The sequence below is a fragment of the Poecilia mexicana genome, unplaced genomic scaffold (genome assembly GCF_051168715.1).
Source record: "Poecilia mexicana isolate PSO_F unplaced genomic scaffold, ASM5116871v1 scaffold_23, whole genome shotgun sequence".
NCBI classification, from domain to species: Eukaryota; Metazoa; Chordata; class Actinopteri; order Cyprinodontiformes; family Poeciliidae; genus Poecilia; species Poecilia mexicana.
Genome location: NW_028263392.1, coordinates 2,185,193 through 2,253,665, shown reverse-complemented (window position 1 = coordinate 2,253,665; position 68,473 = coordinate 2,185,193). Strand labels below are relative to the sequence as shown.

The 68,473-nt window shown below is 38.7% G+C and overlaps 1 protein-coding gene and 1 long non-coding RNA gene across 8 annotated transcripts; both read right to left on the bottom strand.

Moving 5' to 3' along the window:
* Nucleotides 1-26,398: 26,398 nt before the first annotated feature.
* On the bottom strand, nucleotides 26,399-45,075 carry LOC106910130 (uncharacterized). 7 transcript variants are annotated; one of them, XM_088002958.1, is made up of 14 exons: nucleotides 44,972-45,074; nucleotides 44,291-44,401; nucleotides 42,187-42,312; nucleotides 41,754-41,879; nucleotides 36,331-36,409; nucleotides 35,951-36,176; nucleotides 33,667-35,806; nucleotides 33,269-33,442; nucleotides 32,885-33,058; nucleotides 32,600-32,773; nucleotides 32,208-32,381; nucleotides 31,465-31,638; nucleotides 29,883-29,929; nucleotides 26,399-28,051 (listed from the first exon to the last, which is right to left on the bottom strand). In XM_088002958.1, the coding sequence occupies exons 2-14, from the start codon at nucleotides 44,350-44,352 to the stop codon at nucleotides 27,537-27,539; spliced, it is 4,191 nt and encodes a 1,396-aa protein (XP_087859084.1). In that variant the 5' UTR covers nucleotides 44,353-44,401; nucleotides 44,972-45,074; the 3' UTR covers nucleotides 26,399-27,536. The 7 variants fall into 7 exon arrangements, with proteins under 7 accessions (XP_087859084.1, XP_087859085.1, XP_087859088.1 ...); XM_088002959.1 differs by having other exon boundaries at nucleotides 44,291-44,356; nucleotides 44,972-45,064; XM_088002962.1 differs by lacking the exon at nucleotides 44,291-44,401 and having other exon boundaries at nucleotides 44,972-45,050.
* A 1,397-nt stretch (nucleotides 45,076-46,472) lies between these two features.
* Nucleotides 46,473-48,566, bottom strand: LOC148152463 (uncharacterized). The gene is made up of 2 exons (XR_015762071.1): nucleotides 47,240-48,566; nucleotides 46,473-47,002 (listed from the first exon to the last, which is right to left on the bottom strand). It is a non-coding gene; the product is annotated as an uncharacterized LOC148152463 (long non-coding RNA).
* Nucleotides 48,567-68,473: the final 19,907 nt, after the last annotated feature.

The window sequence follows — 68,473 nt, the reverse complement described above, 5'->3', positions numbered from 1 at the left end:
AGGCAGCCATTACCATACCAATGACGAATCACGAATTGCAACTGTGCGTGAGGAATGCAGGCACATAATTACACCTGGTGACTAAGCTAACAAATATTACCTTTTATCAAAACAAAATGTTTTTCTTTTTCTTTTTTGCGGCTTCTTATCTGACACTTTGTATTTTCTGCCATGTTTTTGCAAGTGATAATCTCTAGGGCATTTCTGAGTTTATTTTTCTTATGCCGTTCCTCCAGCTTTCGACGCCTTGGGCCGACTCTCAAAGGTGCAGGGATCTCCCACTCCATTTTACTTACAGTTATTTTTTTTTCCCCAGTGCAACTGAAAAGACTCAGCAATACCTTCATATTGTGCACCTAAGTCGTTACTTCTGCAGAAAGCACTTTGTCTTACTGACAGAGATCTTTTCAAGAGTTATTTGCTCAGGTAATGTTTTCCACCAACACCCTATTTCTCACACAGGGTGTTTCCTAAAGTCTGACCTTGGTGTCAGCTTCACACAGATGGTACAGAGCAACAATATGCATCATTTTTAGCCTCAAATTCCCAGAAATGTCTTTAGAGATTTGATTTTGGATGTACACGACATTTAAATTGACCATATAATTGCACAATTTGACATTTAAAAAATAAATCTGTTAAATGGAAACACACCAATTTAAATGAAAATTGTTTTTTGATGGGAGTTTTTTTTTTTGCCACTAGGTCGTATCTAAATTGGTTTATTTCACAAAACCGTAATGGGAACCCTTCCTTCAGCAACAACCAACGACCAGATGATGCCACAGGTGGAAACCATGAAGAAGAAAAAGACAAATTTATCCATGTGTGACTTTAATTGCGTTTCTTATTTATCGCCATTAGTGGAATATTGACAAAGTTTTGCCCACATTAAAGATTCCAAGAAAAAACAACAACAAAAAAACGTTTTACATCCTTTCCTTACAAATTGTTTGACTAAAGCTCTGGCCTTGATGTGGATCAATCTGAGAACAAGTAGTGCTTTAAATGCACCATGTTCACCACCTTTTGAAAACACATTGTTAAAGTGTTTGTGTGTCAATATAAAATGTTTTAATATAAAATACTAGCAATCAGCAAAGCATTAACATTCCTAACGTTAACATGCGTTTAGCTTTCAAAAAAAAATTTCTACTGTTTTATTTGTATCTTATTTGCCTTCTTATCAGTTTACACATGATTTCCAGAAGACTTGCAGATGGCTGACACATCGCTATGGCCACCACAGTTTCCAAATTACTGGGAAAAAACATCTGGGAAACGAGGTAATTGTCTGGTTTGGTTTTAAACGTGTGGTTAACTTGCACATGTTAGGGAGCAATCAAGGCTGCAACTGAGGCCTCGAGTCAGTTGGATACTTCCCAATTCTTCAGCAGGCTAACTGCTCTGTCTAGTGCAATATTTTGTTTTACCACCCTGGTAGTGACACGTTTGGACAAACATGGCCCCTGATCTCCCACATAAACCTAAAGCAGCACTAGAAACCATGGAGAACACACACAGTCACAAATCAGTGTGCCGAGCCCTTTTCCTGTAGGTGTTGACATGCCACACTACACACTCCTGTACATTATGTCTAAGTTAAACGCTCTCCAGTCGGTGTTAATCAGCCAATAGCAGCAGGAGTTCATTCCTTTGCTGCAGCTTCCTGGTTTGTTTGCTCTGCTGATGAGGCGGAAACACAGAGTACACCCTAGTGGAAATCACTTGTGGACGCTTCCAAGTATGTTTTTGATGATGTGTTGTTTCTCACTTTCTCATTTCAGCAATAGTTACCTCAGCAAACAGGCTCATTTTATTATTAGTTAACGAGTTAGACCCCACTTTACCTTTAGGGCTGCCTTCATGTTTTTGAGTGATAGATTCAAAAAGGTGTCAAATGTTCCTGCAGATTTGTCAGCTACACATAATGTGGATCTCCCATCAAAAATATATTCCAGTCTTGAACATAATGCATAACACTGTAGGATGCAGAAGCCATCAGAAGATGTCAAAGGGAAGGATGTGGTCAGCAACAGTAATACTCAGGTAGGATGTATCATGTAGGCTGTTTTCACACTCATAGTCTGGTAGACTCGGTTTGATTGGGAGCAAAATTGCAACAGTTCTTCACCTTCATAAAATAATGACTTAAGTATTTTTTTAATTTTGCTAAAAGTGATTTTTGGCAACAAAACAAAAAAAACTTTTCCTTTTCCAGTAGATGATTTAAGCAAAATAGTCACTTTTGACAAAAAAAAAGGTTTAGGACATTGTTTTAGGAAGGTAATGATTAGTTACATTTTCAGCTGGTGTGGTTCATTCTCAACCTGTTCCCCTCCTCGCCTGTGGTGGCGCTGCACCAAAATCTAATGAAGCAAACAACACAAAAACCTCTAAAGAAGACACAGAGCTCAACTTTCTCCTTTATGAAATGTAAACAAAATGGAGTGCTGTCAGATTTTAGCAGCTGTAAGATTTCTCTTTTGACTTTGGTAGACAAACAACAAGTTATTTCTCCTGCTAAGGCTGGACAGGTACATTTGCTTTGGTTGTATTTACCCAGAATGCCATGTGCTGTTGTCCAGTTCATCCCACAAACAAAACAAGCCTGTTGGGATGTTGGTAGTAAGGAAGTCTAAAATGAGCCCCCAACTTTTATACCACCAACAGCAGCCTGACCATTTTCCAAAGTGTATGAATTCCTGTTTTCACATTGCTTACGACGATGTCTAACCCGACCTGCCATCAGAATCTTGCAACCGCAGTCAAGACTCAATCAGCCCAGGCAACATTTTTCCCCATCTGCTGCTGTCCAGTTTGAATTAGCCTGTGTAAATTACAGCTCCCAGTTTTGGCCCCCATGGCGGTCTTCTGCTGATGAAGCCAGTCTGTGTTGAGGTTTCACGCGTTGTCCTTTCAGAGATGGTGTTTGTCTATGTTGGGTGTATAATGAGTGTTTTCAGGACATTTATTCACGTTGCTATAAACTGAGTAATCTGTCATGACACCTGATAGAATCAAACCTCATAAATTGCCACTTGGCAGCTTTTGAGAGTTTGAAGTCCAAACTGAACGTCATCCCAAAGGCAGATGTTTTCAGGGACGAGTCAGTTATTTTCTTGTTCTTGTGCCGCGCGACATCTGTGAAATACTGGCAGAAGGTCTGCTTATAATTATTAGCTACGCTCGCAGGAAGTCGGTTAATGTTCCAGGTAAAGCCGGCTGACACTCAACGAGCTTATCGGAAGCTGGATTTGCTCTGAAGGCCCGTCGTCTGTCATCAGGCTTCATCCTATCGGTTGAGTTCTAAACGTCCCGCAGGAATGCGCCCTGACCGGTTAGCCGCGTAGCCACATCGTTGACAGTCGGAGACTTGTTCCTTTCCTGCGTTTAACTGCAAACAAAAGCCGCAGCTCAGCAGTAAAATCCTTAAGCTGCCGTGTCTAAAGTCAGATTTTATGGTTCTTTGTGTCTGTTGGCAACTGTGTTATTTTTCAGCAGTTTGCTCTCTTGAAAAGCAGCTGGCTTTGTGTTTAGTTTAGCATTCAGACACTAGAATGAATGATTTGATAATTGTTTTTTTTTTCCTTTTTATAGTCTTATTAAAGAAAAGTTAGGCTTATAATAGTCGGTTAAACCATGCCAGCTGTGGTAGAGTGGAATTAAAGTGGAATGAATGGCCAGACAGCGGAGGAGACAAGAACAAGAGCTGCGAAGTATTCAGAACTTGCAGACAAGTTAAGAAAAGCGTGGAAGTACATTTCGAACACAACAAAAGAGGTTTTATCAGCAGAAACATGAATTAAAGACGACCGATGAAAGCTGCAAAGATTAAACTATGACGGCGGATTAGGGCCCATGTAGGTTGAAAAAAAAGTGTAAATTTCCGCTGAAAAAACTCAAAGTGAGATTATTCTCTGAAAGTTTTTTTTAGAAACAGCAAGTACATTTCTGAGTTTCCAAAGCTGGATTTTGTCCAACAAGTTTTCAAACTCCATTAAATTTTCTTATTTTTTTTTTTCAACAAAATTTCTGACATTAATCTCAAAATGTCTGATTTTCTTTCTAGAAAACTGTTCAGAAATTTTGTTGTTTTTGTCTAAAAAATTTCTTGAGTTTTTTTGGCAGAAATTTACTTCTTTTATTTTCTCCCTCCTTCCCCATCTGGGAAACAAATAGAAAAATATGGTAAAGAATGAATTTGGACCTCTTTATGAATTGTTACCTCCATTTCATCATTTAAAGTTTTTTGGCTTATTGCATTTCATTTCTGTAAACAAAGCATTTCACTTACTTTCTTGTAGATCGTTCTTCATCTTGTCTGGCATTGAACATTTTCTTCAGAAGAAATTAGGCTCGTCCTTCAAGACAGTTACAAATTTTAGTCAAGCCTAGAAGTATCAGCTAAAAGCAAGGTCAGTATCTGGAAACTCATCGACTCCAAATGCTTCAGAGAAGATTGTTCAAATATCCAGACAGAATCATTCCAGAAGTTTGATGTTGGCTCCAAAATGTCTGACTATGCTTCCTCTGCAGTTTGCAAAGCGAAACAAAACTGAAGCAATTATTCAGGAATGATGAAGAGTCCGCTGTTATGGCTGGAGATGACTGGTTTGGAGTGATGGACTCAGACCTGAACATTCAGAACCACATAGAGACAGTTACAAAGTTGGCCTTCTATCACCTGAAGAACATTTCCAGAATTAGAGGACTTATGTCTCAGCGAGATCTAGAGAAACTCATCCATGTTTATTCCTGTGACTGTTTTCACAGGTCTGAAAGTCAGACAGCTAAAAATGTATTTTATCACAAGTTGTTTCCATTACAAATATGCACAAAACGTTTCCATATTCCGTTAATGTCGAAAAAATACAATTTTGCATTTGCAGGTACTTCGTTAAATAATTAAAATCACACATAAATAAGTTTGTTCATGTGATAAGTCATTAAAAAACATCTTCTTCTCATCACTTCCTGTCGTCTTTGGTTTTGCCAGTGTAGAGCTGCTGGTTGGTCATGTGACTTGTGATGAAAAAAAAAATCGAGTTTCCATTGAAGTTTTGCAAAATACACTAATTTCAATACAGCTGAAAAATCACCTCATCCAAGCCAAAAACTGTTTGTTTTTGAAAAATGTTAGTTTTTTTTCAATTCCATTAAACAAATTTGTTTACATTTTGTTTAATGGAAACAAAATGTTTACGGTACATTAAACATTTTGTAAATTTACAAAATGTACATTAAACATTTTGTAAATACATTAAACATTTTGTAAATGTTTAATGTATTGAATTAGCATAAATATGCAAATTCCAATTTGCATATGTGATCAACAGAAACGCAGCTACAGTTAAATTGCATTTTAATAAGGCAGTTGGACTGACATGAGACAAAAATAAAGTTTGTTTTTTTTTGTCTCAGATTAGGAAAAAAAGACAAGAAGTCTATAAAGAGTATAAATATTTTTTTCACATCACTAAGATCACAAATACAAGTCACAGTGTGAGCGTTTTCTCCCCCAAAGCTTTGAATCTCCCGTGTTTACAGAAGCAGGATAAGGAAAGTTCAGGTCTGTTAAAGGCTTTTCTCTAATGAGGGAACTAGGATGAAATTGAGGAGCTGAATTGTTTGAAATGTCCACGTGTGTGTCGCCGGACCTACAGCATGTGTGTGAAAATGAAACTCTAGCTTTCACTTTCAGGTCTGACCTCCACAATTACTTCCGTCTGTCAGTTGTTTGTTTTCCTCTTCGTCTCTGGATCACACACACGCACACACACACACACACACGCACACAGATGTCGGGCAGCAACAGAAACCGATTTTTCAAGGTCAATTCTTCAAAAGCTGAATTACAAACTCGCCTAATTTATGTTGTGCTGATAGGGAGCGACGGCTGTCTCGGTTACCGTGACGCCCGGCTGCCGTGTGTGAGGTGGAGGAGGCAGGGAAGATTCCTTTAGAAAATGCGTCGGCCATGCTGGTGTGGATGGAAGACAGATGTTTTCGCCCTGCAGGTGATCATAAATCCTTTCTTGCTCTGTCAAGAGCCCGACTACGACCCTGACCTCTGACCCCTCCCGAGCCTCTGGCTGTTACGGTAAGACCCTCGGTTCGTGTTCCCGTTTGGAATGTCCACGCATTCCCGAACGCTGCACATAACAAAGCGAGTTTAACAGCCAAACATGTCGCCTGAGTCCGAGCATTCTGCAGCCTCAAAGAGTCATTGACCAGAAACTGGAGGAGGTTTACATGACGCTCGAGACAGAGCTTAGCAACGAAGAAAATTCTCAGAAAGTCTTTTTTTTTTCTTTCTTACAGGCCAGTTATTTCATCCTTTACTTCAACATGAATAATCACACCTCTTCAAGTTCTCCGTGTTGAAGAGGTATGAATATAAAAGCAAAAGTTTTCCGCGACAGCAGCAAAACTTGAACATTTATCATCTTTCTCGTGGCACGTCACGTGCCCCATCTGTGTGCGCGAGCTCAAAGTTTCAACTACGCCGGATGAGGACAGGCGGCGTAACGGTCGCCTCATCGCACAAGTTCCACAGGAAATGAACGGCGATGGACATTTCTAATTTAACGTTTAAAACAAAGTGACTTCCTCTAAAGTTTAAATCTTCCTGAATATAAGAAAATTGGGAATCTTCAGGCATGCTTGGTTTGAGTCAGTAAAACATAAAAATACTAACATTTTTAAATATTAAATACTTCTTGAAAACTTCCATGCTGCCTCAGGTTTTGATATGGTATGTGTGGGCAGTTGCCCAGGGTGGCATCAGAAAGGGGCATGGCACCCAAGAACCAGAAAATAAAATATAGATCTTATCTGTCAGTTTGTCTTTGTTGCTGTGGAGCGCTGGGAGACGATATTACCTGTTCTCTGCTACAAACAAAAAAGAAAAAAGAACAATCAGATAATTTCTTGCATTTTAATTGGCTGGAGTGCATGCATATTTATACTTCATGCATACGAAGTTAAGTGTAGTGATTAGTCATGATTAATCACACCGATGGTGTGTGATTAATCTGATAACATTTTTTAATTAATTGACAGCGCTGGTCTTTTATTAAAATGACATGAGTCACACCGCTGTCATTTTACAAATGAGTCAGTGAGACTCATGGTTACAGTATGAAGTCTACAAGGCTGCACGGTCTACTGTCACTTCATTAAATCAATATTGTCATATCCGGTCTTATGAGGATAAATCAAAGGAAAAGATTCCTGAAGCTGATTACGACATGAACACACGGTTACACTCTGGTTCTACACTCTAAAAAGTGTTTTTGGCTGTAGTTCATCTTATGGACTTATTTACATTAATTTAACTTAATTCTTTTGCTTTTGCTATGACAACTTACTTTTTTGTGTTCATTTAACTCAAAACTTACAAATCTTTAACCTGAAGGAACTTTTCACTTTGACTTTACTTAAAACAATTGAGTTCAACGCCAGTTTTGTATCCTAAGTCTGACCAACTCAATTTATTATGATCATCCAACTCAATTTACTAAGTTCTTCCAACTCAATTTGCTAAGTTTTTATAACTTAATTCATAAGGGGGTTTAACATGACAAATTTAAGTCATTCTTACTCAAATCATTTATTTTGTTCTAATAAACATTTAAAATCTCTTTGATTTAATTCTACAGAAAGTCAACTCAAACTTTTAAGAAGTTCCAAACTAAATTTAAATAATCTTTTTACAGTGTCATCTAAATACACAAATCTTTTCCTTAAATAACCTTTTTCACTTTGACTTTACTTGAAATAATTCAGTGTCCCATGTCTGACACAATGACTCAAGCTTACAGGGACACATTCCCAGTAAGCGACTGTGGCTCTGTGGATAGAGCGGTCGCCTTGTAATCGGAAGGTTGACGGTTTGACTCCAGCTTCCTCCTGCCGTATGTTAATGTGTCCCCTGGGTACTTAATCTCAAGTTGCCAACCAATCTGAGCATTAAATAAATGTGTTATTATGTGCTTTCAGTGGTCAAAAGTGCTATTTAAGTTTATTTACCATTTTTGAAGTAAACTAAATGATTTGAGTAAGACTGACTTAACAAATTGAGTTGGGTGATTATAATATATTGAATTGGTTAAACTTAATAAATTTAGTTGGATAAACTTAATTGAATTGCTTGTTACCTACAGAAGCAATTCAATTAAGTTGGTTCAACTTTTTTCTTTTTAGAGTGTACCATATGCGTTTTCCACATTAATCCCGGCGCACATGTCTGCACAGGTTCTTCAGAGACTTCCGTTACATTTCATGCTTAACTGAAGTAACCCCATAAGCGAGCCATGTTGTCTCTATAGATGATCTAAAGCGATGGAGTCACATGCCTGCTATTGACAAGCTGCTGCTGAGGCAATTTCTCCAAAAACACAAACCCAGGCCAGACCGTTTGCAGCCTTTTCTTGCTTGCAATGCAGGAAAAACTGGAGACGACTTGATCCAGGCTGAGAGGTGAGCGGATCGAAGGGACAGATATTTGCAGGAGATTATTGGATGGTCCTACTGGTTGAAGAGGATGGTTTGGAGGTAGGGAGGGTTGAGTAGAGCCCGAGGCGTTGATCTGTGTGGTGAAACGCTAGCAGGGGTGAAAGGTTAGGTTGGCGGGTTCGAGGAAGTAGTCCAAGAGATTACTGAGCAAAATGATTGAGGGGACGTCACAAGAATAGAAGGACAGAAACAAGAAAAGACTCGAGGAAGAAAAGAAATAAGAGCATAAGAGAAGAAGGAAGGGATTAAAGAAAAAAAACTGCAGAAGAAATAACAAGGGATGAATGAGAAGAGGAAGAAAATATGTAGGTCCTCAGACTCCGACAGTGCAATGATTACTAAAATCTGGAAATACTCAGTCCTTTTTCTGATTCCATATTTACCCAAACCTGGAAAATATTGAGATCAAATCAAGCAGGACAGATGTCTGACAGCTGCAGAGAGGCAGTTCTCCAACAAGAAACGCCCTACTGCCTTCCTCATCCCATTCAGTCTGCATGGTGACAGACTGTTACATTTATGCTGTTACAGTACAACCAGAAGGAAACTAAGGTTGCATTCACACCAGCTCTGTTTGGTTCACTTTAACTCCAGTTTGTTTGTGTGGAAAGTCCGGTTCAGGTTGGGGAGGTGTGAACCCACAATGGATCCAAAGAAGCAAACTCTGGTCCGCCTAAAAACCTCGGCCTCTGTTCGGTCGAAGTGAACTCTGGTGTTGTTTGAATGCATATGTGAACGCAAAGCAGACTGGAGACCGCTCCAAAAGCGGGAAGCGGACTGAAGAGCAGGGAATTCTGGGTAAATACAACCAAAGCAAACACACAAGCCTAGTGCAAGTGATACAAATTTCTCGTGAAATCCTGCAACTGTTAAAATCTGATGCCACGCCATTTTTGGTCACATTTCGTGAAGAGGGAAGCTGCAGAAATGCCTTTATCAGAGGTTTCCATTTTGTTTCCTTCAGTTTCTCTTGGTGCAGCGCCACCACAGCCAAGGAGGGGAACAGTTTTGTTTTTGTTCAAAGGGTTTGGTTGTGTGAAAACTAAACAATTGTTGCAATGTTAGTCTCAAATCAAACTGAATCTGCTGGACTGTCAGGTGTGGAAAGTTTCAAACAGCTTTCAAAAACTTTCTTCAGAACGCATTGGGCTAAATGATAAGAAAACATTAACCCTTCACTGTCGACGTATAAATACTGATACGACCTTCAAAGTAATTCCTACTGATCACATGACTGTTTTCCTCTCTGTGTGTAATCTTGTCCTCTTCCTCTGTCTGTTCCCAGGAGGAGAACATTCCTCCTTTTTCACATCCCTGATTCAGAACAAGAGGGACGGTAACCTCACACTCTCACAGACACAAGCGCAAAAAGTAACCCTGGCGCAACCTTTCAGGATCGGTTACCGAATTAGCATTTCAGACAGGAGCCGAGTCAGAGGGGAAAACACACGATTTATTTTTCTGTGGTTCTTTTTTAATTTCCCAATCAGTTATTTTGACTCGTTTCTTTTCTCTCCATCATGTTTTAACTGACAGCAGAGATTTATCACGTGCAAAGATCTCATTTTAAACATGTATCCTCAATTAGCATGTAGATTTTATTAAAAGTAAACTTCTTCTGTTTTAGGTCAGTTAAAATTATGGTTTTTATTACTTTAATGCAAAAATCACAAGTGGTGCGAGTTTCTGATAGATGAACGTTCCAGGTAGCTGGAACTTGGAACGTCACATCCGAGGTCACAGCATTCCAGTTAACATAGATGAGGAAGTTGGGATTTGAACATGGCGACGACAATGTAGATGTTCACAATACTTCTAATGAACATTGTTTTGATATGACGGTACATTAGGGCCGTTGTAGATGGAAAAAAAAAACACAAATAAAAACTTCTAAAATTTAGATTAATCTCAGAAGTTTTCTAGGGAAAAAAACTTGGGAAATTTCTTAATCTCAAAAGTAAAAAAATTTGCTAGAAAAAAAAATCTAATTTTCAAATTGAAATGATAAATTGTCTAGACAATTTCTGAATTTCAAAACTAAAAAAAATGTTTTGAATTTCAAAACATTTCTGAGTTTTCAAACTCAAAGTTTTGGAAAATTTCTAAGTTTGAAAAGTTGAAAACTTTTGACGTTTCAAACTCAAATTTCCAAGTTTTTTCTAGAAAATTTCTAGAGATTTTTTGATAAAAATGTACTCCCCTTTTCTTACCGTCTACAATGGCTCTAATTCGCCGTCATAGGAAAGCGTCATTAGTTTGAACAATCACATTTAAATACAAACAGCATGCAAATATCCAACCCTCCATAAGCAGACAGGATCTGTGTTACAGATAAAAGTGATTTGATGTAAAATCATCTCAACTCCAGAAGAATGACAGAAAAACCTCAGACTCTTCAGCCAGAGCTGGACACGTTTTGTTCTGTTATTTAGAAAAGACCTCATTTCGCTTATTGTAAACTTCTGCAATGACTTTTCCAGAAATCATCGCAGATCTAAGATAGTGGGAATTCTGCACTCACACACACACACACACACACACGCACGCACACGCGCACACACACATACACACACACAGTGAGCAGGACATTAAAAGCAGTTGGCCACGTCTTGACAGGCTCTTCTTCTCCCCCACGAAGGACCGACAGAAGCCATGAATTATTTTCGCCGTCCTGCTCTGCGTAGACAGGCGAGGCAGCAGATGTAGGGCAGCATCCTCTACCTGAATGAAATAAAAATGTTTCCATATTAAAGCCGTTTGCTGCTGCAGCTTTAAACTAGCAGCTGCTAATTTAGTTGGACCATTTTACCTGCTTTATTTCCATAAATAAAGCAGATTAAAAGAAAAGTCACCCAAAGCATTACGGTAGCCATGCCCCGCCCATATGTGGAGCGAACAGCCATGAGGCTTTGGGAAATAGGCGATAAAGCACCTCCCAGATGGTTGCCATGGGAGAAAAAATAAGTAGATTTTTAATAAAACCTCCGCATTATGGAATCAGAACGAGTTGTGGATCCTGAAGCCAGCTGGGTAGGAGCCGCTGCAGGAGGACGAGCCCATCTAGAAGTGCTTTGAGAACCTGAGTTCACTGGAAAGAGTCAGAATGCTTCATACTTTAATGTCAGCGTCTCCATATACCTGCATCATTAACTGGTGGTTGCCTTCTACTTTTAAAGTGAAACTTGTCTCCAGTAGATCACACTTTCAAACATATCAAACTCATATATTTCAAATCCAGGCAACATTATACGGCATGAAATGTGTGCAGACAGGAGTGTGTTCGAGGTGGATTTTCTGTGATGTAGAGACAGATTGCCAGTTTAAACCTACAGCCATTCTTTCAATAGTTTTTTACTGCGCCACGAAAAGCCCACCAGTCTGCAGACGCAGCCTTTTATGGGTATTTTATTGGGTGAATGTCAGAAAAAATGTTGGCATTGTGTGTTTCTGCGGACCGCAGCGATGTTTAATCTCAGCTTTTTAAACTAAACATCAATCTCCATCTTCCCCAATCCATCAGATGCTGAGATTTTTGTCACGACCCCTCGGCCTCAGATTCTTTCGCTTATTTGTTCAACATGCAGGATTTTTGAAAGGGTGCACTTTAAGCCAAAACACAATCTCCTCCTGACTTGCATCGAGTCATAATGTTATGTAAATGGAGACGGAGGGAACAGCAGTTACGCAGAGGCGGCGTTCTGCTCAGACTCTGGCCATTTTCATTAAATCCGTTCATTACTGTGGATGTTGAGTGGATGTGGTTACAGTTACCAGCGATGACATCAGCACTGTGTGCTGCAAAAGTGAACTCTGCACCGCCTGGTTTGATTTATTACTCCCCATCAGAACAATAAAATGAATAAAAAAAAGAGAAAAATCTGGACGTTAATGTGTTTTCACTTTCATTAAAAAACAAAAGAGAAAAATCAAAAGTCGCAATGAATTGTGCTTGTAGAACTATATGTAAATACGAAGGTCTGGACTTTAGCGTGTTAAAAAAATTTTACGCACCTAAACTTTTTGTTGTTGTTGTTAATCATGCTAAAGTTCTGAGCCGGAACCTTTGTTTTCACATTTCTGGTACGCCCATAAAACTGATGCACGCAAACAACAACGAGAGATGCTTTATTTGTTTTTTATTTAGCTGAAGGTGAAGCTTAGAGAAATGTTTTTGGCAGCTTCCTCGCAAACGGACGGATACAGGAGGAGCCGGACGAGGCAACATGGAACGAAAAGAACACCTTTTGGAGCAGCCGTCACAAATCTCGATCTAAGTATGAAATCTATGGGCATGGTCAAAAAACATGTGTGAGAGCAAGACTACAAAATGGAGGAATGGGCCAGAGTTTTAGCAAACTATTGTGAGAAGCTTGTGGAAGGAAACCAACAGTGACCTCAGTCACTGGGTTTCTATCCCAGAGAAAAACAGGGACAGACAATGCAGACCCAAAATAAAGGCTAATTGAGAGATTAAGGTTAAGACTCAATTTTTTTGGACTGTGGGAGAAAACTGGCAAACCCTAAAAAAAAAAAAAAAACTATGGAAAATCTTTTTTTTTTTTTTTTTTTACTAGGTAATGATTCATAAAGAGAGCGCCTTTTCACATGACTAAAGTTTCATAACCACAGATAGCTGTATATCTCTTGTGCCACACAGTAGCCCACTCTGGAGCTGGTTTACAGGGGAAAATGACAAACTGCTATTTCCCAGGAGAGAAATATAGGACTTTAAAAATAAGTCCTGGGACCGGTCTTCTCACTGTTGACAAAGTCATCTTGGAATCCACAAAAAAGTTAAAGTGACACGAAAAAGCAATTGCTTTTGCTAGAATTAATCTCCGAACCTTTCTCCATTTTATTTATACACTGGTTAACTTGTTGAACGTTGTGGATCAATCAATCAAAAAAAAATATCTTGACATTTGGGAAGAGGAAGAAGAAGTCTGGAAATAGCTTCCAAATGTTTTCCCACATGAAGAGGCTACGTGAAGTAGCTCCGCTGATGCCAGGGGATTGTGTCCTCTGATTCAGACATACAGAGGAACGTATTTTACGTAAACAATGGGAGAGAGTGCGAATGGGAAAGACACTGCATCCCTTCTGGATATTTACATCAAGCCATCGACACATAATGGCTGAAAATCCTTCAACGGTCAAAGTAAAACCCAAAGGGCTTCGTTCTCACATGGACGCTCTGCATTAGAAACAGATGATAAAGAGGAAACTCAGCATGATCTGAGCTGCAGAGGCCTACTGTTGAACTAAACAAAATGTATAACAACCTGTAAAATGAATAAATAATTATAATATTCATCTTACTGGAAACGCTTATTACTCAGATACCATCACTACAAACAACCTGTACGGTATATAGGAGTGTTGGTGAACATTTAGTCAATGCTGTCCAAACTTTTTACCACAAAATTGTTGAAAGAGCTTCAGGGACGCTTTTATTAAACTGAAAAGATTGATTTCATTTTTTCATTAGGCTTATTTGATATGCATCATGGTGCTAATAGCAGCACTTATCCAGAGATGGGCTTTTCTAAAACTAAAAACTATTAGGAAGTGAAATAGTAATAACAGTGGAAAAATAATAAAATATTATATGATCAACATATGCAAAAACAGCAAAGAAATAGAAAATATGACAATAAAAAGGAGACATGTCGGGATAAAATGCTGTTTTTGTTTGTTTTTTTAATATAAACTGGTTATAGACTTTAAATTGACAGGAGTGAGTTAGTTGTTGTTAATCGCCTCAATAATATACTAAAAAAATTTTTAATAAAGTAAAATAGTCGAAAACTTGTAGAAAATGTCCTGATTTGTTCTGGATTATTATTATTTTTTTACATTTGACAGCAAAGGTTGGGCAGCGCTTGCTGGTTTTACTAAAACATAATCTATGAAAACAGGAACATTGCTAAGAAGAGAAAAATACTTTGTCTTACACCTAAAGAAATGTCTACAAAGATTTTTATTTTGGAAATTGGAAATTTTGATGTAGAAAAATCCATCAAAAGTGAGACAGAGGCGTTGACACTTTCTGGTGTTATTTCAACAACTTCATGTAATCAGCAGCATTTGGAGGCTGCTTTCAATTTTACATGCTGTACGTGTCGGTTATGTGCATGACATGGTAATCATACAGTAAATCTTTTCCCCTGTGAGGCTCGTCTCCCTTTACTTACTGGGAAAGAAACGACTGATGAAGCAGCAGCTGACGAACGACACGTGGGACTCTGTCCCCGGTCAGTGTGAGAACGTTGGTCACTCTGTGGGAACCACAGCGTGATCCACTCCATTTGACTTTCTGCCTGCTCTGACTGTAGATTCTTCAGATTACTGTAAAATGTCTTCGCTGGACTTTTTACATCCAGCCTTTTATGCCATCTAATATGTGTTTTCGATTGTTTTCCACCTGAAAGCAGCATTCAGCTTCTATGCAGCACAAATCTGGAGCAAACTTCCAGAAAACTGCAAAACACTAAATTCCTTTAAATCCAGCCTGTTGCTGTTGAACTACAATAAATGTAACATTGACCAACGTATTTGAGGTGAAACGACGGCATTTGACAAAGTGTAAAATGTTTACTAGTTTTCTCATCTGTTGACTGTGTGGCATCTTTCTGACTTTGTATTTTTATGATGTAAAGCACTTTGAACCACTTTGTTGCTGAAATGTGTTTTACAAATAAATTTGATAAATTGATTTAGCAAAAAAAAAGAGATTTCTCTGAGTTTCTGTCAGAATACGTCAAAGTTTGTGTTTCTTAAAGAGTGCGAAGCGATTTACGACAACGAGGAGAAACTGGAGTCTGAGAGACGTCAGGTGGTAGAGGTGGACTGATGGGACAATGGACTGGACTGATGAAGGGACAGGGAGCAGCTGTGAGGGCAGAGCAGAAGGCAGGCTGAGGGAGAGGGAGAGAGAGAGACACGGCACAAGAGGAGCAAACAAACTGGCAAAACAGAATTCTACTGGAACAGAGTAACCAGTAACCATAAGGAATAAACTGGAACTAAAATGACAGAACAGTGATATAAAGTAAGAAACAGAAACAACTCTGATCTAATTAAAACAAGAATAACTAAGATGTTATACAAACCTAGAAAAAACAGAACAACCCAACATCCTGGCATCTAGATTTGTCGTAACAAATCTAGACCTAAAGCTTAAATGGGGGATTTTTCTTGTCATTCAGTGTAATGATGATATGTCTGACATGTTAAATGCAAAACTAACCACATTATTAGATCATATTTTGTCTAAAATTAACTACTGCTGATGTTCCTTTTCATTCTCCAGTTGAATATGAAACATTTTGTAAACGATAGCATCTATTTTATTAAAAGCTAGAGATAATGGTGTTACTCCAAGTCCGCCTCTGATTGGATGAACAGTTCCTCCTGACCGCTCCTCCTCCAGAGGCAGGATGTGGAGGAATAGAGTGAATTATTGAAAGGTGGTATATATTCTGCTCTTAGTCATCCTTAATAATAATAATAATAATAATAATAATAATAAATTTGATTTAAAAGGGACAAAGTACATCTCAAACATAAATGTCACCATGTGATGTGCTGTACCAGATTGTAGCATATGCTGATTCACATCTGCAGTCCCTTGTCAAGTTAGCTTATTAGCTATCACTGTATAGCTAATAGGGATGATAATATATTAGTTTAAAACCACAAGGAATAATCATGAACCAAATGAACTTACAGCAGCTACAGAATAAATCTGTCATAAGTTTCAATCATGATCACAGTGAGTGAGCTGGTCTGCAGTCGTCTCTTCTCCGGTGAGCGTTAAGGGTCTCCACCTCGTTTAGATTAAAACTCAGAGTCTGGGTTTTATACAACATCCTCACAGGGTCTTTCTGTTTTCTGTTCTATGTAAAGGAAGGTGACAGAACCAAACAAACAGCTTACTGAGTCCTCAGAACCACCAAACAGACACAACTGAAAAAAATCCTGTGACTTCAAACTTCAACCAACTGCAGAATAACCAGCATCACTTCATAGGAGTCCTCATGTGTTAGGATCGGTTTTGCTCAAGGTTTCTGATAGCAAACGTCTCATTGTCGCGACATATGAGCTATAAAAGAAGCCAAAGAGTTTATTTGTAAAGCCTCCGGCCCATCCGTCCCCCGTTATGTAATCAGAAGTTTTAATAGAGAATCTCTTTCATAGACACGTTTAAAGCACAGCGCCACGATTCACCCAAACAGGATGAAACGGAGCTGATGTGAGGCTCAGTCAAAGCTGCAACTGTGAAACATAATGCTAAATAAAGAAAAACTTTAATCACAGATAGAGTCACAGCATTAGGAACAGAGGTTCTGACTAGAGAGTGGATTTCTACCAACATGTCATCTGCTCCAGTTTCAAACCATCCCAGTGAAGAGGTTTATGATTAGTCACACTGCAGACGCTCCAGGTTTACTGCCTACTAGAAAATCTGTCAAACCTTAAACACGTTTTTGCAATCAGAATGTATTCAGTGCATTCAGGGAAACCGACGCTCTGACGCAAAAATGCAGTGCGAAACCCAAATAAAGTTTTTACGACATTCCACAACACGTTAAATCTAATTAAGATAAATTTTGACTCATTTATTTCTCAAATACTTTCAGACGGCTTCATTCCGTGGTTTGGCCGTCCTGCTGCCTGAGCTTCACTTTATTAAAGGAGGCTGACCTTTAGAGAGAAAACAGCTGGAGTATGTTCAAACATATATAAGGGCTTCAATAAAATGACTGAATAATTCAAACTGGATTTATGCAAATCCTAAAGTGAAAGAAAACATCTTGTAGATTGTCTTCTGGTCTACGTCTCTAACAGCTTGTCACTTCTACAGCCCCTCACATCTCTCTCCTCCCTGCTTTCCAAAATAGCACAAGCCCAGTCAGAGTGGATGGAGAGTCTGTTGAAACCAGTTTTTAAATCTTACTACAGATTGTCCATTGGATTTAGTTGGAGACTTTGATTGGACCTTTAAACCCTTGGCTAAGCGTCAATCCAAACCATTCAATTGTAGCTCTGAATTTACACTAGGGGTCATCATGATATGAGTCTTTTCCATTAAATTCTTTTTTTTTTTTTCATTTATTTCGGACATAAAATAAACAAATAAATAAGAACTGAGTGGAATTCTGATCTCCCTTAAAGCTGCAGCATGTAACTTTACATGTTGTCACTATGTTGTGACAACATAATATGAGACAATCTGTGAAAAGATCGGCCTCCTTCGAGAAGAAACGCACCAAAAACAACCAGCCAATCAGAAACAGGGCATGATTGACAGCGCTAAGACCTGCCTCCTGGTTCTGATTGGTTGTTTCTAGTTAGCACTGGGAGAAGGAGGAGGAGCTAATATTTCCACAGATTATCTGTCTCATGCCGTACTGTCACGACATGGTGACAGTTTAAAAAAAACATGTAAAGACATTTTTTATTAAAAGTTACATACTACAGCTGTAAGTTTTTGTGTATTTATTTTGTTCATTGAAGCACTTTGTGATTTTTTATCTTGAAAGCTGCTGCATACATAAACTTTTACACAGTTCCTCATATCCTAATGAAAGGGAAACATTTGCCCCAGTAGTCCATCTTCCTGTTTCCTCTGATCCGTCCCAACTCCTTACTGAAGAAAAGGCTTCCCCGATGCCGATGTTAGGGTAAGCATATTCAGGTGCGACATCTTGTTCAATCTTTCGCTACCTTGTCCCGTTAAAATACATAGAAATTAACGGTTGCAACACAACAAAATGTGTCTGGATTCCTTGCAAAAGGCTCTGCTTATCTCGTAAAAGTCAATCTGCGATAAAGGATGATCTGTGGTCGGAGATAAACAGAAGCTGCTGATGAGTACGCTGCTGGGATACAAACAGGTTGTTGTTGACCATGACCTCGTGAGGATCGCTCCGGTTTGACCGTAGGTGACAAAGCAGTCAGGACCGCTCATGAAAATGTCACGCAGTTCTCAAACACAGCGGGGGGTTTCATCCGCCGGGTCCAGTGAGATCATCCCAGAGCCTGTGGAGGGCTTTGGTTGAGCTCAACAGAACGAGGTGTTGCATAACGACTGCTTTTCAATAAACATTCGGCCCACAGCCGTGACCTTGGGCTGCGTCACACTAAGAGCCCATTTACTTTGCACCCTCAAACAAACTGCTTCTTCAGTCATCAGATAGTCGAGTGACTCCACTTATTTACATGAAGACAAATATAAACATATGATTTAAATGAACTTAATTATCCCCTGAGGAGGTTCAGTGCTGCTAAGATTCATTGTACGTGAGGTTCAAAACGAGTCTTATGATTTACCAAACCAATCAACCGTTAATCAGACTGAGACAGAACAACTTGTTAAACATTAAACTGGGATACACTTTTATTATCCTTCGATTTATTACTTCCATTATTAATGTGGCCCATGAAGAATTAGAATTTAAAAATTGGAGCATAAATAATTCCGTAAGTGTATATCAGCATGTTGTCGTGCTAAGAGACAGTAAAAATAGCAACCAAGGACTGATTAAACCAAGCCAAAGGTTCATAATATTTTTCATTATTTTTCACAACAAAACTGGACAGAAATATAAAGATTTCTGCTTTTTTGTCTCACATACAAGTTTCCTTTCAATCATTTTTATATCAGTTAGTAAATTTAAAAAAAAATCTCAACAATCTGTACCAATAAGGCCCAAGTTGAAGATACAGTTGGATACCCTGTAAAATCAGAAAACTCCTAAACCTGTAGAACTAAGAAATACATTAAATAGAACCAACCTGACAACATGAGTTCAAAAACACTTTATTAATCCCAAAGGGAAATAAAATGTTGTTGTATCTCATTATCCACTTCGTCAAAGTTCTTCAAAAAGTCTACGCTGATGACGAACAACTTTACATTTCTATTAGTAACTTGACTATGATCCACTAGTCACCGAGTCAGTGTGTCAGAATTATTCATGAGTGTATGGTTAAGAACTTCTCCACCTTAATGCCAAAAATATTTACCTAGAACCTGTTTGACAACATGAAGTAGGTCAACAGATCAGAGGTTTGATCGTCAAGATTAACTTTCCTTCTTCTACTTGCTGTAGATGATTGAAGCCTCTGCTCTCTACCAAAGAAACTGCAGTCAACAACCTGCCGGTATCACTGTGTAACCTTCAACTTTAACGCTCGAGGTCACAGTTACGATATCTGGCAGAAAGTTCATCCAAAGAACAGAAGCATGTACACACACAAAATGGCTAAAAAAAACGAATAAAATAAAAACTCTTGTGGAAAAAGAATAAATAAAAATCAAGTTTGAAACGTTGCCCCAAACATAACGGACTTATTATCCCAAATATGTCAGAACCAGCTGCTGAGGGGAAGCTGCGCCTTCGCATGAGGCCGGGACGCTTTAGAAAGCTTTTTAACCTCAATTAATGAAATCATTTGAAAACTGCTTTTTTAATTTTTACTAGATTGTTTTTAACTGACATCAAGTTTTCATTGATGATGTGAAACATCCCAGATTGAGGAAAAAAATTTACATAAAAACAGCAGAAATCTGTTTGGGGGCAAGCACAGTTTTTGTGACAAGAAGAGTTTCATGCTTTTGTTGAGTCAGGTTAGACATTATGATCCGTTTGTAGAACAGGGTGAACCCCTCGGGCCAGTCCAGGCTGTTCTGGATGTTGATTTGGCCAATTTATGTCACAGATGTTAGAATAAACAATATTACAAAGAACATTTCAGAGAAACATCTTGATTTTTGATCAGAACTTTGTAATTTTGTGTCCCGAGACGCCTGAAGGTCACAGTTGGTTCAGACAGCTGGAGCTCATGTTGGGCCGGTCCGTTTTAAAGCAGCTTCCACAGAATATGCTCCGAAACATTTGTGACACGTGTTTTTTCATCAGCCGTCTGCTGAAGAATGTTTTTGTGGGACAAAATCACCTTGCCAACAAAAACACAAAAATAAGAGAAGACAAGAGAAGAAATATCTTTCATCGAATTCCCTGAGCGCCAATAAAATAAAAATGTCCCGGCCTTTCACCTGAAGAGAAGTCGACTGGTTTTGAGTGTTTGCAGCAGAACAGCAAATCAAATCTACCCCAATGCTTTAAGTGAACTTAAACTCTGGCAAAACTATAGCAGGCAGCAATAAGGAGGAAATATACAACTGTTGTTGGAACAATATGATATTTCAGAATAATCCATCTGGAAGCAGAGATGAGAATTTATCAGTGCTCCTCTGTCAGCATGCATAGATTATACTCAGTTACCCACATACTGGTGTTAGACATTAACCTAGTAAGGTTATGAAAAAAATATAAGCATCCTGCAAAATGTCTGGGAATGTGACTCTGTCTCTGTCACGGCTTGAGGTTTTTCACCTTTTGTCAACCTGAAACCACAAACCTTGATGTATTTTGAAGGAATCTGGTGTTTCAGGTAGAGCAGATTTGGGATGTGAAAGATTCCCTGTTTTCCACAAGCAAATTTATGGAGTTAGATAAAACATTTAGATAATGGTTTAAGGAATTAAGTCTGGAAATGCAAATATCGTCCATACTGTACTGAGAGCTAGAAAGTAATGAAATAAAAATTCTACACTTTTCCAAATTGTGCAGTAACACTGACTTAAGGGTCTTTGTGAGCTGAGGTTTATCACACTGTGGAATATGTCCCAGTATATGAAAGTGCAGAAATGGAAACACATTCACAGTCATATCAGGTTTCTGAGTTCAGTTCAGAGCAACCAGTTGACCCAACATGGCTGGATTGAAAACCAATGTGTTCATGTAATAGTTTTAGCATGTTCTATACCCAAAGTGGAACCACAACCCAGGAATTTATTTATTATTATTATTTTTAGTGACAATAATTGTTGACTGTCTAAGCAGGAACTGGGGTGACTTTCAGGTCCGATATCACAAAGCAGACAGGATGTTGACTGACTGGCAACAGGACTAGAAAATAACGCTTTACCTGCCTGGTTTCACAGGCTTTCCTCTTCACAGGCTCAGACCTCGACTGTCTGGGAGAGAGAAAAGTGTCTGTTTACCGGGGATTGTTTCACCCACAGAACCAAACGGAGAAGGGAGTTCTATACACCGGAAACCAAAGGAGGATGAAGTCACAGGGAGCAGGAATGCAGGAAGAGCAGAGGGACAGGCGAGAGAAACAAACTAACCATCAGGTTAAGGTAGGAGCTAGCAGAGGAGCAGCAGGAATCAAGACAGTTCACAAAGGGAATATGGAAACTCACTCAGTTGAGCTTTGAGCTGGAAGATATATCTGTTACATAACTCAGCTCATTGTCTGCTTGGGAAGAACCTGCTGCAGGACAAGACGCAGGGCCAACTGGGAGTACAACGGCAGATTCAACTGGTTAGGACAACCTGTGCTTTGCTTTGACTTTTGGGCAAGTCGTAATTGTGAAAACGGATGAAGTAAGTTACATAACCAAGGTTGCGGCTTTGGACAACAATACGCTTCTTCTTCTGTTTATTTCAAAAGTCCTCTGGGATGTAGATTAAGGCATAGTGGGTGAAGTGGCTGACAGAAACGTCATTTATTTATGAAAGGAACCTCCGGATGTTTTAGGTTTAGTAAATATTACAGCAGGATCTTTGGCGAGGCAAGAAAACTTGAAGAGTACAAGAAGACCCCTTAGTTCTTTGGGGATTTACTGGATACCATAATCTATTCTTTGATTAATTGATAAAAATGTGAGACAGTATCATAGAATATTACCATAATAATGTGAAATACAGTTATGGATACTTATGCATGACATTGTCATTCATAAGTTTTCTTTGCAGTTTTCTGCATAAATGACTCAATTCTCCTGTGCTGAAAAGCTACATGGACATACTCATGCTACACCAAGACGTATCATCGGTTAAAGTGCTGTTGACTTAAGTTCGACTTCATTTGGTTGCAACTTGACCCCTAGCAGGCATTCACTTTTAAATCAGCAGCATATTTTAGTACTTGGAGGATTCTACAATAGTCTGGTAATACTCAGTCACATGCCTCTGTTTACATCGAAGCGTTTTATGGACAGAGCTCCGAGTCTCCAGTACTCTGAGTCGGAGGTGTATCGCAAACTTCTGGTTAAATTACATTGAGCAGAGCCAGCTGGCGAGCTAGCTAATGCTAATCATGACCTCTCATGCTAAGCTGTTGGTTAGTCCTCATTTCTATCTGAAATAGAATAAATAGATTACACTTAATCAGTGTAAATGTGAAAAAAGTTTGGACAAATTGAATAGACTAAAATGGACTGCATTAGTTTGTTTCAATACACTGAACACAGGAGACCTGGTTTCTCCTGTGTTCTCCTCATTTAGGTTTCCAAGACACTTTACAGTTTTTACATATTTTTCATCTTTATTGTTTGTAGCATTAATTTGTCTCTCTGTATGACAACAGATTTAAAATGATATTGGCTGTCATGACTGAGTGTCCGACCAAGGCTAACTGCAGATTGTTGCGGCTATAAGATTTGGATCGCCATGGAAACACCTCTGGGCACCTGATGTCTTGAGAGCCATGAAGAATCTCCCTTTGACTTGTTCAGCCCAAATTCTCCCATAATCAACAGTTGTTTGCAGAACAAAAGTACGCTGAGGAAGTACATCCCTACTAGATCACTACAGCTGGAAGACTGGCCTCTTAAATGTCACTTTGTTAATCAGTTCTAGAAGTTTGTGAAAATTTCATAGTAATTATCTGTGATGGACTGGCGACCTGTCCAGGGTGTATTCCTGTAGATCACCCAACAATCTTTTTGATAGAGACCCTGACTGTCACTGAGGAGAGGAAACCCATTCCCCATGATTCTTTTAGGTTAATAAGCTTTTTATTATTTAGCAGACCATTCAATTTTAAACTTTAAATTCACCATTACCAGAAGGTCAAAATAAGCCAATTTAGTTTTGTGGCACTTTAGCATCATTTGCTAAAGTGCCACAAAAAGTAATGTAAGACTTAAAGCAAGGGTTTGATCATCTAAGTATCCAGTGTAACTATAGTATTCTGTTCTATGTCATCAACAGGGACAGAGACAAAGAGCAAAGCCAGGAGGCCTTTAAATAGGCCGGTCACTACTGTCCTCCATGAGTTTACAAATATGAAACTTTCTCACTATAATCCACTTGAAATCCATATTTTCTCTTTAGCACCATGTGAACAGAACAACCTTTGACCTCTGATAAAAACAGGAACAATATAGAAGGAGGTGAGGCTCAATGATTCTCTTCCCCCCCCCATTTCTGGTTAGCTTTATGTTACTTTAGCCATTTTCAAATTTTTAATTGTTGCTATGTCTGATTTGTTTTATTTACTGCTGCATAATCCTAAGGACCCCAAGGGAAAGAAATCTTTTTTTTATGTTCATTTTGTGAAACAAAATAACAAAGCAAACAGATGTTGTTAGAATTTCCCAAACTGGTCAGGCTTCCTGTCCTGTAAAGTCGATGTTCCTGAGCGATGGCAGTGAAGCTATTTCTGCTGGACGATGTCCAACTGTCTGAGTGATTACTACCAAGGAGAACATAGGAAGCTGCTGGGTCAGCGCCAAGGGTCAGACATCTGTCAGCGCCATAAGCTCCTTCTACCACTTGATCTTCATATCAAGCTGTGCATGAGAGAAAATATGCTGTTGTTTATTATTTCATGTCACTTAAAAAAAGCATTACAATGTTATGAAGGAGTTTAATGGAAAACTAAAGATCAAGATTTGCCCCTTAGCAGTTTTTTTTTTTACTCTAAATTTTTCATATCATGAACCAATTTTTATGATGAAGCAAATATAACCTGTCTACATCTGCAGTAGTTTTCCAATGAGGGTTTTTACTGAAGGGAAACAAAGCAACCCAAACTTAGATTTGGGGTATTAAGCTCCTTTTGTAATAACTGCCACTAAAGCCTTGTTTCTTCTGGTAGGTCTGGTTTGGGATGCCATGGCAGCAACACATAACCGCTGCTTTAACAACTGAAGCAAAAAAATATTTTGTGTTTAGTAAAATCAGGTCATATAAGTGACCAGTACCATCCGGTTCAGTTGTACAGGATGGTACAACTGAATGGAAATGGGACACCAGTACCAAACGTTTAGGGTGGAGCCACTGAAATCACACCACACAATCTATTGATTTGAGGACAGAAAACTGTCACTGATTGCAATAAGCTCAAGACTTTACCGTTTAAAGTCTGGCTTTGGAAAAGTTAGCATTGAGCCTGAACAAGCGGTGGTGGTTTTGTATCTGATAAGCGTGTTGCTGCAGTATTCTCCAAAAACAATTGCCTTCATAACCTGTGTTTCCATTTCCAATGTGAGCAAAACTTTGTCAATATTTCGCAAATGTTGAAAAACCACAAATTCGGAAATGCTGTGTTTCCATTAAATAACAAAACACAATTAAAATCGCATGTGAATAAGCTTGTTCATGCAATAAGTCATTAAAAAAAAAAAATGCTGTGCCATCATCTTCCAACTACTTCCTGTCTTCTTCTTTCAGGGGTTTGCTCCAGTGGCAATGTCTTGTTATGGAAAAATTACAGGTTTTTCCAAACTGGCGTTCATTAAGCCGATTTATTTTCACAATGTCAAGTTGCTATAGTTGGTTCATTCAGATGCCAACAAAGGTTGACCTAAAATGTCTAGTTTGAGTTTCAGTCAAACCACCAGACAAATAAACAAGAAACCCCAGTGAAAGGTTTTCTTGTTTAGTTTGTTTTAGAGCTTTAATAAAATAGCAAAAACATTTTATTTATAACACATTTTACATGGAAATCTCAAAGTGCTACAAAACATTAACCAATGTAAAAGTAATAAATTAAAAAAAAATCAGTCATAAGATCTTAAGAACAAGAATGTTTTCAGTTCTATTTAGAAAGACTCAGAGGTAAACAAGCCTCGGTTTGCCTTGTGAATCTGCACCCAGCTGTCTGAAGGATTTCATGGTCTTTATCGGCTTTTTCCCTTATGAAATGAGATCATTGTTTGAAAACAGTTTTCTGTATTTAAGGAGGTTATCCTTGTCTGATGTTAAAAGTAGTTTGGTGTTGTGAAACATTTAAGTATGATAAAACATCTAAGTGAGCAAAGAATATTAGATGTTTTCAACCTTTTTAGTGTTAATTGATGGACTCTGGTCTGTTAGGAAATCACCTTTTAACCCTTCTGGTTTGTTCAAACACTGTGGAAAGTGTTACAACATCTTAACCCACTCTAATTAAAGAGTAAATGGGTCTTGACAATCACCAAGGGTCATTTGACAGGACAGCAAATTGCATTTTGCAAAAATGTCTTAACTTCTTGAAAAATGAACATGTTTAATTCAACATTGCAGATAATGCAAAGGTGCATAAAACCACTATACATGACAGGATGAGGGCGCCATCTTGTGGACACAACCTAAAAAAAAAACAAGCCAGAAGAAAACATTGATCCAACAACTGGAGGTTCGACCAAGATGGCGGCTGGAGCAGAGGCTCCTTTTCGAGCTGTTGTGCCAAATTATTTGATTGGAAAACCCCCAACTAAACGCTACACCGTTTTTATTATATACATTTTTTAAAAATAGGCTCAATCCTTTTTTGAAGACAAAATGTTTTCTTGTGACAGAAAAAGATCTTCTAAAAAAGAAAAAGCTCACCAGCAGCAACTTAACGACCAACCTCTACTGTATTAAATATGCTAAAAACTAAAGTGAGTCGCATGTATACTTGCTTCAATAGTTCAAAGAAATTTGAGCACATTAAATCTGAGCTCAGCTTTAAGTCTAAAACCTTATGTCTGTTATTAGTTCTAGAAAATGGAATAATGTAAAAGTGTTTTTTTACCGTTTCCCACTAATTCTTTTTTTTTTTGGTCTACATTCCACAGTGTGGAAATTCCACAATTTTTCCTTTTCTGGCTTTGTATTATCCATAACCATAGCACTGCATATTGTTCCAAAAGACTTCAGGTGATGTAAATAAAAGTTGGATGTTCTGAATTACTTTTTTTATTGTTGTTGAATTTTCTCTATAATCCATCCACAAAGTCTTTAATGTGATGAAACTATATTTAACTAGAAACTATTGGCTGGCCTGCCTGGTACCTTCGGAGGGACTGAACCGATATAATCCACCACTGTGATGTTACAGGAATACAAGCCACCAAGGCTATAAACAAAAACAAAAAATATTTAAAGATTGGACTTTAAGTGTTCTGCTCTAAATGCGCCATTCAGATCTGGTAGTTAAACGGATCCATGATCAGTTATAACAACAGACTTTATTTGAGACATTTATTTTAGATGTAAAAACAATGCAGTAATAATTTTGTAGACTGTTTATTTTCTATACATTTTAATAAAATATTGTCACACGAAAGTCGCTTTGAGGATATAAACAATCGGCACGGGATTTGGTTTTAGCTTGTGAAGCTTGGGATGTGGTGGAACGGGAAATTCACATCATGGATGTGCAGCCGACAAATCTGCAGCAACTGAGTGATGCTATCATGTTAATATGGACCAGACTGTCTGAGGAATGTTTCCAGTATCTTGTTGAATCTAAGCCATAAAGGATTAAGGCAGTTCTAAAGGCAAAAGAAAGTCCAACCCGGACCTGAGTGAAGTTGCCCCCCCGCCCCCCCCCCCCACACACACCCCTTCTTCAAATCAGACAAAATTGCTGTTAATGGACTCGACTTTGTTTGTGCAGCAAATTTTTTTGTGTCAACCAGGTCAATCAAAATGACCTTTAAACTTTCATTAATATCTTCAAAGCCAAAGCAGCACAAACAAAAACAATTTGCTGCACAAACCAGCACAAACATAATGGAGTTGATTGATGGCAATTTTTTTCTAATTTGAAGAGGGTGGAGGAGCCAACTTCACTCAGGTCCAACCCGGTACTAGCAAGGTGTACCTAATAAAGTGGCTGTCAGTGCAGTGTATCTGTTCAACAGAGAGAGAGTTTCTCTGACAGGTGGAGATTCTTTAGACTCAACACAGAAACACTGAGGAACCTGGGAGGTGGAGTGAAAATCCAGGATAGAGAGGTACAATGAATTTGACTTTGAATGTGTGGAGGAGGATCAGTGAGTCAGAGGAGACTCTGTAGAAGGACAGAATGCCAGCAGGATAGTCCACATACACTGATACTCTGTTAGAGACGGAGGAGGAGGAGATACATTGGTCGTCATTGTGCCAGACAGAGAAACCTTGATGATCAGAGCATCTCAGAGTCCAGCACTGATTCAGATCATACGCAAAGTATCTCCAGTCTCCTCTGCTGATTCTTCTGTAACTCACTGATACATCAACACATCCGCTCCACTCAACCTCCCAGTAACAACGACCAGTCAGACCAGTTCTACACAGCACATTAGGATGATCAAATCTGTCTGGATGATCAGGATTTAACCGAAGCTTCTCCACACATGTCACCTTCCTCCCGTCTTCAGACACTTTGAGGTTTCTGGTCGCTGTGATTGTGTCGATGGCGAGTTGACAGAAATCTGGTGGAGAGAAGAAACACAATCCAGCTGCAGTTATTGATCATTTATTGAAGCTGATGATGGTTGCTGAATGAAAGATGTGACAGTTTTAAGATTGTTGCATGTGAGCTGCTTTGTTGTCATGAATCAGCTGACATGAGGCCATGGTAAGACCACACTGCCCCCATGTGGAAGTGGAGTGAACCTCCGACAAATAAACATGGATAAGCTAAAGGAGGAAGCTCACTGTGTTACCTCAGACATTTGGTGAGACATTTTTGCCTCATCAGCTAACATCAAGGCAAAGAAGACAGGCAAAATATTTTGAATGAGTCATACAGTGGTGCAGTTGGTAGAGCTGTTGCCTTGCAGCAAGAAGGTTCTGGGTTCGATTCCTGGTCTTTCTGCATGGAGTTTGCATGGTGGGTTCTCTCCGGGTTTTCTGGTTTCCTCCCACAGTCCAAAAACGTGACTGTTAGGTTAATTGGCCTCTCCAAAATTCTCCCAAGGTGTGTGTCCTGTCTGTATCTGTTTTGCCCTGCGACAGACTGGCAGTCTGTCCAGGGTGACCCCGCCTCTTGCCCAGAACTTTAGCTGGAGATAGGCACCGGCAACCCTCCCGACCCCACTAAGGAACAAGGGTGTACAGAAAATGGATGGATGACTCATACATCAGATCCATGAAGTTATTTACAGGAAACCACAGAAAAACTGAGCTTAAAGCCCAAAGACCTGAGGAGCGCTAAACTGCTTTTGAAAAAATGAATGTGTTTCATACGAGCATGTAAAGGAATTTTGAAAGGGGGAAAAATTATTTTTATACATTTTACCTTCAAAATCTCTTCAGCTACATGATGGCCATCTACTCTTTGGTGGCTGTTGAAATTCATTTTTGTTCGTTAAATAACATGTTAAAGTTTAACTATGGTGCTTTTATTGTCTCTGTTTTGCATGAATATTGTCAACAGTCCGGCTGCACTAATCTGTCCACTCAGACATCTTTTGCCCACACAATTTATAGAACATGCAGCAAATACAATCTGCAGCACCTTTTCTGGCTTTAGACCCAGAGCTTCCAGACGAAGGTATACTGTGTCATAACACCTATGTTGTCCTGGTGCTTAAAATTGGCATCGCTGAAGGATGGTTGGCCTCTATTTTATTATTATCATTAATATTATTATTATATGTTTCCTAATCTTCCAAATATTTGACGATAGTTGTGTTGGGCGCATTTCATACTTGCAAAAAGCCTGTGAGAAACTACTTAACTATGTTTTTATCACATTCACTTCCATGTCAGGCTGTGTAGAAATATATGAGCCACATAACTTGAAAAGTTATAAAGAAACTACTAATTTGCAGCCACAGCACACAGTTATTGTTTTGGCCCAGCTTTACACATTCATCTTTTATTGAATTGCTAAGCAGTGTAATAATGACAAAAACCTTCATTCAAACATGTTGTAGTTATTCCATTGAACACTGTGGTATTCAGTTGTTGAGCTCAGCTGCAGGAATTTAACCATCTTTTACATTTTTTCCAGACTCCGTTTGTGTTTTGGAAGTGGAATGAACTTTGTTCTGCCCTCTAAGTGATCTGGGTAAAGAGAGTATCAAGTGCATGTTCCTCACTGATAATGTCAGCCATTTTTTCAGATTATTTTCCACCAAATCCTTATGAGCATTGCACATTTGTAATAATAAACCCCAACGCTTTGTCGGAGGTTCAGTTCCTCCAGGAAAGGAGTTTTTAATTTTGGAGGAAACTAGACCAGCAATTGGTCAGACACTGAAACACACACTGGACTGATGGACAGGTGATGTCATGTCAGATGAAAAACACACTTACACTTCCTAAGACCTGGTGTCAAACTTTGGACTCCAGCAGGCTCCACCCTGAAAGAAGGAGGGACGTCAGATCATCAGTGTTTTTCAGTAGCAAACATGGACATTATATGTCTCTCTGCTTTTCCTCCACTGAGACAGGAACAGTCCAACATATGGACTCATTCACTTGTTGTAAACTTCCAGAGAAAGAAAGAGCAGACATGGGCTGTGATGATGATGAAGATGAAAACATTTCAAACTGTGGTGGATGTAAGATGGACAACTCATTTCTCCAAACACAGGAAAATCTCCAACAGAGAGGAGAAAGGAAATCCCTCCATAACAACCCGAAGAAACTCACTGAAGCCTAAAAGGACATCAGAAAACTAAGGAAACATTTCTAGAAGCCAGCAGGTGGCGCTGACTACATTTACAATCAGACCAAGAACAAGATGCAGTGTCCTGGAGTAAAGGGTTGTGAAAGTGTCCAAGGAGCATCTTGAACAAGGTCTCCAGCAGATAAAACAGTCCAAAGTCTTTGTTGCATCTTCTCCTGTTCAGCTCTACATGTCTGTCAGACTTCAGCTCCTGCTGAGCCTGGAACAGACTCAGACTGTCAAACATCCTGACATCTTCAGGGTTTCCCTCAGTGTATTAGGTAACACTTTATTTGAAGGGGGTTTAATAAGACTGACATGACACTTTCATAAACATGACATAACACCTGTCATGAACATGAATAAGCCTTCATGAATATTTATGACTGTTGTCATAAAGCGTCATTCAGTAAATTATGACACTTTTAATACAAAGTTGATATTATTCAAAATGTCTTTGTTATGACAACTTGACATTAACCAGGAAATCATTACTGATATAAATTTGTTATAAAAGAATTACTGATTGCACTTTAAAAATTAGGTAACTTTATGTTATTGCAGGTAAAGTTTAAACTTAAGCTGTGTTAATTTAATCTTACCTACTTTACCTTTTCAAAAGGCTGCCATTTTACTTTTATAACTGCATGGTGTGTTTTATTACACTGTTTGCCCAGATAAGGGGCACATTATGCACGTTCTGTTTTGCAGTGGATTTCCTCCCGCATTATTTTCCTCCAACAAATTATTCCAGTGACTGAAACACATACAGCTTTTAACCTTCGTCTTCCCATTTCTGACGCTGGAATTCAATATCCTCAAGCTCTGAAATATCAGGCAGCTACAAACCACATGTTAGCTTTAGTGGCTAAGTGTTGGCTATAGTCCATTGTCGCCTTGATATTAGCAGGAAAATGAGAAAAATAATCACTGGATTGTACGAGCTAATTACTGGACACAACGGCACACAGTAAAACTCAGTTGTACCAGGAGCTCAAAGATATTTGAACTTTTGTGTCTTGTTCACTACAGCTCTTGCTATGGCTAAAAACAATAGGAGCAAGAAGGACCCAGAAACAATCTATGTAGCGAAAATTTAAACAGAAGTACATCACCACTACTCGTGGCATATAGGCCATTGATAAATTATTGAAATAACATTTACATCCTCATTGACGGAAAATAATGGAGAGAAATCTGGTTTCAACAGCATTAATAACATTGTACCCGAGAGTCGTCAGGTTGCAGTTTGGACTCTTCAGTCCAGCATAAAGAAGCTCCACTGCTGAATCCCGAAGGTTGTTGTGACTCAGGTCCAGTTCTGTCAGACTGCAGGACTGGGAGCTGAGGACTGAGGTCAGAGCTACACAGCTTCTCTCTGTGAGGTTACAGTCACTGAATCTGAGGAGACAAGGAGAAATATCTGGAACAATCAATCCATCAAATAAAGCTAAGAAAATCAAGAATGCAGTGGTTTGTATTCAAAGAGTATTGTAAGGAAGGTTAAATTTTATTAGACTTTGAGTTTGGTTTTGTATTTTAGTTCTCCGAGCCTAAATTAGATCAGCGAATGCAACACAGCTCTGGAGGGAAGGCTAGTATCGCGAGATCGTGTTGTTCATGTTGTTGTTGGTAATGGCTCTCACTGCTCACTGCCCGGACATTGCTAAATGCTGTCTGTGCCAGAGCTAGAGGCCAGAAACCACACAGTTCTTCCGTTGAAACAGCTCAGTTGCCATTGTAACTCATTGCTGCTGGAAGAAGTAAAGTTCATGCAAGAAATCCTTCTTTTTTTTGTCGTGAATCTTCGCTACCCACACACCTCCGTCACACCGGGAACCAAAAGCACGACAGTATAAAAGGTCGAAAGACAAAAGTTGATCAATCTATTGTTGAAATAATATTTACATAATCATTGATGGAAGGTAATGGAGAGAAATCTGGTTTCAACAGAATTAATAACATTGTACCTGAGAGTTGTCAGGTTGCAGTTTGGACTCTTCAGTCCAGCATAAAGAAGCTCCACTCCTGAATCCCGAAGGTCATTGTTACTCAGGTCCAGTTCTGTCAGACTGCAGGACGAGGAGCTTAGAAGTGAGAACAGAGCTCCACAACTTTTCTCTGAGAGTTTACAGTCACTCAGTCTGAGGAGACAGTGAGAAATATCTGGGATTAAAGAAGTTGTCATCCATTCATGATGGATGAAATGAAGTTGAGAAAAACAAGAAGCAATGGTTTGCATTCAAAAGAAGAAAATGTCCACAAACAAAAGTTGATCGATCTATTATTGAAATAACATTTACATCATCAATAGAAGGTAATGGAGAGAAATCTGATTTCAACAGAAGTGAGAACATTGTACCTGAGAGTCATCAGTTTGCAGTTTGGATGATTCAGACCAACAAATAGAATATTTGCTCCTGAATCCTGAAGGTCATTGTCACTCAGGTCCAAATCTCTGAGACAGCAGGACGGGGACCTCAGGACTGAAGACAGAGCTACACAGCTTGTTTTTGACAGTTTAGAGCAACTCAGTCTGAGGAGACAGGGAGAAAATCTGGAATTAAACAATCATCCATCCATCCTGGATGGATGGATGATTGTTTCATCATCCAATCTGGTTTCAACAGCATTAATAACATTGTACCTGAGAGTCGTCAGGTTGCAGTTTGGATTCTCCAGTCCAGCATAAAGAAACTCCACTCCTGAATCCCAAAGGTTGTTGTGACTCAGGTCCAATTCTGTGAGACTGCAGGACGGGGAGCTGATGACTGAGGTCAGAGCTTCACAGCTTCTCTCTGTGAGTTTACAGTCTCTCAGTCTGAGGAGACAAGGAGAAATATCTGGGATTAAATAATCATCCACCCTTCAAATTAAGCTAAGAAAAACAAGAATGCAGTGGATTGTATTCAAAAATGTAAAGGTCAAAAGACAAAAGTTGATTAATTTATTGTTTAAATAACATTTATATAATCATTGATGCAAGGTAATGGAGAGAAATCTGGTTTCAACAGCATTGAGAACATTGTACCTGAGAGTCGTCAGTTTGCAGTTTGGACTCTTCAGTCCATCATAAAGAAGCTCCACTCCTGAATCCCGAAGGTTGTTGTTACTCAGGTCCAGTTCTGTCAGACTGCAGGACGGGGAGCTGAGGACTGAGGTCAGAGCTTCACAGCTTCTCTCTGTGAGTTTACAGTAACTCAGTCTGAGGAGACAGTGAGAAATATCTGGAATTAAATAATCAAAAATGATTTTCTTTTCAGTCCCCAATATTCTCATTGGAAAGATTGATGGAGGGTTTTTTTTTTACATGTTATTTTTTTGTTATGAACTTTTTCATTATAAAAAACTGATCATATTGATATGCATCTAATCATTAGCAGATTTATCATGATTAAAAATAAAAGCAGTAACAACGTGTGTCCTTACAGAGCTTTGTTGGAGGTTTTAACCACTGGCAGCAGCCTCAGAAGAACCTCCTCTGAAGCAGAGTATTTATTCAGGTCAAACACATCCAGAACTTCTCCTGATGACACTAAGATGAAGACCAGAGCTGACCAATGAGCAGGAGACAGTTCATCTGTGGAGAGACGTCCTGAACTCAGAGACTGTTGGATCTTCTCCACTAGAGAACGATCATTCAGTTCATTCAGACAGTGGAACAGATTGATGCTTTTCTCTGCAGACACATAATGACTGATCTTCCTCTTGATGTACTGAACTGTCTCCTGATTGGTCTGTGAGCTACTTCCTGTCTGTGTCACCAGACCTTGTAGAAGTCTCTGATTGGTCTGCAGTGAAAGTCCCAGGAGGAAACGGAGGAACAAGTCCAGGTGTCCATTTGGACTCTGTAAGGCCTGGTCAACAGCTCTCTGATGGAGATGCTGTATTTTTAGCTTCCCCTGAAATGAAGGCTGGTCAAGTGTTGTTAGTGTTTCTTCAATTGAAGGCATGTTAGATGTTGGGATTTGTTTTAATGTTGCGATGGACTGGCGACCCGTCCAGGGTGTACACTCCCTCTTGCCTGAGTTCCCTCGCTGAGGACGGGCACCTGCACCTCTCCAGACCCCACTAGGGACAAGGGTGTAAGAAAATGGATGGATGGAGGGATGGATCTTTTCAAATGAAGGCATGTTAGATGTTAGTTTTTCTTCCATTGGGATGACCCCCAGCTGTTGGTATGGACTCTGTAAGGCCTGGTCAACAGTGCTCTGATGAGGAGACTTTAGTTGAGGTGTATTAGGTAATGAAGAACTATATATTTTTTTTTCTTCTTCGTTCCTTATTCTTTGTTTCTTGACTCCAGAGTTGATGAAGGTCAGATGAACATGAAGAGCAGCCAGAAACTCCTGAACACTCAGATGGACGAAGCAGAACACCTTGTCCTGGTACAGCCCTCTCTCCTCTCTAAAGATCTGTGTGAACACTCCTGAGTACACTGAGGCTGCTCTGATATCGATGCCACACTCTGTCAGGTCTGATCCATAGAAGACCAGGTTTCCTTTCTGCAGCTGATCAAAAGCCAGTTTTCCCAGAGACTCAATCATCTTCCTGCTCTCTGGACTCCAGTGTGGATCTGTTTCAGCTCCTCCATACTTCACCTTCTTCACTTTGGTCTGAACCACCAGGAAGTGGATGTACATCTCAGTCAGGGTTCTGGGCAGCTCTCCTCCCTCTCTGGTCTCCAACACATCCTCCAGAACTGTAGCAGTGATCCAGCAGAAGACTGGGATGTGGCACATGATGTGGAGGCTTCGTGACGTCTTCATGTGGGAGATGATCCTGCTGGCCTGCTGCTCATCTCTGAATCTCTTCCTGAAGTACTCCTCCTTCTGGGGGTCATTGAACCCTCTGACCTCTGTCACCATGCCAACACACTCAGGAGGGATCTGATTGGCTGCAGCAGGTCGTGTGGTTATCCAGAGGAGAGCAGAGGGAAGCAGTTTCCCCCTGATGAGGTTTGTCAGCAGAACATCCACTGAGCTGGACTCTGTAGCCTCAGTCAGGATCTCCTTGTTGTGGAAGTCCAGCGGAAGTCGACTCTCATCCAAGCCATCAAAGATGAACAGAACCTGGAAGTGTTCAAAGCTGCAGATTTCTTTGGTTTCAGTAAAGAAGTGATGAATCAGTCCCACCAAGCTGAACTTTTTCTCTCTCAGCACATTCAGCTCTCTGAAGGTGAATGGAAATATGAAGTGGATGTTCTGGTGGGCTTTGTCTTCAGCCCAGTCCAGAGTGAACTTCTGTGTTAAGACTGTTTTCCCAATGCCAGCCACTCCCTTTGTCATCACTGTTCTGATTGGTTGATCTCCTCCAGGTGGGACTTTAAAGATGTCTTCTTGTCTGATTGTTGTTTCTGGTCTGTGTGGTTTCCTGGATGCAGTTTCAATCTGTCTGACCTCATGTTCATCATTGACCTCTCCAGTCCCTCCCTCTGTGATGTAGAGCTCTGTGTAGATCTGGTTCAGAAGGGTTGGACTTCCTGCTGTAGCGATTCCCTCAAACACAGACTGGAACTTCTTCTTCAGACCAGATTTAAGCTGATGTTGACAAATTTCAGCAAGATGTTCTAAATTAACAGAAAACATAAAATCAGGAAGGAAACAAAATATTTTTTTTGAAGAGGATTTGAATAAATGTGATTCCATCTCTTCAGACATCAGTAAACGTGTGATTTATCCATCAGGTTAAATCTTTGTAGAAATCCTCTTACTGCTCTGCAGATGGTCAGCCAGCTCCCCCTGCTTCATTTTCCTCAAGAAGTTCAGTGTGATCTTCATCACTGCCTCTCTGCTGCTCCTCCTCTGCTTTTCATCCTCACCTTCTAACTTCTCATCATCTCTCTGACTCTCTGAGCATTCTGGGTAATCTGGACTCAGAACCTTCTGGATCTTCTTCAGCTCGTTCTTCACAAAAGTGACAATGTTTTCCTCCAGCAGCTGGAACAGAATAATAGATGAAGGAAACATCAGACTGAAATCATGGAGCCAAACATCAGATGGATGTTGACTGACTGTCCTCTGGTCTACAAAGTGCAATATGGAAATGACTGAAAATAATCCATGAAAAAGTTATTTTTGTACATGTACAAACCATAAATATGGAGTCCAGCTGTGTTTGGTGCTGCTGGGCAGATGGGCCACTGGGAACCTCTGAGCTCTGCTGGTCCACTCTGTGGAGGAACCAGGAACAATAAGGAAGTCGGGAAATATTCATCCAGCAGCTTTCACAGAAGAAATCACCAAGAGTTTCACAATAAGAGTCTTCAAAACTGAAAAGCTGAGCATCACATGAACACAATACATATAAGTTAAAAAGAAGAAGATTAAATAAAAGGATGACCACAAATAACACCCCCATTGTAAGGATTTGTTTTTTCTGTGTAGGTTTCTGTGTTCAGTTGAGTCTCTGTGTTGTCCTGTCTACCCCTTGATTTCTTCCAGCTGTGTCTCATGTTCTCTGATTACCCATTATGTATTTAATCCCAGCTGTGTTCCCTGCTCCTGATCAGGTCCTTGTCTATACTGTTGTTTGTCGTGTCAGCGTGTCTCCCCGGTGCCTGTTTTTTTGAGTTATTCCAGATGCTACCAGTTCTGAGCTCCTAGCCTTCTGTTCACCTGTGCTGCCTGGATTTTTGTATTTTGCATTCCATCTTTAAAACCATCATCATTATTGCACCGAACCGGGGTCCACAGCTTCCATCCTCACCATTTCAACCACAAATCATGACACCCATCACACATTAGTTTGGCTGAGTTCCAGTACATCTCACCAATCATATGGTGAAACTTTCTTTTCCTGCTGAACTTGTATTACAATGAACACAGGAACCAAGTCTTGATAGAGCAGACTGGTTTTACCATGCATTTTCCAGTGGGTTTTGGAGATGCAACACTGCAGAGTTACAGGCCAATATCCAACCTTCCATTCATCAGCAAAATTATTGAAGAAGCCGTTTCAACAGTTTAGTAGCTTCGCAACAATGACCAACCGCTTCGAGGTTTTTCTGCCAGCTTTCCGTGCTCAACATAGTATGAAGAGAGCTTCACAATTACATCACATAAATACACACTGTGGAAGAACCACACTGCTGGTTCTGCTGAATCTCAGCGCAGCATTTAACATCATTCATCATGACATATTACTGAAACCATATCAGAGTTGGGTTGGACTCTCCGGTCCAGTGCTCAACTGGTCCAAGTCCTACACAAAGAACAGGGATTTCTTTGTTTCAATAGGTAACTTCTCATCGGAGCGGACAGAAGTCACATGTGGGGTACCCCAAAGCTCAATCCTAGGATTCTCTTATTTAATATCTACATGATCCCACTAGCTCAGGTTATAACGGCAAATAAAATTAGCTACCATGACGACACGGATGATACATAGGTCTACATTACGATGTCACCAGATGACTCAGAACTCATCCAAGCACTGAACAGATAAATGTGTGGATGTGCCAAAACTTTCTCCAGTTGAAAAGAAACAAAACTGAAGTTATTATCTTTGGACCTAAAGAGGAACTGTCAGCATGCAGTTTCAGTTATTGCAGCTAGAAACTAGAGATCAGGTCTGAAATCTGGGTGTCATGATGGACCCTACAAAAACACATAAACAGAGTTACAAAGTCGGTGGACTAAACATTTCCAGGATTGAAGGACTGATGTTCCAGCAGCAACGCCAAATTCATTTGTGAGGTTGGGAGGCCATGGAGTGTTTTGTCATCCCTGTTACGCACTTTGAATGTCAGGAGTGCACCCTTGTTCAAATGACATGATAGCACTTGTCAATCAACTCAGTAGGTTTGTTGCCATTTGTCCTGAAGTAAACATCCCTGACCTGGAGAACAAAGTTGTCAGGTCTATCATGCACTGCGTTTTGGTTATTTATTTGTTGATTTTTTGCTATTAAATGCACTGCAATCATAGAGATTTGGTGGAAAAAGAAAAAATTGTTAAAAGTTGTCAGTGGGGAACATGCACAAGGCATGCTTTATCCAGAACATTTAGAGGGCAGAATAGTCTTTATTCCATTTTCGAAACTGGAGTCTGGAAAAATGTAAAAGATGGATAAAAGCCTGCAGCCAACCTCATTAATACAGCAATCAACGGTATTAAAACTCCATGTTTGTATGAAAGTTTTGTCACCATTACATCATATGCTTAATTGAAAAAAAAAAAATAATAAAATATATGTCAAATATCCTAAAGCAATCTCAATTTTGAGCAGCAGAACAATCTAATAGTTGGAGGGCATCATCACATTACTGCGCAGCACCTCTACATCTGGATGCTCTGGGTCTAAAGCCAAAAGGCTCAGATTATATTTGCTGCTTGTTTCTCAAATTGTGCGGGCAAAATATGTCTGAGTGGGACAGAGAATCAGCTGAACTGCTGACAATATTTTTGCATTAAAAACAAAATGAAAAACACCACGATTAAACTTTAACATGCTTGTTTTTTACCAGACAAAAATGAATTTCAACAGCCAACAGAGACCTGAAAACCATGAGTGGCCATAAGTATCGATGGCTACTGAGAGTTTTCAGGTCTCTGTTGGCTGGCTTTTGGATGAGCAAAGATAAACAACAACAAAAAAAACTATTTGCACAATTATTTTTTGACCTGAGCAAAAATGATCTGCTCTGGGCAAAGTGTGGGTTGGCATTTGGTTCGGACTATTAACGGACAAGGGAATGATTTAGTTGCATGCAGTCTGTGTAAATGTCTGATGGGACCAGCTGATAGTCAGGGCAGGGCCGTAAAGTGGGGGGGCCAAGAGCTGGTACCTCCTGTTCCGGCACCTATGTGTTCCAGCAAGTTATGGAGAAACTCATCCATGTATTTGATAACTGCAACAGTGTCTTTGCAAGACTACCTAAAAAAAAATAATAATAATAATCAACCTCCAGCTGCAGCTAATCCTGCTATTGGTGTTCTGACTAAAACCAGGAACGTCACCCAGTTCTACAGTCCTTCCACTGGCTCCATGTAGCTTAGAGAATAGAATTTAAAATTCTCTTAGTTTATAAATCGGTGAACAGTTTAGAACCAATCAATCAATCAAATTTTATTTGTGTAGCACTTTTCAGCAGCAAGGCATTTCAAAGTGCTTTACATAATTCAAATGAAAACAGCATGTGACATTGAATAAACAGTGAGAAAGAGAAAGAGATTTTGAAAAAGATTAAAAAAGATAAAAACATTAAAACCCCTTTTAAGACTTCAGTTAAACGTCGTTTAACTGGGGCTCTAACCTTCTGGGACTTTAGTCAAAAACGCCGTTTGACAAGGACTCAAACCTCTAGGTTTTTAGTTGAAACGCCATCAACTGGGGCTCTAAACCCCATAGGACTTTAGTTAAACGTTGTTTAACTGGGACGTTTTCCGGGCGTCTTTACATTATTAAAACGTAAAAAGTGAGAAAGAGAAATAAATAAATAGATAAAAACTAAAGATAAAAACATTAAAAACATCGAAGACATCAAAACCCGCACTCTAATACTAGTTTAGCCATAAGCAACTCTGAACAGGTGGGTTTTAAGTTGAGATTTAAAGGCACCCAGTGTTTCAGCTGTTTTACAGTTTTCTGGAAGTTTGTTCCAAATTTGTGGTGCATAGAAGCTGAATGCTGCTTCTCCTCGTTTGGTTCTGGTTCTGGGGATGCAGAGCAGAACCAGAACCAGAAGATCTGAGGGGTCTAGACGGTTGGTACAGCAACAACAGATCTTTAATGTATTGTGGTGCTAAACCGTTCAGTGATTTATAAACTAACAGTATTTTAAAGTCTATCCTTAGAGCTACAGGGAGCCAGTGTAGGGACTTTAAAACTGGTGTTATGTGCTCTATCTTCCTGGTTTTAGTGAGAACTCCAGCAGCAGTGTTCTGGATCAGCTGCAGCTGGAGGATTGATTTATTAGTCAGACCTGTGGAGACGCTGTTGCAGTAATCAATGCAGCTAAAGATAAACGCATGGATGAGTTTCTCTAGATCTCACTGAGACATCAGTCCTCTAATCCTGGAGATGTTCTTCAGGTGATAGAAGGCCGACTTTGTGACTGTCTTAATGTGGCTCTGAAGGTTCAGGTCAGAGTCCATCACTACTCCCAGGTTTCGGGCTGATCACTGGTTTTAGTTGCAATAACTGAAGCTGTGCTTTGACTCTAGTTCACTCCTCTTTAGTTCCAAAGATAATGACCACAACACATTAAAGTTCTGTTGTTGTTGTATCAACCTTCCAGACCCCTCAGGTCTTCTGGTTCTGGTTCTGGTTCTGCTCTGCATCCAGAACCAGAACCAAACATGGAGAAGCAGCGTTCAGCTTCGATGCACCACAAATCTGGAACAAACCTCCAGAAAACTGCAAAACTGCTGAAACACTGAGTTATTGAGTGCTTACTGGGAGGCAACTGCATTTTGTTTACAAAAGAAATATTAATTTACTTAACAATCCATTCAGCTCATTAACATGTAGCAAAGAGTCAGTCAGAGTGAACAACAACCTAATCTAAATATTTCACTTCAACTAGAGCAGGAGTGTCCAAAGTCGGTCCTGGAGGCCCGGCATCCTGCATGTTTTAGTTCTCTCCCTGGTTTTACACACCTGCATCAAATGATGGCTCATTAGAGGCCTAAGGAGAACACTGACTTGCTGAGGAGGTTGTTACAACCACTAAGGAGAAAACTAAAACATGCAGGATGCCGGCCCTCCAGGACCCACTTTGGACACCCCTGACCTAGAGACTGACAGATCTGAGCTGCTAAACATGATGTAGCAGCATCCAGGATGCCTCCAACAACAATTATTCTTTCACTGTTCTGGAGAACATTCAACATATACTATTTCACATATGAACATGGAAAAATTTAGAAAAAGAACTGAACCTTTATTTTAAACATTTGTTGAAATAAAAACATTTCAGACTGAATCGGTTAACTGACCAGGTGGCTCCAGCTCACCACTCTATGGTCCAAAATATATTTTTTTTACTTTTTAATTAATTCACCAATTAGTGCATGTGAAACAAGCATTACTGACTAACAAACACAGGTATTGATCTACAAAATATCAAATAACTAACTAAAAAAGAAACAAATAAAAAAAAGAGATGCACATTAACATGGGCAAAAGACAAAACAGAATATAACCAAATGGTGTCAGAACAAAAACAATGAAATTGTTTAACATATGTAGGTTAGATTTATTTTATTTTAATCTTGGCAGTTATTTTCTGATCTGCATTACTATTTTCCTTTTCACTAATATTCCTAGTGTTGATTAATCTTGGGTCACAGATATTTTGGGTAGAAATGAGACAAAGAGGCAGAAAAACAACAACAACAAAAATTAAAAATAAAAGCATATGGCAGAACAATAATTAAATAAATTAAGGATAACTAAAAAAACATGTTTTGTGATGTTAATAGTAGGATCTCCATTTTCCCCTCTGCTCTTAGTTCCTGCAGTGTCAGTTCCTGATTCATTCATCACAGTTACAGCAGGTAGATCCAGCTCACCTCTCTGATGGTGAAGGTCCAGAAGATTTAAAGTCGGCACCAATATCCTTTGACATGTTGCTCTTAAAGGACACACAGCTGGGTTCTGGTTCTGGTTCATGAGTAAGCTTCAGTCTTTTAGGAATCCTGACAAAAAAAAAAAAAGCTATCATTAAAAGACATTTGAATAGAGTGGAGTTTTGCATAAAAAATATTTTCTGCACATCTATAAACTCAAGAGCTGTGAAACAACAGAAAGAGACAGTTAAAAAAAATATTCTAAATAATTTCTCATAAATCTAGTTGTATGTGCTCCAAAGAACTGGCGCCCATGTTTCACATATGATAATAGAAATGTGGCGGAAGGAGCTGAGCTCCTGTTAAAAACATGTTGGAATCAAAACATTTCAGACTGACTCAGTTATCACTCTTACAGCAGGTAGATCCAGCTCACCTCTCTGATGATGAAGGTCCAGAAGATTTAAAGTCGGCACCAATATCCTTTGACATGTTGCTCTTAAAGGACACACAGCTGGGTTCTGGTTCTGGTTCATGGGCACGCTTCAGTCTTTCAGGAATCCTGACAACAAAAACCTCTCATTAATACATTTAAGTTTTACTTGATGAGTGATGGAGGATTTTCTATATGACTGTAAATTAAGAGAGCTGTGAAACAACAGAAAACGAAATATTCTAAATAATTCCTAACAGAACCCGTCAAATGTAGTCCCACCAAAATAATAGCATTCCAAGGTTAAGGTATCAGATATTTACCGTAGATAATAAAAACATTGAGATTACAGTCACATTTTTCAATTCCAAATAAAAAACAGTTTTACCTGTTAAATGAAGGATCAGATTTACTCAGAAAACAAGACAAATTCAAACACAAAGTGTACCATTTTACAATCTTCAGAACTGTAATTTAAAGCATAGTGTGGTTTCTTCATGTTTTCAATTAGAATATCTTGCAAAAAATTTAAATAAAATCACTTTCAGAAATTGGTGGTTTTATCGTTTTTTCAGGTTCTGCTCTGGTCTCTTGTTCCAAATGTTCTCTTAGCAAGTCACATTCAAAGTCTTGAATAATCAGTCTGCATATGTCAGAAATCTGATTATTCTACATGCTCTGAACAGAGCACTTCATTCACAGACTGCAGGTTTTACTTTGTGGCAGCTCCTAAAGGATTTGCCATTGCTAACAACCTCCAATATCCAACTGCAGTGGCATTTGTTCTTTATGTCTTTATCAACAAGTTCTGTGTCTTCCAGTGGCTTCATATCTGTGATCCATGCTCAGTGCCAGTAAATATTGGGTGAGAATCAATACAAAATATTGATAATGTCTTTATATCAAGTTGGTATCAGTACCGGATCAATACTAGCAGGGTTTCTCCCAGAAAACTCGCTAAACTTGGTTTTCTGGGCACCAAGGGTTGACAGGAAGTGTAAAAATATTACTGGGTAATTATACATGCTACTGGAAGACATTGCCAACAATACACATATATATACATCCAGGAGGCATCCTGGACGTAACAGCAACAACTATTATTTCCTCTTCCACTGCTGTGGTTCTGGAAAACATTCAACACACACCTCTTCACATATAAACATAGAAATGTGCTGAGCTAAGTAAACATTTACAAAACATTAATAAAAGCACTTCTGACTGACTCATTCGTCACAGTTACAGCAGGTAGATCCAGTTCACCTCTCTGATGGTGAAGGTCCAGAAGACTGAAAGTCAGTAATAATATCCTTTGACATGTTGCTCTTAAAGGACACACAACTGGGTTCTGGTTCTGGATTCAGTCTTTCAGGAATCATGACAAAAAATAAAGCTAATAAATTTAACGGAATTTAACTTTAAATATGATTTTCTATATGACTGTAAATTAACAGAAAAGAAAGTTCACAAATATTCTAAGTAATTCCTAACAGAACCAGACAAATGTAGTCTCACTGAAATAGAGAATTAGTACACTACTAGATATTTACCATATCTAATACTTTAATCTTGGTGACTTTGACATTACGGTCACATTTTTCAATTCCAAATAAAAACAGCCTTACTTGTTCAATTAAGGATCAGATTTACTCAAGTGAAACTCAGATCTTTTTCAGAAATTGGTGGTTTTATTTCACAAGTCTGCTAAATAATTCCTCAGAAATAACCGTGTGTAACTCCCTTCCCTCCAGAAACAGCCATTAGTTTCAGGAAGCTCGTTCCCCAGTTTAATTAGGAGCTGCATACTTTTAAGCACACTGCAAGACAAATGGAGAGAAAATTATGCTCCCACATCTCATTATTCATAGAGGAGGATAAAAATAATCTAAGGTTTCTTTTTAGTCTAGATGTCAAGCTTACATAAAGTCACAGAGCCTTCTTTTTTCTCACATTGCAGCATTAATGACTTTATGGGATTCTTCATAAATAAAATGTTCAGTCTTTATGAAGCATCAAAGAGGAACAGCAGCTTCATCACCTGATCTTTGTTGACCTGATACAGCCTGAACGATGAGTGTAAGTAGCTCTGCGTAGTTAGGGATCTCACCTCTGACCTCTGGTGGTTTCAGATGGAGGGACTTCCTCCTCTCTGTCCTCACACTGATCCATGCTGCTAAAGTCACATACACATCATCTCTCACACACTTTCAACCTTCATCTGTAGAGGAAACACAAATCATTCATCTGCACATCAGCTCTGATTATCCTTTACATCATTAGTTTTAGGGAAAAAAAAGATCAGCTGTTCCTCTTCTGATTGGCTCTTCTTCACTCCAGTGTCAGTTGAATGTAGACATCAGCTCTTGTACTTCTACTAAAAGTCCACTAGATGGAGTAACTGAGCAACACACTGACGCTGATTCAGTCTGAATTCACTTAAGGAACTTTTTTATTTCTCCATTATCAAACTCGACAAGTGGATTATCTGAATCATTAAGATGATGATGATGATGATGATGATTAATTTAATAATCTGACTGCACCAAACACATTTCAACCTTAATGCCATTTTAATTTGAAATGGAGGACGCAATAGGAAGCAGCTTACTACTTCCAGAAATGAAAACATGACGCACTTAGTTCAGCGAAGAAAACAAAGAATCAGATATTTAATTCCACTTCATCACTAATGTAATAATCATGTAGATTTTTCTTCAAATAGCGGAGATGAAACAAACAGGGAAGTTCCTAAAAACAAAGTTAAAGTAGGAACAATATTCGAACTTACAATTTGTTCAAACAGCGGTGTTGAAAAACATCTGAACATCACAGACAGAACCGGACGAGATTCGACCTTTTTTCTTTCGCTTTCTTGTTCGAGGAAACTTCCCATGTAAAAACATTAAATCCCCGCCCCTTCAGACCATAGACCAATAGAGCTTTGGAGTTGACGTCACAGGATATGACGTTTTCGTCGCTCGGCGCCATGTCTGGGGTCCACAGACCAAAACAAACTATTCAGAACACCGGTGTTTTCATTGTGTTACCAACCGCAGTAAAGTTGTTTTCAAGTTGGATACTGGATAAACCGAGCTCCACGGAGTAAGAGACGTTCAGCTCAAGGTTGATCCGATTTATGAACGCTAATTTCGGCCAGCTGTTCTTAAGTCTCTCCACAAGCGCTCGGAGTTTCACATTGCTGCTGTCAATTTCCGAACACTCCTGTGCATAAATGCTTTGTCTTGTGACCAACTGATACCAAAAAGTGGACACGAGGCACACTATCCTCTATTAAAATTTTAAGTCATATTCAATAATTTTAATATTAAATGTTTTCTTCAGTAGCTTCCAAATTGTGTCCCATTAACTCAATCTGCTTGAAATTGTTCTACTAGATTGTATAGATGAGGCACACTCACCTTTATTACATTTGAACACCTTTTATATATTTTTTAGCTATTTCTGCAGTCAAAATTTTGTATTTTTCTTAGCTTGTAGGTCATGTAACCTATTAACTCAAAATCTGTGTACAATTATTCTATTAAACTATATAGATTAGGCATATTTTTATTCCATTTTGACCCCTTTTTTATTTTTTAACCAGAATTATATTTAAAAAAAAAAAGAAAATTCATAAAATGTATTACCTCAGATGATCATCACTTGTTACCCGTAATGTTCAATTGCATAAAATTCTAGGCCAGGATCTATGTCATTACATGTTCACTTACCTGAAATATGTTAAATACAACAAATATTTATTAAAGTGTGGTCTATTTCATAAAATTTGTCACCTTTATTGTTTAATTGCACATTAAATGTTTAAAGATGGGCTCTTTCATCTGGTTTGTGTCATGATGTGGCGGTGGACACAAATGCAGCAGGCAGTGGACTTACTTTATGTGGATGTAGAAACAAGGCTGATCTAACAATAAGAACTAAGGAACACAGAGCAAGAGAAACTAGAAGATCTAAACAAAGAAATAACCCAACTAGAATGACACAGAAAGATACAGACTCAGACATGGAACAATAACTGAACCTATGGTGATCAAATTAAGAAATAAACATTACTAGAAACCCTGCAGGGAGGCTGAAGTAAGAAATAACTAGAAGGATAAAATAGAATAGTCATTAAAGAAGGCTTGACATGGACTCAGACAAACAAGGAAAAGCAATAATATTATTCTAACTACACTAAATACCATGAACCACTTAAGTGAATTGAAACACAAAGTTAATAAAATGAAAAGCAAAACAAACCCAAAAACCCAGTGTCTTGACAGATGTCTGATTATATAATTGTTTACTTTAATCACATAAAATATTTATTTAAAAATATAATCTCATTACATGTATGTTTATTACCTGAATATTTAAATATCAAATTGTTACTTAAAATGTGATTCTTTTCTTCACGTTTACATGCAACTTGAAGTGCTTGAATCAAACGATTCATGAATGTTTAATACATTAAATTATTAAATGAGAGAACAGCCGCTTCCAACTGTATTTCAACACAAATGGTTCCTGTTCCTCTTCAGAGTCTGCAGCCTTGCTGAGCTCCTCTCCTGGTTTCTTCCTCCTCAGCCTCTCCAACTTGCTCCTCTTCTGTTGCCTCTGCTACTGTGTTTTCATTATTTACCTCTTCTGGGGTAAATAATGAAATCAGTCTCAGTAACCTGTTGATGGTTTTGCTGTATCGCCTCTTTAATTGACGCCCATGTCGGTCCGATGTTGTGGCGTTTACCTCAGTGACCCACATTCAGCGCTGGACCCCAGTCAGGATTGAGCTCATCCATTTCATACGTCGGTTTGCCTTTAAGAGGACATATCAGAACACATCGCTATTAAAGCTGTAAATTTGATAACATTAGTAAAATAGTTTACTTCACAATAATGTAATAACCTCGATGTCCACTGACAAAACTCGGACTATGCTACATAAACAATATTAGCCCGAGCTAAACAACAGAAACTGAACGTAAGAACACTCGGACAAAATCATAGAACAACATTATGACACAAAACCAACAAAGCAAATTTAGACACTCACCAGAAAGGAAATGTCTGGAGGAAACTTGTAGGTATCTGGGGATTTTGGAGAACGTGATATCAAGACGTGTCACCGCTGATACCAGGACATTCGTCTTCTTTTCGTTAGCACCGATAGCTTAGCCTCCTCACGTTGTTTCCAAGCAGGATAATAGTGAAACCAAAGTCCGTCTTATATCCTTTTACCGTTTCAGTCGTGTGATCGGACATTACAGACAATAACGTAGCAAGTTCGTACCATAGCTAAATTATTTTAAGTAACTTGGATAGAAAAAAATCTGCGAGACTGTTTTTTTTTATACTGCGAGACTGTTGTCTATGGACCCCTAAGATGGCGCTGATACCCCTCCGACTAGAGCAGTGACGTCACGCTCCAAAGCTCTATACGTAAGAAATTTAATTGAGCAAAAGTAATTAACAAATGAATTAGGTACAGAAGAATAACAACCCAGGTTGTTACAACCAGGGTTGTTAAACAGATCAAAGCAAAAATTCATTTTTTTTCATTTTTTTTTTGTTTTTACAGTGCCATGTATATTGAGAGACTTTTTGTTGGTATAGTCTTATATTTAGAAAAAAATAAGATGAAACTATTTAATCTGTCAACGAGGAAATTTTCCTTCGACTCTAAAACGATAAATCATATTCATGAATCACATTATTACACGGCCCATCTGTGACGACGATGCAACAATAAGTAGCCTGCAGAAACTTTATGTGGCATACAATAATGGCATGAGGGTTAAGAAAATGAAAAGGTATGTTCTTTTGTGAGGGAATTTATCTTTTACTGTTGCAGTAATGCCAGAATTAATAATAAGTAATAAAGACGTGTGGTACTCTGATTTAGTAATGTAATTATATTAGTTATGTTACCACCCTCACGCCACTAGAGGCAGTCGCAAGCCCGAAAAGATGCGACTAAGGAGCAGATTTAGAAGTACGCCGAAAGCTACAGAATTTGCTAAAAACTGTGAGCTGCCGTGAAGTAAATAAAATAAAGAAGTTCAAATACATTATGAGAGTGAAACTCCTTCCTAAAGGTGAAAATATATCACTGATTTCAAAAGAAAATAAAAACGGAAGTATAGAAAATAGCGCCCCCTTCACTTCCGGATTGCAATGGTCCCATTTCCAAATAAGGTATGAGACTGACAGTGGCCCGTACCCGCCCCTTTCTGTTTGCTGCAGCGAGGTGTACTTGCAGCGACGTTCTTCTCTATTCATGCATGGGGTGAAACTCAAGCTCTATGCATAGACCACTTGCTGGGATTTAAATCCTTCTTGTTGCAAAGCAATAGCACAAACAACTCTTCCATCAATTTCAAATTATTTGCAAATAAAAATCTGGAAAGTGAGGTGTGCATTACCCCTCCTTTATTTTGATGCTCCTATAAAATCAAGTGCAGCTTATTGTTTTTTGAAGTCATCCTACTGGTAAATAGAGTTCATGTTCAAAACAAAGATTTTAAATTTTGATCAGTGTATATTCATCTGCTAAAGTGATCCAGTCAAAGTCCAGACAACAAGAATGTGGAGGAAGAATTTTAAACTATGTTCAAGTTACAGATATTTATTTTATATAAAAACCAAACTTTCTGGAAATGTACAATTTTTCACTACATTTTCATCACTTTTGCTTTGATGAAAATAACTCGTTTCCAGCAGATGGCACAATTGCACCAAAGTTCTCTTAAAATGGCTTGAGAAGAATAAGGGAGTTTTTATTACACTCTCTTTACATCATAAACTTAGTTCAGCAACACTTATCATAATGAATAAATAACTGTAATTCTGATACCACCGAGTCAAATAAAGCTGATTTCTTCACACACATATATTGACTTTTCTATACATTTTAAACTTTTTTCTTGTCCATCTTCCTGTTAAGCATATAAGATTGTAAAAAGTAAAATAATGATAAACTATACTTACAGAATTAATGCTAGGCTCAGAATGAAACAAAAAACAAGAATGATCAAATGTTTCTGGACTCAACACAGAAAATGACTTGTTGAATCTGTTTAACACGGACAGGTAAAAACCTAAAGTCTCAAAGTGTCAAATTATTAAAACTGTCACATTTCCTCACACACTGCATCCCACTGCCTATGTCCCCTCTCCATTCAGGTGACCCATAATCCTATTAGTCAGAACATTTCCTGTCTATAGTCTAATTTGCAGCCAAAATACAGCTGCAGTCACCTTGTTGCTGCCTTGGTGAGGGACGATTGCAGGGAAGTTGCTTCATTTCCTGTCAATGCCGCAACCACAAGGCAATCAGCCTGATAGCAAAACTGAAACTTTGCTTTCTTTGAATTTTTCAACTTTTAATCCAGCATTCATGGTTCTGTCAGTGACAGCAAGACATCCATGTTCTGAAAAGGGATACTAACCCCACACCATCACCAAACCAGCACATTGTTTGATTGTTGTTACATTGTTCTTCTTTCTGAAATGTTGTGCCAGTTTCACCCAAGCTGATGACATCAGCCTCATTAGCCACAAAGTAGGTTTCCTGTAGCCTTGAAGAACGTCAAGACATTTTTGGCAAATCTGAGACAAACATTTGTGTTATTTTTGTTCAGCTGTGGCTCTCAGCTTAGAACCTTCCCAAAGATATAATTTTTGTCCAATCTTTCATTCTGACAGTTGAATTATGAACACTGACCTTAACTGAGGTTTTTGTGGCCTCATGGATGATATTTTGGTAGGCCGTGCAACTCAGCCAGGCTGTACCAAACTTTCACCTAATGACACTTCTTCTACTTCCACTGCCAAACCACAACCATAGACTGACTACAATTCTATAACGGCACAGAAAATCAATGTCATTCACAATTTCTCCTGTTCACTGATTGGCCGAGTTGTTGAAATTCTACAGCAGAAATCCAGCTGAATGGGAGAAATCCCAGACGACCCACTGAATCATCATGAGAATCTAGCAGAATTGCACAGGTAGGCAATAACTATATCCAGACTGATAGATACTGACTGTGGTTCTTGAATTTCTCTAAATTGGGACACGATGTGTTGCTTTGTGTCAACCGTGCTACATGTTGTCATACAGGTTCTGCCAAAGCAGTTTCTCGATTCTACAGGTCGGACAGTAATCAGAACTGGTTGTGGAATTTGTGAAATATGACTCAGCTTTCAAAAAAAATGTGGATAATCCTCAAGAGGATGGTTTGGGAGGGTAGCTTTAACTTTACTCCATTGATATTATGTGAATACTGGACATTTTTACTCAGATGATCTTGGGCTATTTTTTTCTCAATGATCCAACACATTCAATCATAACAATGTGAACACTTCATTAAAAGATGCCTAATTCAACAACCTAGACAGGTTCAAAGGGGATAAGCTTTGGTTACTATATGCAGGGAGTTTAATCTCTTTACTTGAATGTTTGTTGGACTTCTGTTAGATTTCTATTGACTTTTGTCCACATAAGAAACTTTTTAAAGATGATTTTCCAGCATTCATCCTCAAGAGGGCGCACATCCCTTTCATAAATGCACACACAACAGCTCCAGATTCAAGTAGAATACTTGGGTTTTCCTTCCTGTCACATGAAAGGTGACTCACTATGAGGGTGGTCAGTGAAAATGAATCATGGCTGATATAATCGGTCATTGTTTGTATTTGTGTGTGTGGTGGAGGGGATGACGGGAGGCCGTCGTGATTTTAATCTCCGTCCACTGGAGCACAGTCAAAGTGAGCAAAGGCTTTCAGCGCAGATTAGACAGCATTATGAATTTAACAGGACGCAGCGATCTCGATGCTGACTCAGAGTGAGACGGTCAGATGGACAGACGTTCCCACTCAGACGGTGAAAGGGTCACAGAGAGCACATGCTCCTTGAACCTACATGGAGTTTAATCTGCTGATGGATTGTACAGCTGGCTGTCTCGTGGCTATCTGTATTTTGTCGGCATCATTGTGCTATGTCAGAGAACATTCATCTGAGAAGACACTATACTACTATAACCTTACTTTATTCAAACAGTCTGGCTGGTCCCTTCGACGATATGTTGGATTTGAACAATGGAACATAGAAGATCGTACAGTCTAAGATTTGAATGGACACTAGGATGTACATGAAGCACCTCACAGCAGGCACCGTTCATGTGGACTCTACATTCTCAGACCCCCTGCACTCTTAGGCCCTCATCATCCCCAAAAAGTACCTGTCCTTGCTGTAACCCTAACTCTACTCTACTCTTACCCCTTACCCTACTCTTACCCCAACCTAACCAAAATCACAAACTGCATTGATAATTCATTAAATTACATCTTGTTAACAATCTTATACTGCATCATGAACCAAATTTAAAATTTTTTTCTTTATCCAGGTGCTGGAATTGGTGTCAGACCTCATAGTGGTTTAGTGACCATTACTCACAGGTGCAGCCAGAAGGCCTGTGGTGGTTATGAAGAAGCTACAGAGAGCCATACCATCAATTGGGAGACTTAGATGACCAGAGAAATATTAGTCATCCAATCCACACATCTGGCCTTTGCAGAAGGATGGCAAAGGAAGAAACTTGTTACAGAGGAAGTCAAAGGAAGCACTGTTTAACTGTTTACTTCAAAACATTTAGGGTACACAGCAAACTTGAAGAAGGAGGTCTTATACATAGATGTGACCAAACGTTTTTTTTTTGTTTGTTTGTTTTATTGGCTATGGTAGCCTTTATTTGAGGCCATCAGGCCAGGACTCAAACCTGTAACGTTTCCATCAAGTTCTAAAACTTCCATATGTGGGTTCTGCTTAACCCCTGCGTCACCACAGCACACCCAAAAGTTACGTTTTAAGACACAAAGGGCTATATGCAGCAGAAACCACACACTCCACCTCATCCTTGAAAAAATTATAATAATGGCACCATGCTTCTACCACCGAACAGGGAAGCCAGCCAGAATTAAATGATAGATGGATGCAGATAAATACAGGACATTGTGGAAGCTGCAATGGACTTGAGTCTGGGGTGGAGTTTCACCTTCCAGCAGGACATAGACTTTGTGTCTTGTAATGTCCAGAAGTTCATAGAATCAAGAGGAAAGTTGAATTTCTGCTTCAAAAGTCTGAAAGCCCTCTTCAGACCCATGTTCAAATTGAAAGGCTCACATGGGTATTTCTTGTATCATTGAGAAGTATTCAAGCCAGTTTGAGACTCATTAAATAAGTTCCACTGTGGGTATATCAATTATGTGTCAGTGGTTATGATACCATGGTGTTTTTCTAAAAATAACACCCTGAAAAACATTGTTAACCAATTTCATCGGTAATAATAACTAACCTTGCTAAGAAGCAAATCCTACTGGATTTTTTTTTTAATTGAGCTTGGGTATGATGCAATTTCCATCTCCAAGTTGTAAGCTTTGTCAGCCTAAGTTCTGACAAATCACAGACTCACTCAGTGGTTAAGTAAAGATATGAATTATGACTAGTTACATGGTTCACGGTTACTAAACATAAATTCAGCTGAGCTTTCTTTAATTATTATTTTGAGAATTTGGACTCATGTCTTAGTCACAAAAACACCAACTGAGACAATCTTCTTTGGAAAAGTGGAGTGATTTGTCCAGAAACAGTTCATAGGTCCACAAATGAAGCAGTCAAGGTCAAAATGATTTATACCACTAGCATACATTATATAGCTTTAAAATGATTTTCTTTCAATTAATAATTCTGTTTCTTATAAAAAGTGAAATAAGTAGCTCAATGCGATCAGCTGGGCAGGATTTACCATCTGTAATAATAAATTGGAACTGACTGTACAAATAAACTGAATTTCATTGACATAGCAGTCATTGGAAGGCAGAACAAGTGTCGTATTTTGGTTCAAGGTTCACCAGATGCTTATTTTCATGCCACCCCCAACTTCACATTGGTTTATCATATGAAATTCTAATAAAATATACAGAAGGTTCTGATTGGAATGTGACAAAAAATGTAAAAAAAAAAACAACCTGAGTATGAATATCTTAGTAAGGCAATGCAGTTACTGTAGGAGACCAGTCAGGATGCCTGACCAAAGTGGAAACACATCAAACCAGAGTTTCACATTCACAGGTTTACAGCTGATTGTGTTCTTCTGGCTGATCTTGAAAGAAGGGATTTTTTGAAGTCATGACTTAGGGAAATGTTGTTCTGTTGTTGACACCGACTTCTCCATTCACTTCCTGTATGTACTAATAACGGTGTAGAGTGAGGTTCAACACCCAACAACAGCTATACATTTTAATCTGCAGGTCATGAGTAAACATTTTTGTGGTATATGATTTTACACAGCATCACTAAGTGAAATAATTTAAATGTTTATCAGAATACAAAACTGTCTCTGTGGTAGCTTGTTTTTTTAACAGTTTGTGTCCAGGATGTGCGGCGTCTGCCATTTCCTGACCATAGACCTGTAAAAGTCCTAAATGGAGGGTCGGTCAACCTAATATTCCTCTCTTGGAGACTTGCTTGTTGCAGTTTGGAGAAAAGATCATAAAGGATCAACAGAAACAAAATGTTCATTCACATGCAGGAAACTGAGTAAACAGCAGTAAAAAAAAAAAAAAGTCAAAATGGGAAAATCTGGAAAATAGCAAGGTTGTAGGAAAAGGTTTACCGCATCTATAAACTGATTCTGATTAATAAATGGTTGAGATGGGTGTCCTGGTATGGTCATGATGTGATATTCTGACCAAAGTATTTCACAAAGTTTTCTTGTGACCTTGAAATAATGTGTCAATTTATAAAAAAGAGCCTGATAGAACCAGTGGTGTGAGGCCACAATGAGAATGGTGTTGCTGTCCTTAAGGTTTCCATTTTGAAAAGCTTGATAAGGTAAAAATATGGAGAAAAAAAAAACAAAAACACGTTCTCCCAACTCATGACTACAAAATAAGCAGGAATAATAAAATATGAACCCACATTTGATTCTTGATAGTTTTCACATGAAATTGTGGTGATAAGTTGTTGAAAACTCAATAAAGTCACGTAGAGAGTACAATCGAAGATTTCTAAAGAATTTCTATGTACAGAGGACAAATGTTGCAACACAGGGAACTCAGCTGCGCAACAGGCAAGATTCAGAATATTACAAAAGCAGCTAAAAGAATCATTTATTCCAGCATCAATACAGAAGTTAGCCTTTTGTACTTCAAAAACTTTTGTGTTTCCCACAGCTTGCCTAAAAGAACTTCCTCAAAGGTAACTCCACCCTGCAGTTTGGAACAATGAGTCTTTTGCAATGAACCAGATTGATTAAGGTGATTATATGCGGTCTGACGCAGGCAGCTTGAACACACCAGAGGTCAAGTTGGGGATCAGGCATTGTGGTGTCACTTGAAACATTAATTCCTACAAACTGTTACAGCATCTCATTCCAAAAAGGTCATATTTTCCCACAAAAGCTGTAGTTGGATAAGAATTTTTGTTGGTTTTACTTAATCAACACCTTCACAGTCATTTAAAAGAAATTAAGATTAAGATGAATGTCTGTTGCACTTCTAGCACAGACTCCCCTGAGAGGCTAACTGTGAATCTGGATCACTGAATGGTATCATCTTCAGTTTTGCCAACAAATTCTGAATATTTTGCAGATAAATTAATGAAGTAATGAAAACCTTGGGGGCTCGTCCACAGACTGGTGGTCACCATTAGCCCTGGATAAAGACATGAGCTGCCTAATCCAGAGAGTTTGAAACAGAGCCAGTAGGGGTGCACCAATTTCTTTAACTTTAGGAGATCAGTAATTGGCCAATCTTATCCCTTGATCTTATCTACCTCAGCAAAGATCTGAAAATCAGCCACCGTCCTCTTCTGCTGTCCTGTGAGCGAGGTTTGACTGTTAGCCCCGCCCACCAAGTCATGTCCGCACATTTGCAGTTTACAATAGTCACCTCACTGTTACCAACTTAGTGATTTTCTTGCTATATTTAGCAATATTTCAGACAAAAAGGTCTAAATCAGAATCAGCAAGTCAGGCTTTTTAAAGATCGGAAATCAGCAATCGGCCACAAAAAAAACTGTGATTGGTGCGCCCCTAGCCATAAGACTTTCTTTTTAAATATTGTGAGCTCTAGTTTAACATTTTAATTTCGTTGGCAATATTGCTCGTCGAGAAAACAAGCAATATTTGGAACACTTATCTGAACGTCTGCTGGTGCATTTTGTTCCCAAAATCTTTTATCTCGTGAAATTATTTCATAGCTGCCAGGTAAGTTGTTAAAATAGTCTGGCATTAAAACTGACAGAAGAAAACAGCATCTGAAGCATAGCCAGCCTACAGTGCTGTCTGAATGAAGCAGCACTCTATTCAAAGCACATTTCTTGCTTGCTTGCATAAGATCTTGAAGTCAAAGGTCGGCAGGGAGCTGTTGCTTGTACACAGGGTGACACATTTGGCTCCAAAGGTGAGAAACCTCTGACGTAAGGCATCTCTGTGTTAACAGACCTCATTTCAAGGGCAGCTATCTCTTTTACCTGTATCTATGAAGGCTTGTGATGTTTGTATGATTATATTATAGCATAAAACCTAATGCTTGTCAATCTGATCAATACGGAAATCAGACTTTTTTTTCATAAATCTTTCCTTTAATACCAGTCTAATCGCACAAGAATTCCAATGTGCTTAATGTACCTGTTCAAATGGCAATAAATTCTATTCTATTCTATTCTATTAATTCCAAGTCCTGCACTTTGCAATTGTTTTGTCCACCTACAAACACAATAGCTAGACGTCACTCAGCTAATGGGCTCTTGGCTTATGGAGGATGTGTCACCTTGTCTGTCTGGGTCGCAGACAGACGATCATGCCAGTGTTTTTCCTCTCACCTAGCACACTCTATGGTCTGTCCCAACACAAGCTACTGCCCGATACACCTGAACTCACTCAGGGCAATCCAATTATCCAATGTGGAAGAGTGGTATTTTTCCACAGTCTCTCTTGTGGAATTGAATGACTAACTAACATGGCTAACTGAGGCTGCATTGTCCTTCGTTTTCACATCCAAACACATGTGACCTTATTAAATGCAGTAAACAGGATCAATTAAAAATGTATTTATTTAGAGTTTTTAAAAAGATCACCCAGTGAAAACCACAATCAAATATTTAGTGTCCCACAATGGAATGTGCTGCACGCCACTTAACCAGCATCCGTACTTCGAGCCATGCTGATATTTTCATAAGTGGGAATGATTTCAAGGTTGCATATTATTTTTCCCGTCCAAAAAGCCAGTAGAAGGTCGTTTCACTACAGTAGATATTTCTACATCAGTATTGGGTCAGAAAAATGCAGACGTTCCTTACTGGCAGTTAATTTGTTGTGTGAAGATGGAGACTGCGATGGGAAGACTCCAAAGAAATACAACTCCTCTGGGCATTGTTGGCCTTTTGGGTACAATTCATGACTTTTATGCAAATAAAAAATAAAATCATTCAGCAAAGAAATTATGATGTCCCCCAAGGTTTAACTTTATGCTCCACTCTTTTTAAACTCGGCTGTCCCTGGGGTAATGTAATTGGCAGATGTAGGATAGATTTCCCCAACGTTATGCAGATGATATTCAGTTTTTCTCACTGTCTACTGATAAAACAGGGCCATTAAATAACCTTTAGCAGTATCTTCAAAAACAAAACGTGGATTGCAGATAATTATATACAGACTAATAAGAGAAAAACAGAAACTCATCCAATTAAGGTCCTGACCCTTACACCTGTGGAGAGGGGAGAAGAAATCTTGGTCTTATTTTTATATTTCCAATTAAAGGCAAAAACATGCATCTATAGTGAAGTATTCACTGAGTTGTAATTATGTTATTTTCTTAAAAGCTTATATGTATCTATTTGTATTTAGCTATAATTTTTTATATTTTTTCTTAAATTATATCTTTGAGCCGTACGCTTTGCAAGACTCAAAGCATGAGTCTTTTAAAGGCTGTATGTTTTTACCAATTTAATATTTTTATCTGTTTTAAATTCGAATATGTTCACAAATACAACCCGTTCTCTCCTTTTAATGGTTTAATATTGTTGAAGATGCCAGAAGTGTAATAAATGTTCATTTTTCTTAGCTACGATCACTTTTTATATGACAGCCATTTTGGATATTGATGCCAAGATTTGTGATAAACTTCCAATGTGAGTGACGAGTCCACTTGATTTCCTCCAACTTAAAATTCTGACACTCCAGAACCAATTCAAAGCAGGACAACTATTTGGCCATTAGGTCAGCCAATTCAGAGCCTACGTTTGTTTTATCATTACCGTGACATGGAACTTAGTGCAATCCAGCTATGTGATTGGACTAGATTGATATAATTTGATTATACATTTCTACAGTTAGGTAATGATTGGATTTGTTTGTCTTGTAAAGTGTTTTGTGTTGGCATGCAACTTACCACTAGATAAACTTCATTTCATTGACTTATGCTTTAAAACAAAACAGATGCCGGCATTAGTTGCTTTCACAAACAAGATGACATTGTTATATTTAATCGCCCAGGGCTTATTTTTGTTTATTATATTCATCACATTTTAAGTAAAGAAAGAAATAAGGAAGTCTGGCCTTGCTTCTTGCTTTGCTTCATTGAGCTGCCTGCACAGCACTGAAGAACAGATCTTAAACAGCAGCTCTGAAGGTTTTCTATGGTGCTTGAAACGAGTTGCTAAACTGGGTTTCTGTGGGAAGCCTCTGAGAATTGGACGAGTTCCTGCTCATTGTGGAGATGCTTAATCAGACTGGAATTTGGGCTTTAGATGCCTGGTCAAAGCCTTAGTCTCTTTTCTTTGTGCTTTTCTTTGTTGTGTGAAGGAAGAGAATTATTTGGTTTGGAAGGCGCCACTAGCAGGGAGATGTGGAAAGGAGAGGGCCCTTGGTCTCTAACACTGTCCAGAAGTCAAGAGTTCCAAGCAAAATGTATTTTATGTAATTCTCTTAATTACTTAATGTTGCAGCTTCTTTCTTTTACTAGGGATAATTTAGGTAAGTAAATAATATGCATGAAGCATTTTCTCATTTGCAATTCAGATAGCTCGGGATTATTGCAACAAGCCCAGAAAATTTGCACCAATAAACTGAAGGGTGGAACGAGTCAAAACAAGAGGAACAAACACAGAGAAGGCAAACACTCAAGAATGTGTGAGCAAAGGGAGCAAACAGTGGCTCTTCAAATAAATGGCTTAGTTGCAACAAATTGGTCCAGTCAAAGGGAGGCAAAGAACTAAGAGCAGCATGAGATAGTTGATGATACATCATGACAACCACCATCAGATACTATGGAAATCTACAACACTTGTAGATTTTATGACCTTTTGCCTTCAGATATGATTGGTTCCCTTTTAACTGTTGAGACAACCTGGATTTCTCAAGGCGTTGACTTCATTAGCTCCCCTGAAAGTGGGGTGTGCTATCTAGGACCCAGATCCTGTAAGTCTTTTAAGGTGGAGTCTGCATGGATCAGACTTGTTTGTCTTGCGCATCCTACAGATCCTGGATTGGACTTAAATGTTGGGAAACTGAAGGTCAAGCCAACACCTACGAAGGGCCTGAACTAAATGACCTGTACTTGTATAAGGCTTAATCAAGTCCAGAGGACCCTAAAGCACTTTACACTATATTTCACCCATTGATCCACACACTCACACACTGAGCATGGTGAGCCACAGTTGCCACCACCATGCAAATAGAAGTTTCTCGCACAAGGACACAATGACTGAGGTGGCTGGTCGCGACGACACATTCGCGCTTTTAGATAGATTTTTACCCAGAATGCAAATGGAAAAAACCGTGAGTGAAACGGTGACTGGGACTGACTAGTATATATTCCATTGAGGGAAAGTTAGTTTCACATCTGCTCAAGAACCCCCCTGGTGGTTGAAGAAAAATCCTCATATAAAATACAATATATGAAAAAAACACTGAATGCTCTCTGGTATGAGGAGGCGGGCTGGATCCAGCATTGTTCAGGGGGCCGGACCAAATGACGTGGCAGGGCCCGCGGGCTGTAGCTTGGGGACCCCTGATTTAAATGATTGTTTCACTTCTTTAATGTGCAATTTGATTTCAAATTGAATATCAAGTCTGTTCTTTTGGGTCAGGTGATTGGTCATAACGGTGTGGAGAAGCGTTGCTTCCTGATTTAACCCGTGTTAAACTAATCTCTGGACAGGATTTTTTGTAAACTTCCTCAGTGATGTTGGCTAATAATCAAAACAAAGCCTGGATTTTCCATATTTGTTCAATGACTATTTGGAAAAAGAAAGACAGGATGAAGGAATGGTCTAGCCAAACTTTCAGTCTTATTCTGACTATAAATGTCAGTTGTGTTACACTAAACACATCAACACCTACAGCTAAATTTGACACCTAAAAGACAAAGATTAAGATGTATTCATCTGCTTGATGTGTGATGACCATCTCTGTTCAGTTTATTCATAACTTAATTAATGACCTAACAATGGGGTAATTACATGTAGGCTAGGTAAAACCATCATTTTAAAACTGCATTACTTGGTTTATATTTTACAACTTGTTTAATGATCTAAAACATTTGGGTGTGACAAAAAGTTTCAGCTAAGGGACAAATTATAACTGGTCTTCACCTTATCTGGGCAAAATCTAAACGCACATTGACCCAGCTTCTTGTGTTGTAAATATTGTGAAACTTTAGTATTACCCAGACCTAGAGGGCAACAGAAGGGGAGTTTGAAAGTACGACTTTCTGTTTTTAAAATTGCTTCATAGTTTCTTTAATCATTGCTTGGAATTTTTCTTAAGGGTTTGGCGTTACCAACATATATTACATTCCTCCTGATATGTTGCTGAACCAGCCTTAGTGGTTGCCCAAATAACCGTTAATCCATAAAGTTTGAAAAAGACCACAGAGTACTGAAAAAAACAACAACAACTTTAAACGTTACCCAAGATAGGAGTAAATAAATGCGCCTAATGAGCACTCAGACGACAAATAGCAAGATGCCGCCACATGGTTTAAGTTTAGTGGACTGAAGTTGTGGAAAGAATGTGCGTAACAAGCCTGACAATCCTTTTCCTAGGTGTTGTTGGCTGTTGTTAATAAGGTCAAGATCACATAATCGTGAAAAAGTGAGGGAGTCACATGTGAATTCAATTTGTAATCCTGCTTTACTCAAGAAATAATGTAATAGTTAATTTGGTGTAAACAAAGTCTAACATAGTTTGTTAGACTGCGGTATGAAAACAGTTTCTGTTTTCCCCTGGTGAAGGTTTTTCTGAAGGGGACTGGAATGCCACAAAACAAACACGAAAAAAACTGTTGACATCTTTGAGATTCAGCCAGTCAGTTGCTCTGGAATACGTTTGTGCCATAAATATTTATGCTTATTTCTTCCCAATCAAATGATTGGCAGTCTGTCCATCCATCCATCCATCCATCCATCCATCCGTCCATCCATCCGTCCATCCATCCATCCATCCATCCATCCATCCAATGAGGTGCCAATTGTTGTATCTTTCTACTGACCTAAACACACTTATTATTTAAATTATTTAAGAAGATTTGTTGGGACACAAAGAGCATTTGTGATGCAGTGTGTCTGCTCCATTCAAAAAAAGCATTGTTGTGATAACCTGCTGAAGGGGGAGTGTCAGAAAGAGAAGGAGATCCTTAAAGAGACAGAGACCCAATTTCAAGGCGTCAGATGCAGCTTTCATGCAAAATCAAATTTCTTTTACTTAGTTTTTTATGCTGACATTTTCCTAACGACTGAAGGTAACATAGCCAACAAAATACTTACTACCTTAAAATCTTCTGCTTGGAAACAAAATACAGAATTTCTGTTGTGCAATTTAAAGCTAACTGAAAATATGATCTGTGGAGGAAAATAAACTAGTTTATGACCAAAATACAATTCTAGCTGTATGAGAAATAGTGTTGTCCCACAACAGTGTTCTACCTTTAAATCATGGTTCTTGCAAAAGGTCATGTGTTAAAGGAAAACAAGTACCCCCTGAAAACTGAAAAGGTTCCTGCACCGGAAATGGTAATTAAATTTATACAAATTCAGTTCAGTTCAAAAATGCTTTATTTATCCCAGATGGAAATTAAATGCTGTGACTCATATGATCCACGTATCCACTGTGGATGGTGATGCTGTGGGTCAGAAGGATCTCCAATATCAGTCAGACTTGCAACAAATCTGTAGAAGCCTCTGACTGAAGACTGTTGCTGCATGTTCTATAATCGAGCCCCTCATGTAGCAAAATCAGAAAGTTAAAAATGTAAAGAGGAAATCCTTCCAGCTGCACAGCATCCAAAACCAGAGGGAATAATTGTCCAAACATGCAACATCTCAACCAAAACAAAGAAAAGTCTACAAAAAGAGCAAATTAGAACTGGTATAATAGAGCCACTCCAACATGATCCCACCATGAGTGGTGAACTTCTAGAAAATGTAATTCCAGAAAGACTGCACAGCAAATTTGGAAGTGTTCAGTCAACTCATACAGAGTTGAATTCAACATTTTGAAAGTGTCTATACTGTATTGGTCCACTCTGGATGGTGTAGAAATTACACTTTTGAAAGTGTTATTTGTGATAGAGTTGAATCAACACTCACAGTAGTTGAAATCAAATACACTTCAGTGTTAATCTACCCAACAACTAATGTATATTGTCAAAAGTTAACACTATGAAAGTGTTAATCTAACAGAATGGTGTTAAATATATATTAACAAAAAAATATGAGTTTTGAAATACTACTGGCAGGGTGTGCTGTGGTGGCGCAGGGGTTAAGCACAGCCCACATATGGAGGCTCTAGTTTTCAATGCGGCTGCCGTGGGTTCACTTCCTGGTCTTCCTCTTCTCTCATTACCCACTTTTTTTGTCAATTTACTACCAAATAAAAGCCATTACAGCAATTAAAACCTTTTTTCCCCCCAGAAACTATTGGCAATCCCCAAATTCATTTTAAAAGACATTAGATGCCACATTAGATGCTACAAACACACCAGCACCATTTGCAGTATGTAATCTACTTTTATTTCAAAACATCAAACAGCACTGACAGCAATATACAACAAAGGTCATACATTCATGGTACTTTGCACTGAAGGTGAAGTGTGCTTTGAAAGTTAATTGGAAGCGGCCATGGATGGTCTTGTGATCACTGATGGTGAAGTGTCTTTGGTGCTGCTCTTGTTTTCGCCAACATGAAGGAGAAAGACTTCCAGCCTGGAAGGAAAAACAGGAAATATAGCAGAAACATTAGGATAATAAATAAATATTTTAAAAAGAAGTGTGAACAAAACTAATCAGACTCACCTGTGTGTGTCACCGTCATATTCATTCAAATTACTCTGCCCACCTGGTTTACAAGATAAAGCATTAAAAAAGTCAGAAATAATTACTAAAGAAATTAGTCAGCTTATAGAAAATTCTTTGGACAGCATTAAAAGTCGTGCCAACCTGTCTGAAGAAATGTGTTGAAGTCATCATAACAGGCTTCAGTCACCAACATGACACACCAACAAAGAAAAAACATTTTGGCAGTTTTTAGATGTGCCACAGGTACAAAATACCAGAGTCAAATGGCTCAATTGCCTCCTCACTGTGAACATATGTTCTCCAGAGTCCTGCTAATCACCTAATTATTGTATTCAGGTGTGGTGCTCAGCGGCACATCTAAATGTTGCAGGACAGTAGCCCTCCAGGACTGGAGTTTGACACCTGTGGCAAAGATCAAGCCAACGGTTCAGCACAGCCACTCCCCCATTTTGCAGTCTACAGCCAAAAACTTAAAGAAAACGACCTCCGCAGCTAAATAATGTTAACTCAAATGGCCTCCAGTTTTTCCTGACAGTTTTAATGTTTGGTTAAGATAATAGTCGTATATACCGTGATATCCCAACAAATAAACATACGTTAAGCGAACTATGTATATGAATCGATACTCTTGTGTAAATGGAAAAATAATGCCTCCATAAAAAATACTCAAAAACATGATCATTTTAACGTGGAACTTACCTTGTTATAATAAGCTGCAGACAAGACGCCATACTGCTGCCTCCGCTCCTCAGGTAAACATGTGACGCAGTAGCGGAACAAGACGGCGTCGGCCGGGGGGCGGGGCTAATGACCGGGCCCAAATAATAAAGCTCATGATAATTTAACTTTACATCATGGACATGCCCGCAACAGCGGAGCTAACAAGTTTCATCACCAGAGAGAGCGACTATGTCATTTTGAAGTCCATCTGACATGAAATACAACAAACCAAGAGAAGAACAGAAACATCAGGCTACTGGTCACTAATGATGAAACAACGCAAATTCAAAACATGTTAACGTTCCGTAGCTCTAGCTAGTTTGCCATTTGTTGCCAAGTGACTGATGATGACGTTAGTGACAAGCTTTACCCAGAATGGACCTGAAGACAATAAGGACGATTCATTTGTAGTTTTGTGTGTCATAAAGTTAAATATAAGAGTGAAAATAAAGCAAGTCATGTGGCACAACATTTTATTCAATATTTTACACTCACTATGTCACTAAAATCAGTCAGTCTGGTAAGGTTTTTAGCAACCATGAGTCAACAACGGAGCACCCTGCTATATAATCTTCTGGGTTTTCAACAGAGGGTTCTCCTTTACTTTATTAGTTGTTATAAAGAAAATGTGGATCTCTGAAGGCATGTTCTGCCTCTCATGTGATCCCCTTCTAGGTCCAGGCCGGTGGCCTGCTGCAATCCCCACCCTACTTGTAGCTCCTTCCCTGAAGTGATGACACAAATGTTACAATTGTGGGAGGAACTGTCTGGTGTTGATTTCTAAATCAACACCAGACTGAGTTACTGTTGGTGTTAATTTAGAAATCAACACTGGACTGGATTGCTTTTTAACTCTTTGGAACTCTTTAGTGTTAGGGAAACTAACACTCATGTTGTTGAATTAACACTGTATTTTTAACATACAACACTTGCACTGGAAATCTGACACTTCCGAATTTGCTGTGTGAAGGTAAAAAGTAAAGAGTCTCCAGTTTCTTAGGTTGTGTCCTCATGGTAACTTCATTAAAAGATCAAAATAGCTGTTTTCTAAAAAACAAGGAATAACACATCAACAAATAACATCATACACCTCAGTTAAGGACATACACTTTACAACCTCTCTGTAGCTGCATTTCTGTAGCGTAAATAGAAATTACAAAAATAAACTTGCTTAACAGAAATGCAGCAATAAAAAAAGAAACATTTTTCAGTAAAACGTTTTTGCGCTAGGATGAGATGGTTTTTCAGCTGTAATGGAATAAATGTAATTGGCAAAACTGCAATGGAAACACTTTGTTCACATCACACTTGTCACATGATCAAATAAACTGATGTTGCTCCTTTTGGAAATGACAAAGAAGACGACAGGAAGTGGTAGCAGGATGATGGTTTGTTTTTAGTTCTTCAGGGATTTTTTTTTCCAGGCAATGTGCTGCTGGATCCACCAGAGCTCTCACAGCATCACACAGTTCAGAAAAGGTTGTGTGTCATTCCAGCGTGTTGAATCTGTAACTCTTCTGTAAAGTCATCGACTTCAATTTCGCCAAAATGCTGCTCCCAAGTAGAATAAGACGCCGATGTCTCCGATGATTTTTTGATAGATTCATAATTCATCGCTGAATTATTAGTGTATCTCAGGTAACTGCTTACAGCCGTCACTGCCATGACTTTTAATGGCTTATCACGCGAACAAGCTTAATCACGTGTGATTTTCATTTTATTTCTTATTTAATGGAAACACTGCAATTGCAAAATCATGTTTCTTTTTACATTCGCTGAATATCGACAAAGATTTGTCCACATTTGTAATGGAAACACAGCTTATGTTGAACTGCAATTGACATTCACAGTCAATTTCCTCATAACTAATAAAAGGACAGCTCATGAAATCTTGAAGAGCAAGAGAATGAAGCAGCTACTCTTGTAAAGTGAGTGGTGAAAATTAAATCAAGATGTCTGTTAAATAGCTGCAACATTTTGGCACCTCCATCAATAAATCGTTTCCAAGTCAATAAGTTCTGCTGCCTGGAAATGCAACTGAAGGATTTTATATGAAAGTGCATGTTGTCATCAACTTCTCCAACTCACTGACCCCATAAATGGTTTGGAAAGAACTGCAGAAACAAATTCATAGCCCCAAACTCCGCTTTTACACCACTCTGCCCCGCTTCCCCACCCCAGCCCACCCCGAGCACCCTCCTGTCTCTGCCGCCTGGCTGAGACTACGTGAGCCTCCACACATCACTGTCTGGGCAGAAAAAGTTGTGTAGAGAAGAAGGCAAAAAGGAGAAGGAGGAAACTGTATGAGCAGGGCGTGTTCAGGTGGACGTGACTGCGGTCACACGGAAAACCCAGCCCCATCACTTCTCTCCCTTTCCTCCGGGTTTCTCCTGTAGATGTTAACGTTGCCATGGTCATCCCATTAGTCAGCTATCTGTAATCCCCTGGTCATGCAGGGGATTTAGAAACAGGCAGGATGCAGATATAACAGGAAGCAAGTGGCTTTGACACACTTTGTGCCAACGCTGCGCAGCGACATGTTTTTATTTTGAGGTGACGCCATTCTGTCAATCCAGGAAGTAAACATGAGCCGCAGAGTGAAAGTTGCTCTTCTCTGCAAACATATTTGTCTAAGTTGCAATAGATGGTGTTTTGCGACATAAATAACTAACCTTATTTATTTATTTATTTATTTTTTACATTATAACAACAGACTTCAGTGGATTTCAAGGGCATTTTATGTGATGGCCCAACACCCACATCTGTAATCAATCCCTCAGAGTCTAGACTTGGTAGAAGTAGACCTGAGTGATCTGAGTAAAAATCGTAATAGAAGCATATGACAGTGGCGTGCGGTGGGGGTTCAGTGTGTTTAAGGTGCTTTTTAAAGTACGTAATTAAAGTGAAACCTTATGAGACTCATCACGGGTAAACAACGACCTTTATTTTCATAATAAGAATCTTATATAAAATTACCTTAAATGTATCGAATAGAGGACTATATACTACGGAGCCAGGGGACATGGGAAATTTTTTTTCTTTTGCCTTCCCTCGCAAAACTTTTGAGTTCCCCATGTCCCCTGGAGGGCTCCGTAATATACCAGGTCTTCATGGAAAACACTAAATTAAATTATTACTGTCCAAGACCCTCCTTCTGGCTCTGATTGGTTGCATTTCTTCAAACGACAATAGTAGCTCAGGGAGGACGTGACGGATTGGAGATCAATCTTTTCACATATTATCTGTCTCATTTCATACTTTCATGACACGGTGATGTTTTTTAACAAATATGTAAAAAAAAAAAAAAAAAACATTGGTTACTGCAGCTACTATTGAGAAGATGCAGTGTACCCAAAAGGTAGGTAGAAATATGAAAACCATATTTTGTTTTCCTTCCACTTCACAATGATACACCACTTTATTTATCACATAAAAATTCCAATAAAATACACTGACGTTTGTGGCTATAACAGGATGAAATGTGAAAAAGTTCAGGAGCTAAACATACTTTTTTACTAGGCATTGTAATTGCCAACTTCACCAACAGCTCTGTAATCTTCGAGGACATCCAGGCTCACAAACCAAGGCAGAGTCAGGAAGGCTTCACCAACCTCTAATTAGATGTTGTTTGTTAGTTTCTATTTTAACTGGTGTTTTACCACCTGCACCAGTATCATTTACAGACATTCTATTCTTGAAAGGTAAGAGTTCACATTAACTTATTTACCAATATTGTCAGTTATAAATTTAAACCATTGCCTGTAAGAAGCATGTAGTCAGTTTTAGAATTTATTATTTGAACATCTCATAAGTCAATAACATTATGGATGTTTTAGCATTTTTCTAATGTCCTTTATTGTTGGGAGGCATGGATAACATGGAAACAGTAGTAAATGAACACATTGATGTTCAATATAGATTAAAAAAAATGAATGGGAAATTTTATATTTCTCTATATATGTGTTCTGCTTAATGCACTTTAAGGATCTAGAAGGGTAAACCAAAATAAAAGTTCAAATTTAGAAAATTGCTGTTTGCAGAGAGGCTTTACTGATCAGAGTATCGCCTGAAGTACATAAGCACAAGAGTTGCTAAATGTTGCTAAAAGTTATTTGGATTGGACATTTTAAATCTGAAGTACCTCAACAGTTCAGTCATTTAATCTCTAGTAGTCTAGCTACCTGTAATTTTAATGTGAAAAATTCATGAACTTTGAGGAGTTCAATGAAGTCTGAAAAAATATCTCTATTTTCCTTTAACGACTTAAAGAAAAACTCCTATCAAATCCTATAATTTTCCAGACAATCACTGACTGTTTAATGACCTCATGGAGTTTTTAATACATTAACTAATTGATTAGCTTCTAATTCTGGCTTCTGCTTTAACATATTTTTTCATATTAGTACTGAATATGTTGGTAAAGTGACTTTTTTCCTATTTTTTTCAAAACAGTAAATCATGAGACTCAAATCATGTCAGAATTTTAAGGAGCTATAAGAATTCCTTTCTTCTTAAAAATAAACAGGATCTAGAGACAACATGACACGAGGAAGCTAAAGATCAGTCAGACACTTGACACAAAACAGAACTCTTCACTTCTTTAAATCTTTCTCTGACTGGAACTAAAACCTTCTGTATTAAATAGATTAAAAAAAAGAAATCTAAAATCTATCTCTACAATATATTCAGTCCCCAAAAGCAGATGACTCAGTTCAGTAAGACATTTTCCTGAGAGCGATGGAACTATGCAGAGAATCACGTAAGAAGGCTTTCATTTTGCCGTGTGTATATACAGGGATCACATGTAGTCTATTTAATCGGCTCTGCTCCATTCAAGGCTCACTGAAAGACTTATCCCCTCCATTCAGCACAAAATCTCTTCCTGAATGGGCTGCTGCACAAAGAGGGATGGGTTTTCACCTCGCTGCAGCAGTAATTCAGGTAGCACATTCTTTAAAGGACAAAAGAGAAAGAAAACAAAAAATCGTTTTTATTCTGTAAAAATGTGAGCATTAAAAAGGAGTAAAAGAAACAAATATATTAAAAAAAGTATTCATACTACTTAATTTTTTTTTTAACACTTTGGCATTTTGTGTGATGGACTAAAACAAACTGTCATGTAGAATAACGCAAAGTTAAGTTATCATTGTTGATGCATGCTAGTGGCAGCATCATGCTATGGGGAATAATTAATTTGAAGCTGTGACA

What these genes read in the sequence shown, in the direction of transcription:
- LOC106910130 (XM_088002957.1), bottom strand. Translation starts at nt 43,562, where the DNA reads ATGATTCCTGAAAGACTGAATCCAGAACCAGAACCCAGTTGTGTGTCC. An exon ending in AGCTGGACTCCATATTTATG is followed by an intron (nt 36,177 to 36,330) that starts GTTTGTACATGT and finishes ATTCTGTTCCAG; the next exon opens with CTGCTGGAGGAAAACATTGT. An exon ending in GGCTGACCATCTGCAGAGCA is followed by an intron (nt 35,807 to 35,950) that starts GTAAGAGGATTT and finishes CTGTTAATTTAG; the next exon opens with AACATCTTGCTGAAATTTGT.